The 70,358-nt window shown below is 45.1% G+C and overlaps 4 protein-coding genes across 5 annotated transcripts in view; 2 read left to right on the forward strand and 2 right to left on the reverse strand.

Annotated features, from left to right (window-relative positions):
* The first annotated feature begins 13,864 nt into the window (after window positions 1–13,864).
* Window positions 13,865–27,221, forward strand: LOC120032146 (protein mono-ADP-ribosyltransferase PARP12-like). Its single transcript, XM_038978109.1, has 12 exons — window positions 13,865–14,467; window positions 14,779–14,914; window positions 15,161–15,464; window positions 16,326–16,376; window positions 20,207–20,333; window positions 20,670–20,835; window positions 20,923–21,043; window positions 21,257–21,353; window positions 21,745–21,832; window positions 23,961–24,091; window positions 24,668–24,819; window positions 24,926–27,221. The coding sequence occupies exons 1-12, from the start codon at window positions 14,202–14,204 to the stop codon at window positions 26,305–26,307; spliced, it is 3,021 nt and encodes a 1,006-aa protein (XP_038834037.1). The 5' UTR covers window positions 13,865–14,201; the 3' UTR covers window positions 26,308–27,221.
* A 204-nt stretch (window positions 27,222–27,425) lies between these two features.
* Window positions 27,426–32,338, forward strand: LOC120032147 (protein mono-ADP-ribosyltransferase PARP12-like). 2 transcript variants are annotated; one of them, XM_038978110.1, is made up of 7 exons: window positions 27,426–27,815; window positions 28,073–28,208; window positions 30,020–30,288; window positions 30,447–30,534; window positions 30,645–30,775; window positions 30,999–31,147; window positions 31,355–32,338. In XM_038978110.1, exons 1-7 carry the CDS (start codon window positions 27,532–27,534, stop codon window positions 31,993–31,995), a joined length of 1,698 nt encoding a protein of 565 aa, XP_038834038.1. In that variant the 5' UTR covers window positions 27,426–27,531; the 3' UTR covers window positions 31,996–32,338. The 2 variants fall into 2 exon arrangements, with proteins under 2 accessions (XP_038834038.1, XP_038834039.1); XM_038978111.1 differs by lacking the exons at window positions 27,426–27,815; window positions 28,073–28,208 and adding an exon at window positions 29,641–29,840.
* A 339-nt stretch (window positions 32,339–32,677) lies between these two features.
* LOC120032331 (mucin-2-like) lies at window positions 32,678–41,607 on the reverse strand. The gene is made up of 8 exons (XM_038978377.1): window positions 41,512–41,607; window positions 35,960–36,085; window positions 35,665–35,830; window positions 35,438–35,558; window positions 35,005–35,356; window positions 34,772–34,902; window positions 34,501–34,652; window positions 32,678–34,390 (listed from the first exon to the last, which is right to left on the reverse strand). The coding sequence occupies exons 5-8, from the start codon at window positions 35,116–35,118 to the stop codon at window positions 32,856–32,858; spliced, it is 1,932 nt and encodes a 643-aa protein (XP_038834305.1). The 5' UTR covers window positions 35,119–35,356; window positions 35,438–35,558; window positions 35,665–35,830; window positions 35,960–36,085; window positions 41,512–41,607; the 3' UTR covers window positions 32,678–32,855.
* Window positions 41,608–48,901: 7,294 nt separating this feature from the next.
* Window positions 48,902–70,358, reverse strand: part of LOC120032301 (transmembrane and coiled-coil domain protein 3-like) — a 48,015-nt gene continuing 26,558 nt past the window's right edge. Inside the window, exons 5-6 of the mRNA XM_038978327.1 lie at window positions 50,802–50,937; window positions 48,902–50,672 (exon numbers count right to left, since the gene is read on the reverse strand). Of these exons, the coding sequence (XP_038834255.1) occupies window positions 50,367–50,672; window positions 50,802–50,937 (442 nt within the window). The 3' untranslated portion in view covers window positions 48,902–50,366. The remainder of the gene's footprint in view (window positions 50,673–50,801; window positions 50,938–70,358) is intronic.

Here is a 70,358-nt window from a genome sequence, read left to right on the forward strand (position 1 = left end):
TATCTAAGGCATTTTGAGCGGGACTGAGGGCTCTACAGTGAAATAAAACAATACAAACTAGCCAAGACAGCAGTGGACAAGGCATATTGGCACTAGAGAGAGGCATAAAGCAATCACAGGTGTTGATCAGGAGAGCTAAGACGACAACGGGTAAATGGCGATGAATGGGCAGAGCCGGTCAGTTAAATGCATACAGGACCTGAGTTCGAGGCTGGGACTGACAGGGAAACAAAATGAGGTACCGTGTTATTGAAACAGTCCAGGGGGCATCAGCTGTGTAGCCGAGTGATCATAGGGTCAAAAGAGCAGCAATAGGTGAATCAGGGTGACGTTCGGTAGTCCACTACTACGCTAGGCGAGCAGGGGACACAGCGTTCAGAAAATCTAGCGGGCCGGTGCTAGAAGATGGTTCTTCGACGATATCAAAACAGAATAGCCAGTTGAGACCACATCGGGCGATCACGTTGGCAGTCCAGTCGTGATGGATCGGCAGTACTTGAGTAAAAGTATAGATACCTTAATAGAAAGTTACTCAAGTAAAAGTTACGCAGTAAAATACTACTTGAGTAAAAGTCTAAAAGTATTTGGTTCTAAATATACTTAAGTATCAAAAGTAAAAGTATGAATAATTTCAAATTCCTTCTATTAAGCACAGCAGGCGGCACCATTTTCTTGTTTTTAAAATGTGTGGATAGCAAAGGGCACACTCCAATACTCAGACATCATTTACAAAAGATGCATTTGTGTTTAGGGAGGCCGCCAGAGCAGAGGCAGAAGGGATGACCATGTGTTGTCTCGATAAGTGCTTGAATTGGACCATTTTCCTGTCCTGCTAAGCGTTCAAAACGTAAAGAGTACTTTTGGGTGTCAGGGAAAATGTATGGAGTAAAATGTACATTATTTCCCCGAGTGGCGCAGTGGCCTAAGGCACTGCATCCCAGTGCTTGCTGTGCCACTAGAAAACCTTGTTCGAGTCCAGGCTCTGTCGCAGCCGGCCGCAACCAGGGGACCCATGGGGCGGCGCACAATTGGCCAGGTTAGGGGAGGGTTTGGCCGGCAGGGATGTTCCTGTCCCATCGCGCACTAGCGACTCATGTAGCGGGCCAGGTGCAATGCATGCTGACACGGTCGCCAGGTGTACGGTGCTTCCTCCGGGTTAAGCGGGCATTGTGTCAAGAAGCAGTGCGGCTTGGTTGGGTTGTGTTTCGGAGGACGCACGGCCCTCGACCTTTACCTCTCCCGAGCCCGTACGGAAGTTGCAGCAATGGAACAGGACTGTAACTACCAATTTGGGAGAAAAAGAGATACAAAAATAAATAAGTGCATTATATTCTTTAGGAATGTAGTAAAGTAAAAGTAAAAGTTGTCAAAAATGTCAATAGTAAAGTACAGATACCAAAAAAAAACTACTTAAGTAGTACTTTCAAGTAATTTTAATTAAGTACTTTACACCACTGATCCTACTTATTCTGCATCTCTTTTATGTCCACAATTTTGTTCAGAATCTAAAATATCACCTTTGTTTTTTTACCTGGTGTTTTATCTTTATTGCCCTTTAATTAAAATGTGTGGCTAGATTTATCTCTGTGCTTTGGCTCTAATAATGAGTACCTCGGTCTTGTCTTGATTCAGCTGGAGGAAGTTGTGAGCCATCCAAGTATTTCAATCATCAATACAGTCTAATAATTTATTCGTGGAGCTAAAATCCTCTGGTGACACAGAAATGTAAAGTTGTGTATCGTCTGCGTAGCAGTGAAAATCAATGCTGTGCTTTCTGATAACTCTGCCATGGGGTAACATATGTAAACTGAACAGTACCGGACAAAAAACTGGACCGGTTAATTGTGGCCTGTGGAATGTTGTCCCATTCCTCTTCAATGGCTGTGTGAAGTTGCTGGATATTGGCGAGAACTGGAACACGCTGTCGTACATGTCGATCCAGAGCATCCCAAACGTGCTCAATGGATGACATGACTGGTGAGTATGCAGGCCATGGAAGTGATGTGACATTTTCAGCTTCCAGGAATTGTGTACAGAGCCTTGCGACATGGGGCCATGCATTATAATTCCTCAAAATGAGGTGATGGCAACAGATGAATGGCACGACAATGGGCCTCAGGATCTCATCACAGTATCTCTGTGCATTCTAATTGCCATCAATAAAATGCAATTGTGTTCGTTGTCCGTAGCTTATGCCTGCCCATACCATAACCTGCCACCCCTCTGTTCAGAACGTTGACATCAGCAAACCGCTCGGCCACACAACGCCATACACGTAGTCTGTGGTTGTGAGGCTAGTTGGACGTACTGCCAAATTCTCTAAAACAATGTTGTTGGTAGCTTATGGTAGAGAAATGAACATTAAAATCTCTGGCAACAGTTCTGGTGGGCATTCCTGCAGTTAGCATGACATTTACACACTGCCTCAAAACTTGAGACATCTGTGGCATTGTGTTGTGTGACAAAACTGCACATTTTACAGTGGCCTTTAATTGTCCCCAGCAGAAGGTGCACCTGTGTAATGATCATGCTTTTTAATTAGCTTCTTGATATGCCACACCTGTCAGGTCGATGGATTATCTTGGCAAAGGAGAAATGCTCACTAATAGGGATGTAAACAAATTTTTTAATTTAAAAAAACATTTTAGAGAAATTAGCTTTTTGTGCATATGGAACATTTCGGGGATCTATTATTTCAGCTCATGAAACATGGGACCGACGTTTTACATGTTCAAATCAAATTGATTTAATAGCCCTTCTTACATCATCTGATATATCAAAGTGCTGTACAGAAACCCAGCCTAAAACCCCAAACAGCAAGCAATGCAGGTGTAGAAGCACGGTGGCTTGGAGAAACTCCCTAGAAAGGCCAAAACCTAGGAAGAAACCTAGAGAGGAACCAGGCTATGAGCAGTGGTCAGTCCTCTTCTAGCTGTGCCGGGTGGAGATTATAACAGAACATGGCCAAGATGTTCATATGTCCATAAATGACCAGCATGGTCAAATAATAGTAATCACAGTGAACAGGTCAGGGTTCCATAGCCGCAGGCATAACAGTTGAAACTGGAGCAGCAGCACGGCCAGGTGGACTGGGGACAACAAGGAGTCATCATGCCAGGTAGTCCTGAGGCATGGTCCTAGGGCTCAGGTCCTCCGAGAGAGAGAAAGAAAGCAAGAAAGCAAGAAAGCAAGAAAGCAAGAAAGAAAGAAAGAAAGAAAGGAGAGAATTAGAGAGAGCATACTTAAATTCACACAGGACACCGGATAAGACAGGAGAAATACTCCAGATATAACAGGCTGACCCTAGCCCCCTGACACTAACTACTGCAGCATAAATACTGGAGGCTGAGACAGGAGGGGTCAGGAGACACTGTGGCCCCGTCCGATGATACCCCCGGACAGGGCCAAACAGGCAGGATATAACTCCACCCACTTTGCCAAAGCACAGCCCCCACACCACTAGAGGGATATATTCAACCACCAACTTACCATCCTGAGACAAGGCCGAGTATAGCCCACAACCCAAGGGGGGGGGCGCCAACCCAGACAGGAAGACCACGTCAGTGACTCAACCCAATCAAGTGACGCACCCCTCCTAGGGATGGCATGGAAGAGCACCAGTAAGCCAGTGACTCAGCCCCTGTAATAGGTTTAGAGGCAGAGAATCCCAGTGGAGAGAGGGGAATCGGCCAGGCAGAGACAGCGGGCGGTCCGTTGCTCCAGTGCCTTTCCGTTCACCTTCACACTCCTGGGCCAGACTACACTCAATCATAGGACCTACTGAAGAGATGAGTCTTCAGTAAACACTTAAATGTTGAGACCGAGTCTGCGTCTCTCACATGGGTAGGCAGACCATTCCATAAAAATGGAGCTCTATAGGAGAAAGCCCTGCCTCCAGCTGTTTGCTTCGAAATTCTAGGGACAATTAGGAGGCCTGCGTCTTGTGACCGTAGCGTACGTGTAGGTATGTACGGCAGGACCAAATCGGAAAGATAGGTAGGAGCAAGCCCATGTAATGCTTTGTAGGTTAGCAGTAAAACCTTGAAATCAGCCCTTGCCTTAACAGGAAGCCAGTGTAGGGAGGCTAGAACTGGAGTAATATGATCAAATTTGTTGGTTCTAGTCAGGATTCTAGCAGCCGTATTTAGCACTAACTGAGTTTATTTAGTGCTTTATCCGGGTAGCCAGAAAGTAGAGCATTGCGGTAGTCTAACCTTGAAGTAACAAAAGCATGGATTCATTTTTCTGCATCATTTTTGGACAGAAAATTTCAGATTTTTGCAATGTTACGTAAATGGAAAAAAGCTGTCCTTGAAACAGTCTTGATATGTTCGTCAAAAGAGAGATCAGGGTCCAGAGTAACACCGAGGTCCTTCACAGTTTTATTTGAGACGACTGTACAACCATCAAGATTAATTGTCAGATTCAACAGAAGATCTCTTTGTTTCTTGGAACCTAGAACAAGCATCTCTGTTTTGTCTGAGTTTAAAAGTAGAACGTTTGCAGCCATCCACTTCCTTATGTCTGAAACACAGGCTTCCAGCGAGGGCAATTTTGGGGCTTCACCATGTTTCATCGAAATGTACAGCTGTGTGTCATCCGCATAGCAGTGAAAGTTAACATTATGTTTTCGAATGACATCCCCAAGTGGTAAAATATATAGTGAAGACAATAGTTGTCCTAAAACGGAACCTTGAGGAACACCGAAATTTACAGTTGATTTGTCAGAGGACAAACCATTCACAGAGACAAACAGATATCTTTCCGACAGATAAGATCTAAACCAGGCCAGAACTTGTCCGTGTAGACCAATTTGGGTTTCCAATCTCTCCAAAAGAATGTGGTGATCGATGGTATCAAAAGCAGCACTAAGGTCTAGGAGCACGAGGACAGATGCAGAGCCTCGGTCTGCCATTAAAAGGTAATTTACCACCTTCACAAGTGTAGTCTCAGTGCTATGATGGGGTCTAAAACCAGACTGAAGCATTTCGTATACATTGTTTGTCTTCAGGAAGGCAGTGAGTTGCTGCGCAACAGCTTTTTCTAAAATTTTTGAGAGGAATGGGAGATTCGATATAGGCCGATAGTTTTTTATATTTTCTGGGTCAAGGTTTGGCTTCTTCAAAAGAGGCTTTATTACTGCCACTTTTAGTGAGTTTGGTACACATCCGGTGGATAGAGAGCTGTTTATTATGTTTAACATAGGAGGGCCAAGCACAGGAAGCAGCTCTTTCAGTAGTTTAGTTGGAATAGGGTCCAGTATGCAGCTTGACGGTTTAGAGGCCATGATTATTTTCATCATTGTGTCAAGGGATATAGTACTAAAACACTTGAGTGTCTCCCTTGATCCTAGGTCCTGGCAGAGTTGTGCAGAGCTTTGGAGGAATACGCAGATTTAAAGAGGAGTCCGTAATTTGCTCTCTAATGACCATGATCTTTTCATCGAAGAAGTTCATGAATTTCTCACTGCTGAATTGAAAGCTATCCTCTATTGATCAATGCTTCTTTTTAGTTAGCTTGGCGACAGTATCAAAAATAACATTTGTATTGTTCTTATTCTCATCAGTTAGGTTGGAAAAATAGGCTGATTGAGCAGTAGTGAGGGCTCTTTGATATTGCACGGAACTGTCTTTCCAAGCTAGTCGGAAGAACTCCAGTTTGGTGGAGCACCATTTCCGTTCCAATTTTGTGGAAGCTTGCTTCAGGGCTCGGGTATTTTCTGTTTACCAGGGAGCTAGTTTCTTATGACAAATGTTTTTAGTTTTTAGGGATGCAACTGCATCTAGGGTATTGCGCAAGGTTAAATTGAGTTCCTCAGTTAGGTGGTTAACTGATTTTTGTCCTCTGACGTCCTTGGGTAGGCAGAGGGAGTCTGGAAGGGCATCAAGGAATCTTTGGGTTGTCTGAGAATTTATAGCACGACTTTTGATGCTCCTTGGTTGGGGTCTGAGCAGATTATTTGTTGCGGTTGCAAACGTAATAAAATGGTGGTCCGATAGTCCAGGATTATGAGGAAAAACATTAAGATCCACAACATTTATTCCATGGGACAAAACTAGGTCCAGAGTATGACTGTGGCAGTGAGTAAGTCCGGAGACATGTTGGATAAAACCCACTGAGTCGATGATGGCTCCGAAAGCCTTTTGGAGTGAGTCTGTGGACTTTTCCATGTGAATATTAAAGTCACCAAAAATTTGAATATTATCTGCTATGACTACAAGGTCCGATAGGAATTCAGGGAACTCAGTGAGGAACTCTGTATATGGCCCAGGAGGCCTGTAAACAGTATCTATAAAAAGTGATTGAGTAGGCTGCATAGATTTCATGACTAGAAGCTCAAAAGATGAAAACGCCGGGGGGGTTTTGTAAATTGAAATTTGCTATCGTAAATGTTAGCAACACCTCCACCTTTGCGGGATGCGGGGGGGATATGGCCACTAGTGTAACCAGGAGGTGAGGCCTCATTTAACACAGTAAATTCATCAGGCTTAAGCCATGTTTCAGTCAGGCCAATCACATCAAGATTATGATCAGTGATTAGTTCATTGACTACAACTGCCTTTGAAGTGAGGGATCTAACATTAAGTAGCCCTATTTTGAGATGTGAGGTATCACGATCTCTTTCAATAATGGCAGGAATGGAGGTCTTTATTCTAGTGAGATTGCTAAGGCGAACACCGCCATGTTTAGTTTTGCCCAACCTAGGTCGAGGCACAGACACGGTCTCAATGGGGATAGCTGAGCTGACAACACTGGCTGTGCTAGAAGCAGACTCCACTAATCTGGCAGGCTGGCTAACAGCCTGCTGCCTGGCCTGCACCCTATTTCATTGTGGAGCTAGGGGAGTTAGAGCTCTGTCTATGTTCGTAGATAAGATGAGAGCACACCTCCAGCTAGGATGGAATCCGTCACTCCTCAACAGGCCAGGCTTGGTCCTGTTTTTGGGTGAGTCCCAGAAAGAGAGCCAATTATCTACAAATTCTATCTTTTGGGAGGGGCAGAAAACAGTTTTAAACTTCTTAGGTATAGGGGGCGACATTTTCACTTTTGGATGAATTTGTGCCCAAATTAAACGGCCTCGTACTCTGTCCTAGATCATATGATATGCATATTATTAGTACTATTGGATAGAAAACACTCTGAAGTTTCTAAAACTGTTTGAATTATATCTGTGAGTAAAACAGAACTCATATGGCAGGCAAAATTCCAAACAGGAAGTGAAAATTCTGAAATGGGTCGCTGTGAAAGGCATCGCCTATTCAATTGCCTTATACACTGCTCAAAAAAATAAAGGGAACACTTAAACAACACAATGTAACTCCAAGTCAATCACACTTCTGTGAAATCAAACTGTCCATTTAGGAAGCAACACTGATTGACAATAAATTTCACATGCTGTTGTGCAAGTGGAATAGACAAAAGGTGGAAATTATAGGCAATTAGCAAGACACCCCCAATAAAGGAGTGATTCTGCAGGTGGTGACCACAGACCACTTCTCAGTTCCTATGCTTCCTGGCTGATGTTTTGGTCACTTTTGAATGCTGGCGGTGCTTTCACTCTAGTGGTAGCATGAGACGGAGTCTACAACCCACACAAGTGGCTCAGGTAGTGCAGCTCATCCAGGATGGCACATCAATGCGAGCTGTGGCAAGAAAGTTTGCTGTGTCTGTCAGCGTAGTGTCCAGAGCATGGAGGCGCTACCAGGAGACAGGCCAGTACATCAGGAGACGTGGAGGAGGCCGTAGGAGGGCAACAACCCAGCAGCAGGACCGCTACCTCCGCCTTTGTGCAATGAGGAGCACTGCCAGAGCCCTGCAAAATGACCTCCAGCAGGCCACAAATGTGCATGTGTCAGCATATGGTCTCACAAGGGCTCTGAAGATCTCATCTCGGTACCTAATGGCAGTCAGGCTACCTCTGGCGAGCAGAGAGCAGAGACCTGCTGGAGGTCATTTTGCAGGGCTCTGGCAGTGCTCCTCATTGCACAAAGGCGGAGGTAGTGGTCCTGCTGCTGGGTTGTTGCCCTTCTACGGCCTCCTCCACGTCTCCTGATGTACTGGCCTGTCTCCTGGTAGCGCCTCCATGCTCTGGACACTACGCTGACAGACACAGCAAACTTTCTTGCCACAGCTCGCATTGATGTGCCATCCTGGATGAGCTGCACTACCTGAGCCACTTGTGTGGGTTGTAGACTCCGTCTCATGCTACCACTAGAGTGAAAGCACCGCCAGCATTCAAAAGTGACCAAAACATCAGCCAGGAAGCATAGGAACTGAGAAGTGGTCTGTGGTCACCACCTGCAGAATCACTCCTTTATTGGGGGTGTCTTGTTAATTGCCTATAATTTCCACCTTTTGTCTATTCCATTTGCACAACAGCATGTGAAATTTATTGTCAATCAGTGTTGCTTCCTAAGTGGACAGTTTGATTTCACAGAAGTGTGATTGACTTGGAGTTACATTGTGTTGTTTAAGTGTTCCCTTTATTTTTTGAGCAGTGTATTTATGGATCTGTATGCACTTCATACGCCTTCCACTAGATGTCAACAGGCAGTAGAACGTGGAATGAAGCATATAGCTTCATGTGGGACCGGATGAGAGCCTTTGGAGTGACAGGTCAGGCAGATTGCCAGTTCCTAGCCACGCACAGAGGGAATGTGATGTCTTTGTCTGCAATGCGTTAGATAGACATGAAGAAATGCTCCGTTTGGGACGTTATTGGATATATATGAGAAAAACATCCTGAAGATTGATTCTCAACTGAGTTTGACCAGTTTATTCGATTTGTAATATCACTTTTTTAAGTTTTCGTTCATTAGCGTAAAGTTCGATGGACACGTGAACTACACATGCTAGCCAAAGTTGCTAATTCGACAGAAGTAATGGACATTATTAAACAAAAAAACGATTTATTGTGGAACTAGGATTCCTGGCACTGCATTCTGATGAAAGATCATCAAAGGTAAGGGAATATTTATGATGTAATTTCGTATTTCTGTTGACTCCAACATGGCGGAGAATGGCTGAGCGCTGTCTCAGATTATTGCATGCTGTGCTTTTTACTAAAGTTATTTTTTAAATCTAACACAGCGGTTGCATTAATTTTGTCAATAGGGGGGCGCTATTTTCACTTTGTAAAAAATCGTGCCCAAATTAAACTGCCTCGTACTCAATTCTTGCTCGTACAATATGCATATTATTATTACTATTGGATAGAAAACACTCTCTAGTTTCTAAAACCGTTTGAATTATATCTGTGAGTAAAACAGAACTCATTTTGCAGCAAACTTCCTGTCAGGAAGTGAAAAATCTGAAATCGAGGCTCTGTTCCAGGGCCTTCCTATTAATTTGCCTGAAATCTATGGATCTACATGCACTGCATACGCCTTCCACTAGATGTCAACAGGCAGTGAGAGGTGGAATGGGGTGTCTAGCTTGATCTGAGGCCGAACAAGAGCTTTTGGAATGACGTGTCTGGAATTTTCATTGTCTTGGAAGGTGCGAGAAGGAACCCCAGATTGCATTCTGAAAAGCTTTCGGTATAGACGTTAGATATCTCCGGCTCTGATTTTATTTGATATATGTGATAAAAACATCATAAAGTAGTTATTTTAAACCGAGTTATATCAGTTTATTGAACGTTTATTGCGATTTTCGGAATTTTCTTTTCTTTGCGTTATGTGAAGTTGGGCACGTTTGCGCCACATGGCTAGCTTTGGTTGCTAATTCGACAGGAGAAGAGGACATTCTACAACCAAACAACGATTATTCTGGACAAAGGACTCCTTGTACAAGATTCTGATGGAAGCTCAGCAAAAAGTAAGAACAATTTATGATGTTATTTCGTATTTCTGTTGAAAATGTTTAGTCATATTTTCCGCCCTTATTTTGGGCGCTGTCTCGCTATAACGATGTCGTACTAAAGTTATTTTTAAAAATCTAACACAGCGGTTGCATTAAGAACTAGTGTATCTTTCATTTGCTGTACAACGTGTATTTTTTAGTAAAGTTTATGATGAGTTATTTGATTAGATTAGGTGACTGTCCAAGATTTCTCCGGACAATTTTGTGCATTTTGACTACGTATTCACATTGTAAAACCACGATTTGTACCGCTAAATATGCAAATTTTCGAACAAAACATATATGTATTGTGTAACATGATGTTATAGGACTGTCATCTGATGAAGTTTGTCAAGGTTAGTGAATAATTTTATATCTTTTGCTGGTTTTTTGCGATCGCTACCTTTGCGGTGAATGAATGCGGTTGTGTGGTTGGCTATTGTAGTAAGCTAATATAATGCTATATTGTGTTTTCGCTGTAAAACACTTAAAAAATCTGAAATATTGGCTGGATTCACAAGATGTTTGTCTTTCATTTGCTGTACACCATGTATTTTTCATAAATGTTTTATGATGAGTATTTAGGTATTTCACGTTGCTCTCTGTAGTTATTCTAGCTGCTTTGGTGATATTTGTGATTGTAGCTGCAATGTAAAACTATGATTTATACCTGAAATATGCACATTTTTCGAACAAAACATAGATTTATTGTATAACATGTTATAAGACTGTCATCTGATGAAGTTGTTTCTTGGTTAGTGACTAATTATATCTTTATTTGGTCGAATTTGTGATAGCTACCTATGCGGTAAAAAAATGGTGAAAATATGCGGTTGAGTCTTTTGCTATTGTGGTTAGCTAATAGAAATACATATTGTGTTTTCGCTGTAAAACATTTTAAAAATCGGAAATGATGGCTGGATTCACCAGATGTGTATCTTTCATTTGGTGTCTTGGACTTGTGATTTCATGATATTTATATGCTAGTATTTACTTGTGGCGCTATGCTAGGCTATGCTAGTCAGCTTTTTTACTGATGAGGATGCTCCCGGATCCGGGATGGTGACCAAGTATAAGTTAAGAACCAGTGTATCTTTAATTATATGTTAAACATGTATCTTTCATCAAAGTTTAAGATGAGTATTTCTGTATTTCACGTTGCTATCTGTAATTAATATCGCTATTTTGGAGCCATTTCTGAACATGGCGCCAATGTAAAACCACGATTTCTGGCTATAAATATGCACATAATCGAACAAAACATAAATGTATTGTATAACATGATGTCATATGACTGTCATCTGATGAAGTTGTTCAAAGGTTAGTGATTAATTTTATCTCTATTTGTGGGTTTTGTGAAAGCTATCTTTCCTGTGAAAAAATGGCTGTGTTTTTTGGGATATGGTGGTGAGCTAACATAAATATATGTTGTGTTTTCGCTGTAAAACATTTTAAAAATCGTACATGTTGGCTGGATTCACAAGATGTTTATCTTTCATTTGCTGTATTGGACTTGTGATTTCATGAAATTATATTATATTATATCCCTGTGGCACTAGGCTAGGCTATGCTAGTCAGCGTTTTTGATGACAGTTATCCCGGATCCGGGATGGGTGGTCCAGAGAGGTACCAGCGATTGAGTTGTGAGACTCTGCTGTAGAGCTCATCACTCCCCCTAACTGGGAGGGGCCCAGAGACAATTACTCGATGCCGACACATCTTTCTAGCTGATTTACACACTGAAGCTATGTTGCGCTTGGTGACCTCTGACTGTTTCATCCTAACATTGTTGGTGCCGATGTAAAGGGTTGCGTCAATCGAATCTGGTATCAGGATAAAATGTGATTCAGAGTCACCGAATATACTTTAAGAGTTTTTATTTAACATAAGCGATAAATGGTAAATGCAATTTTCGTATATACGGGTTCACTGTATCACCACGCAGGGTAAAGCAGAGAACTGACTGAAATAGTACAGGCATCTTCTTTTATACTGTGACAGAGGTAGGTCCAACTTTAGAGTTGGCCTGTCACAGTAGAGGCTTAGCATGGTTTAAACTTGCTAGCCTATCGGTGGTGCCCAGACTGGTCCCAGCCCCACAGCACTCAGGATTCAGATGTCCGGAATGGTGTTTGCGAAGATTGACCTGAGTTGTCGGTTTCTACACATTCCTCAGTTCCTGTTTTCTTGTTATTCAGCATTTTTCCTACACATTCCTCAGTTCCTGTTTTCTTGTTATTCAGCATTTTTCCATCTTGTCTCAACCTTGTGGTTTGCACAGTCGACACCCTAGATTAACAACAGCTTTTCTGCAGTCACGCTATGTTTTGTGATTAACATGTCCTATTTCTATAAGGCATATATTTTTGTTAAAAAGAGAACAAAACCATCCTTCACACCGACGTGGATAACAATATCCCTATACTCTCTACACTCGCCAGTTTTAGCTTTAGCCAGCACCGTTTTCAGATTAGCCTTAACGTCGGGAGCCCTGCCCCCTGGTAAACAGTGTATGATCGCTGGATGATTAGTTTTAAGTCTAATACTGCAGGTAATGGGAGTCGCCAATGACTAGGGTTTTCAATTTGTCAGAGCTAATGGTGGGAGGCTTCGGCGTCTCAGACCTCGTAACGGGAGGATTAGAGACCAGAGAAGACTCGGCCTCTGACTCCGACTCGCTGCTTAATGGGGAGAACCGGTTGAACGTTTCTGTCGGCTGAATGAGCGACACCGGTTGAGCATTCCTACAGCATTTCCTTCCAGAAGCCATGAGAAAGTTGTCCGGCTGCGGGGACCGTGCGAGGGGATTTATACTAATATCTGCACTTACTGGTGGCACAGACGCTGTTTTATCCTTTCCTACACTGAAATGAAACTTGACGATTGCGTCTGAAGCTGGGCTTGTAGCACAGCTATCCTCGCCGTAAGGCGATCGTTCTCCTGTATATTATGAGTACAGCGACTGCAATTAGAAGGCATCATGTTAATGTTACTACTTAGCTGTTGGAGGTCCTGACGAACCATGTCCAGATAAAGCGTCTGGAGTGAAAAATTTGAATGAAAAAAAGTTGAGTGAGGGAAAAACTAAAAATATAAACAGTAATTAAAAAGTAAAACCCGTAATTTTATAAACATGTTGCGTTTATATTGTTGTTTAGTATACATAGTGTAGTGCAGAAAACATGGTAATGAACTACAATGACCATAATCCATTGCACGCCTGCTTGTCCGTGTTTCTTTTATGCTTGCTACATAAAAGAGACAGAAGAATGCATGATCGAGAAGGATAGATAGCAGTTGCTACGCAAAGTATCTCTACCTGAAAATACATGATCTAAGAGATTGATAGTTGATATTCAGCAACCAAATGTATGCCTCTTTTACTTTGAGGAACTACTATAATTGTGATTTTGTCAGACACCATAGGCAGCAGCTCTGTAGAAATGAGTTGATATGGATTAAATAATGTCATCAAATAAAACAAATGTAATATGCACAACAACTGAAATATTTATAAACTAATGTGAATAAATTGTCGAATAATAATTAATAATGATAAGCAGTAAATGGGCAGTCACTATCATCATGGGACTTTTATTAATTGTTTTATTCTGTGTTGTTCTAGCATTAATGCATAGTTCATTTCATGTTTTAAAAAAATAACAGAAACCAAAATCGAAAACCGTGATTATTTTGTAAATAATCAAACCAAAACCGAACCGACCTCAAAAAGCACTAATCATGTATCCATATAATTATCCATATATGGCTCTGGGGTAATCCAATTTATACAATTAATTGTGTGTGCGTGTGTGTCCCCTTTGGCCTTTGCCTTAGTTTCGTTTTTCTTTCGTCACAAATGAGTAAGCAAGGGTGTAGCCAAAGACAGTTCAGTATGAAGATAGGCAAAAACCTCTTCTCCAATAGAAATCCCAGATCACGCTTGTATGCGATGTCATGGCGACGTTGGCTAGCTAAACTCATGCGCAAAAATACGTCATCCGGTCGTTTCACGCCTAACTGCGCATGTACAGGCCGTCAACTCAAAGGCACTCCTTCGATATAAAGTTGTTTTTGACGAAAATTAAAACGTGTCAGTTTGTCACTTTCACGAGTTCTGAGTAATAACATATTCAACTACTTACGGCATTGGCTCGAGTATAGGTTGTGCCTTTAGATTTAGAGAAAATGAAGAACTAAGGAAGCATATTTCACTTCAAACCCCGGCCTGGTCTGCTTGGTCTGTTTCACAAGCGTTCCCTTTAGTCTCGCGATGTAGCGCCTCTGGTTTAGAAACTCTGTGGTGTGGCGGTAGCCTGTCCTGGACCAGGCACAACAGTTGTGCAAGTCATTGCGAGATGGATCAGCAATATTTATTAAAAGTAATTTGCTATCACCAGGGAGCACTAGATTATGCGGATCTGGCAGATATTGGGTGCGGGGAAGATGTTATCTGTGCCCTTGATGAAAACGAGGAATTTTCTGTCGCGTTGTGCAATGGAAACAAACGCATTATTGCGAAAACTAAGGTTAGACGCTGCAAGGCTCAGCAATGTGATGGCTGCAATGATTTACACCTGTGTAAATTTTATTTATTTGGGGACTGTAAGAATAGTAGGGGAAGGTAAGCATAATTTGTTTGTATTATTATTATGCAGCCATACGCTATGTTGGACCGGAAGTGTTACGTTAAACTGCCTACAAATGAATTCTTACATATTCATTGAATTTCCTCCAGTGATATGGTGTGAATAAATGTCTCATTACAAATACGGTCGTTGTCTATTTAGTTTTTCACATTTTAAGATATTTCAGCCCAGGACTACAGCATGAACTGTATATAATTCTATGGGGTTTAGTTAGTTAAATTTGTTCTGCAAACTGAATAGTAATTTGTATTATTATTGACCTGTTTTTTTGCTACTTTGACTTCAGACGGACATGCCGCTTCGGTCATGACCTGAACTCTGAACACAACTCCAGAGTTTTAAGAGAGTATAAACTTGAGACGCTGAGTAGACAAGAAATCCGGCAGTTGTTGTTACAAAATGACAACTCTCTCCTTCCACCGGTAACCAACCGTTCTCCTCGTTTTTGTTTTTATAGTATTTTATTTTTCATATTTGTTCATATTTTTTTTATTATATTTTATATTTGTCTCTAACTGCTGATGTGGATTAGTGGATGGTGTGTGTTGTATGACTGATGAAGATGTCTGCATATTTTGACTAGCTCGTTCATCTCATGCTTTCTTGCATTTATACAACAATGGTATGGTAAACAAGTATTTTAAAAGCCTTTTCACTCACTTTTTCAGGTGTGCAGCTCTTATAACAAAGGCGCCGGGCCTTATGGCAACTGCCCGGATCAGGAGGGGTGTACAAGACTTCATGTGTGTGACAGGTACATCAGAGGAACCTGTTCCTCGGGAGCCGACTGCAACAGGTGTCATGACTTCTTCGAACCCCACCCACAAAGGACTCTGCAGCAGAGGGGAGTGCCTAACGATCTAATGGTGTCCATGTTGTCCACCTACCGGAACATCCAGGCCATGAAGAGTGAAGGTGCCGGCAGTGCTGCTTCCGTCAACAGGCCCCAGAGCTGTCCTCAGAGAAATACAGGTAGACGGCTGCAGGAGCAAACAGCAGAGTTGTGTTCATTGGGGAATAATGTTTCAGAACAGTCACTATATTTAACTTCTATAGTTACTTGGAAGTATTCCTCGATGGACTTGCTTGCCATCCAGGGTTGGTGTCAATTACATTTCAATTCCAGACCAGTCAATTCAGGAAGAACACTAACATTCCAATTCTCTTCAATAACCAGGTTTTCATCCAACCTTTTTATGCAAGTAAAGTACATATTGGATAAAATGTTTAATGACGGGCCTGAAACAGAACATTTCTGGGTAAACTTAATGTCGACCAAACAAAATAGGTGGGATTTTTTGGTCTGTAAAATTAATTATGTGAGAAATGGTGGTGGAAAACATTTTATTCAAAAATATTGATATAATATTAAAGTGCAAGATGATGCGCTTGATGCTCCTTTCCAATAAACATTGAGGGTTTTATTCTGGTGACATGATCATCAATGCTTGGCTGCCATTCGACAAATAAAAGTGATCTTGCTCTTTTGTCCATAATAATCTCATCATGTAAGCCATACCCACACTGTATTTGGGCACATAAGCTATTTAACGGCCCAAAATATATTTGGTACATGGGAATTCAACCACAAAAGTAATTTTTATGTGCACTATGTCATCATGCACAGCCTTTTATCCACAACAGTTCAATTTGATGGAAACACGTCTCAGGTGGAAAAATATGCATATAGTTTGGATGGAAACCTAGCTAGTTAGGAAAATGTAGAATTGGAATTTGGTTTACTTTCTGAATTGAAATGGGATTGATCCCAACCCTGTTGCCAACTTTGATTTCATTTAACTAAATGTGTGTTTATTTGTTGTTTGTTTACAGTGAGGAATGAGATCTGCCTGTTCTTTGTCAAGGGGGACTGCAAACAAGGAGGTACATTTAACGAGAAAGATATTGTGTGTGGAGGCAGTGTCTGGAGGATTTGCTTTGGCAAAACGCCGACAAGGGCTTTGCCCTGTTTTTACTCAGGCAGAAGCTATGGCAGCCGGCCGGATATTATTATTATTTTTTAAATATTTCAGCAGATAGGCCAGTTGAGAATAAGATCTCATTTACAACTACGACTTGGCCAAGATAAAGCCAAGCAGTGCGAGAAAAACAACAACACAGAGTTACACATGGGATAAACAAACGTACAGTCATTAACACAATAGAAAAATCTATGTACAGTGTGCAAATGTAGTCAGATTTAGGGAGGTAATGCAATAATTAGGCCATAGTGGCGAAATAATTACAATTCAGCATTAACACTGGAGTGATAGATGTGCAGATGATGACGTGCAAGTAGAGATACTGGGGTGCAAAAGAGCAACAACAAAATATAACAATATGGGGATGAGGGTAGTTGGGTGTGCTATTTACAGATGGGCTGTGTACAGGTACAGTGATTGGTAAGCTGCTCTGACAGCTGATGCTTAAAGTTAGAGGGGGAGATATAAGTCTCCAGCTTCAGTTTATTTTTTTTATTTTTTTGCAATTCGTTCCAGTCATTGACAGCAGAGAACTGGAAGGAAAGGCCAAAGTGGGTGTTGGCTTTGGGGATGACCAGTGAAATATACCTACGGGTGGGTGTTGCTATGGTGACCAGTGAGCTGAGATAAGGCTGGGCTTTACCTAGCAAGACTTATAGATGACCTGGAGCCAGTGGGTTTGTCGACGGATATGTAGTGAGGGCCAGCCAACGAGAGCATACAAGTCGCAGTAGTGGGTAGTATATGGGGCTTTGGTGACAAAACGGATGGCACTGTTATAGATTACATCCAATTTGCTGAGTAGAGTGTTGGAGGCTATTTTGTAAATGGCATCGCTAAAGTCGAGGATCGGCAGGATAGTCAGTTTTACAAGGGTATGTTTGGCAGCATGAGTGAAGGAGGCTTTGTTGCGAAAGAGGAAGCCGATTCTAGATTTCATTTTGGATTGGAGATGCTTAATGTGAGTCTGGAAGGAGAGTTTACAGTCTAACCAGACACCTAGGTATTTGTAGTTGTCCACATATTCTAAGTCAGAACGTCCAGAGTGGTGATGCTAGTCGGGCGGGCGGGTGTGGGCAGCAATCGGTTGAAGAGCACGTGTTTAGTTTTACTAGCATTTAAGAGCAGTTGGAGGCCACGGAAGGAGTGTTGTATGGCATTGAAGCTCGTTTGGAGGTTTGTTAACAGTGTCCAAAGAAGGGCCAGATGTATACAGAATGGTGTCGTCTGCGTAGAGGTGGATCAGAGAATAACCAGCAGCAAGAGCGACATCATTTAAATATACAGAGAAAAAAGTTGGCCCGAGAATTGAATTTGACACACTAAACTCTATCTGAGAAGTAGTTGGTGAACCAGGCGAGGCAGTCATTAGAGAAACCAAGGCTATTGAGTCTGCCGATAAGAATGTGGTGATTGACAGAGTCGAAAGCCTTGGCCAGGTCGAGGAAGACGGCTGCACAGTACTGTCTTTTATCGATGGCGGTTATGATATCATTTAGGACCTTGAGCGTGGCTGAGGTGCACCCGTGACCAGCTCGGAAACCGGATTGCACAGCGGAGAAGGTACGGTCGGATTCGAAATGGTCAGAGGTCTGTTTATTAACTTGGCTTTTGAAGACTTTAGAAAGGCAGGGCAGGATGGATATAGGTCTATAACAGTTTGGGTCTAGAGTGTCTCCCGCTTTGAAGAGGGAGATGACCACGGCAGCTTTCCAATCTGTGGGGATCTCAGACAATACGAAAGAGCGGTTGAACAGGTTAGTAATAGGGGTTGCAACAATTTCGGCAGATCATTTTAGAGATGGTCCAGATTGTCTAGCTCAGCTGATTTGTAGGGATCCAGATTTTGCAGCTCTTTCAAAACATCAGCTATCTGGATTTGGGTGAAGGAGAAGCAGGGGGGGCTTGGGCAAGTTGCTGCTGGGGGGGGGGGGGGGGGGGGGGTTTGCCGGGTTAGGGGTAGCCAGGTGGAAAGCATGGCCAGCTGTAGAAAAATGCTTATTGAAATTCTCGAGGATCGTAGATTTATCGGTGGTGACAGTATTTCCTAGCCTCAGTGCAGTGGGCTGCTGGGAGGAGGTGCTCTTATTCTCCATGGACTTTACAGTGTCCCAAAACTTTTTGGAATTAGTGCTACAGGATGCACATTTCTGTTTGAAAAAGCTAGCCTTAGCTTTCCTATCTGACTGTTTATATTGGTTCTTGACTTCCCTGAAAAGTTGCATATCGCGGGGGTTGTTTGATGCTAATGCATTACGCCACAGGATGTTTTTGTGCTGGTCAAGGGCAGTCAAGTCTGGAGTGAACCAAGGGCTATATCTGTGCTTAGTTCTACATTTTTTGAACGGGGCATGATTATTTAAGATGGTGAGGAAAGCACTTTTAGAGAACAACCAGGCATCCTCTACTGATGGGATGAGATCAATATCCTTCCAGGATACCTGGGCCAGGTCGATTAGAAAGGCCAGCTCGCAGAAGTGTTTTCGGGAGCGTTTGACAATGATAAGGGGTGGTTGTTTGACCGCGGACCCATAACGGACGGAGGCAGTGATCGCTGAGATCCTGGTTGAAGACAGCAGAGGCGTATTTAGAGGGCAAGTTGGTCAGGATGATATCTATGAGGGTTCCAATGTTTATGGATTTAGGGTTGTACCTGGTAGGTTCCTTGATAATTTGCGTGAGATTAAGGGCATCTAGCTTAGATTGTAGAACGGTCAGGGTGTTAGGTCACCTAACAGTATGAACTCTGAAGATAAATGGGGGGCAATTCATTCACATATGGTGTCCAGAGCACAGCTGGGGGGGTCTATAACAAGCGGCAACAGTGAGAGACATTTCTGGAAAGGTGAATTTTTAAAAGTAGAAGCTCTGTTTGGGCACAGACCTGGATAGTATGACAGAACTCTGCAGAACTCTGCCCCCTTTGGCAGTTCTAGTCGGAAAATGATGTAGTTGGGGATGGAAATTTCAGAATTTTTGGTGGCCTTCCTAAGCCAGGATTCAGACACAGCTAGGACATCAGGGCTGGCGGAGTGTGCTAAAGCAGGGAATAAAACAAATTTAGGGAGGAGGCTTCTGATGTTAACATGCATGAAACCAAGGCTTTTACGGTTACAGAAGTCAACAAATGAGAGCGCCTGGGGAATAGGTGTAGTGCTGGGGGCCACAGAGCATGGGTTAACCTCTACATCACCATAGGAACAGAGGAGGAGTAGGATAAGGGTACACGTACTGGTCGTCTAGTGCGTTGGGGACAGAGAATAAAAGGAGCAGATTTCTGGGCGTGGTAGAATAGATTCAGGGCATAATGTACAGACAAGGGTATGGTAGGATGCGAGTACAGTGGAGGTAAACCTAGGCATTGAATGACGATGAGAGAGGTTGTGTCTCTGGAGGCACAAGTTAAGCCAGATGAGGTCTCCGCATGTGTGGGGGGTGGGACAAAAGAGCTATCTAAGGCATGTTGAGTGGGACTGGGGGCTCTACAGTGAAATAAAACAATAAGAACTAACCAAAACCGCAGTAGACAAGGCATATTGGCATTAGAGAGAGGCATGTGTAGCCGAGTGATCATATGAGGATATGAGTTTATCTATAACTTTCAAGGTTGTCAGTAGATACACAATACAAACCCTGTGAAACCACAATTCAGGGACAAATCAGGCTGTTACCCAGGTGCAACAATGATACTCAGCAACATATCACATCTCACTGCAAACTAATGACTTTCAGAGAAATGCTGGAGAGTCCACTTCAAAATGCCCTACAAGTGGGAAGTGAAAGATGGACAGACTTGGTCAGCTCTGCCAGAAAATGAAGTGATTGAGAGAGACTTCTGTGACCCTTCTAAGATACACAGGTATAGTATGTTATGTCATACTTAAAGGTAGACTCAGCGATATTACATAGATGCAGAAAGTGAACAGCATAGTGGGTTGAAGCGCGAGACTCAACTTCCCCGATGTTTTGGTCCCTTGGCTTCCACATTGTAACAGCGTGAAGCTAACCCGTGCAGATTTAGTACTGTGTGTGTCTGTCTTGCATCTCACTCATCTCAATATCTGCGGTGCTGCTCGTGGCAACGTCATTTCCCTGAGTCTACCTTTAACTAGCAAAAGTATGTCAAACTGTGAATAAGGTACAATATATATATATATATATATATTCCATTTGACATTTTCTTATGCCTTCACAGTGAGGGATCAGACTGTGTGGATTTCGACTCCATGAGCCTTGGATTCAGTGAAGTTCGCCGTCTCTCCACAGTTTCCTCTGTGACCGAGCCCACATTCGTACTCACCACAGAGTGGGCGTGGTTCTGGGAGGACGAGTACGGCAAATGGGTCCAGTACGCATCCATCGTAAGTGGTGTAAAACACTCAAACAGGCTGATGTGTTACGAGGACAATAATAGAGATAGTAAACTGTTATTTTTCTATAAATCACAGAAAGAGATGCACAGATTGTCATCCATCACCAGTGAAGACCTTGAGAAAAGGTTCCAGGAGGATCAAAGTGCTGTGGTGAAGTTCACTGCAGGCCAGCAGTCTTATGAGCTGAGTTTCAGAGGTAACACATTTCAAACTCTTGAAAAACATCCTACTGTAATAATAATAATATATTTGAGTTATAAGCGCTTTGCACAAGTTAGTTAGTCAAAAAGGCTACTCTTATACGCCTCAAATTCTAGTACTAAAATCGGCAGCAGGTAGACTAGATGTCAGAGATGTTGAACGGTAACTGTAAGGATGCTGGTTCAAATGGTTATTATTGTAATTACAGACATGACGCAATATAACGAAAGATTTGGTACTATAAGGATGGTCAGACGACGTCCTGTCTTTGTTTCAACTGTGGACGCACAAGCTGCAAGAAGCAGGTAATGTTTGAATGGGAATGGACTGAGAATGGGTATATGTTCTGAATAGAGCCATTTCTATATTTACCTAATAGACACTCTTGATTGCTGACAGACTCGGCATAGGAGAAAGGGTTAAATACCAGTGCTTGTGTGAATGGTTGGTCTGTTCAGCTGTCTGACCCTTTGGTTGAATAAACTTGGTTTGAGCTTTTATAGTTGTCCGTTAATTTTTTCTTGGGTTATTTAGAACCGAACAGTAAAGACCATAAGACGTGGTGTTGTTTTGTATCGCAAACAAGAGGGATTTATTTTCCATTGAGTATTTAAGTTGAGAACTAAGAGATTTTCAAATGAACTACTTTTTTTCTTTGTGTTGTATATCAAGGTTCTTTTTCATATATATTTTCAGGCGAAATGGACCACGCAACCCCTCTCAGAATTTCAGAGCTGTTCCTGGATTTTGGGACAAGTCTGCGATACCTGACATTGGATACAGGGTAACTTGTTTACAGTGGCGTAAAGTACTTTACTATTTATATTTTTGACCACTTTTACTTTACTACATTCCTAAAGAAAATTATGTACTTTTTTAGTCCATACATTTTCCCTGACACCCAAAAGTACTCTTTAGATTTGGAATGCTTAGCAGGTCAGGAAAATGGTCTAATTCACACACCTATCAAGAGAACATCCCTGGTCATCCTTACTGCCTCTGATCTGGCTGACTCACTAAACACATGCTTTGTTTGTAAATTATTTCTGAGTGTTGGAGTGTGCCCCTGGCTATCCATACATTTAAAAAACAAAATTATGCCGTCTGGTTTGCTCTATACGGTGCCTTCAGAAAATATTCAGACCCCTTGACTTTTTCCACATTTTATGTTACATCCTTATTCTAAAATATATATTTTTTTCTCAATCTACACACAATAGCCCATAATGTCAAAGCAAAAACAGGTTTTTAGAAATGTTTGCAATTTTTTTTTTTTTATGGAAATATCACATTTTACATAAGTATTCAGACCCTTTACTCAGTACTTTGTTGAAGCACCTTTGGCAGTGATTACAGCCTCAAGTCTTCTTGGGTAGGACGTTACAAGCTTGGCACACCAGTATTTGGGGACTTTCTCCCATTCTTCTCTGCAGATCCTCTCAAGCTCTGCCAGGTTGGATGGGAAGCATTACTACACAGTTATTTTCAGGTCTCTCCAGAGATGTTAGATCGGGTTCAAGTCCAGGCTCTGGCTGGTCCACTCAAGGACATTCAGAGACTTGTCCCGAAGCCACTCCTGCATTGTCTTGGCTGTGTGCTTCGGGTCCTTGTCCTGTTGGAAGGTGAACCTTCACCCCAGTCTGAGGTTCTGAGCGCTCTGGAGCAGGTTTTCATCAAGGATCTCTCTGTACTTTGCTCCATTCATCTTGCCCTTGATCCTGAATAGTCTCCCAGTCCCTGCCGCTGAAAAACATCCCCACAGCATGATGTTGGCACCACCATGCTTCACTGTAGGGATGGTGCCAGGTTTCTTCCATACGTGATGTTTGGCATTCAGGCCAAAGAGTTCAATCTTGGTTTCATCAGACCAGATAATCTTGTTTCACCGTCATGTGCCTTTTACTGAGGAGTAGCTTCCGTCTGGCCACTCTACCACAAAGGCCTGATTGGTGGAGTGCTGCAGAGATGGTTGTCCTTCTGGAAGTTTCTCCCATCTTCACAGAGGAACTCTAGAGCTCTGTCAGAGTGACCATTGGGTTCTTGGTCACCTCCCTGACCAAGGCCTTTTTCCGTTTGGCCGGGCGGCCAGCCCTAGGAAGAGTGTTGGTGGTTCCAAACTTCTTCCATTTAAGAATGATGGAGGCCACTGTGTTATTAGGGACCTTCAATGCTGCAGGCATTTTTTGGTACCCTTGCCCAGATCTGTGCCTCGACACGATCCTGTCTCGGAGCTCTATGGACAATTCCTTCAACCTCATGGCTTGGCTTTTACTCTGACATGCACTGTCAACTGTGGGATGTTTTTTAGACCGGTGTGTGCCTTTCCAAATCATGTCCATCAATTGAATTTACCACAGGTGGGCTCCAATCAAGTTGTAGAAACATTTTAAGGATGATCAATGGAAACCGGATGCACCTGAGCTCAATTACGAGTGTCATAGCAAAGGGTCTGAATACTTATGTAAATAAGGTATTTTTCTTTTTAATAAATGTGCAAACATTTGTAAAAAACAATTTTCACTTTGTTATTGTGTGTACTTGCTGAGGAAAAAAAATATTTTATACATTTTAGAATATTGTCTAACGTAACAAAATGTGGAAAAAGTCAAGGTCTGAATACTTTCCGAAGGCACTGTATAAGGAACTTTAAATTATTATTTTCATACTTAAATATATTTTGACAATTACATTTACTTTTAATACTTAGTATGTAGTATTTTACTTGGTGACTTTTACTTGAGTCATTCTCTATTAAAGTACATTTACACAAGTATGAGAATTGGATACATTTTCCACCACTGCTTGTTTACATGAGATTCTACTGATTTGGCTTGCAGGGAAATCTACTGTTTAAAATTGCTTTTCATTTGGTTTTAGCAGTGACAACTATTTTGTGTTTTCCCCTCCTGCAGACAGTCACTCTTCTGAGTTCTGACAGGGACTATCAGAAGGTCCAGAGACTTTTCAACAACACCACGAGGGGCTTCCAAATCACCAGCATCGAGAGGGTCCAAAACAGGGACCTCTGGGAAGTCTTCCAGTGGTATGTTTACATCAACTCTCACACACAATCCTAGCATGTTACTTCCAAAATGCTAAGTAAACCCTGGCTTGAATGTGATTATGGATAAGCAGTGTTAAGAATTGAAAATCTGGTCAAGGTGTGTAGAAATGCTATATACAAAATATAAGGTGAACAGCTCCTATATTTAAAGGTTTAGTAGACAAAGAGAGACCTATACAGACATATGTATATGAGAAGACAGACATGTTTCTCTAAGAAGTCCACATTAAATCTCTCCCCCTCCAGAGGGGAGAGCTGACCTAAATACTCTTGCCTTATCTGTTTGCTGTTTCACCTTTCTGTGCCACGTGCCAAAGCATTAAATCAGGGCAGAGACCTTGGGGTTGAATAGACTATACATTTGAAACATCTGAATCGCTTAAAGACACCCATGGCCGAATTTATGTCTCAGGGGCCCAGATACCAGTTACTGAGAGCTGCTTTAAGGTGACCTCTGGCCTTACAGACGGTACATAGAGGCCAAATTTCAATAGGGAATAACCGTCCAAAAATATAAGTCTTAACAGCAGCTAATGGTAATTTCCTCTTTCTCAGGAAAAGAGATTTAATGAAGAAAAACAATGGAGGTAAAAACAGCAAGGAGCTACATCTCTTCCACGGAACGGACCCAAAACACGTAGACGCCATTTGCAGAGATAACTTCGACTGGAGGCTGTGTGGAACCAATGGAACTGTGTATGGCGAAGGTACCGCTTGTTAACCAACTGTCAGAAGTGTAGTCAGATTTTAGAAGCAGTCATGATCTCATTATAGTCATTTTGTTTTACTGATAATCTTCTCTGTTTGTTTAAGGGAGTTACTTTGCTAGGGATGCCAAGTACTCACACAGCTACACCAGCGACTCAGGATTGAGATCCATGTTTGCTTGTCGGGTGCTTGTTGGCGACTACACACGGGGGAACTCGGACCTCCGTCGCCCCCCTCCAAAAGGCGAGGGAAGCCCGACTCTCTATGACAGCTGTGTGGACAATGTCCTGAACCCATCCATATATGTGGTTTTTGAAAAGCACCAGGTGTACCCCGAGTTCCTCATCAAATACGATGATGGCGTCATGCACTTGTCCTCTTTGGCTCCAGCTCCACCCAAGACTGTCTCTATCCAATCCACTTCCTTAACCCCAACATCCAACCGGATTCAAGCCACAGCTGCTGCTACCCCATCGAAGAGTGTTCCATCCACTTTGAGTCCATCTAAAACTGCAGCCACTACTTCCTCTAATCCAACCGATTCTCGTCCCACTTCGTGTTTAGTCCATGAGTCTTGCCCAAAACCTGGCCAAGCCCCATTGATATTCAGTCAATCTCCCATGAAGCCAGCCCCAAGTTCTCAATTGGTGGATACCACCCTAGGCTCAGATTTCAATCCCTCATTTGCAAACCTCTCTCGCACACTCACTACCCCAGCCAGCACCCCCTCTCGTACGCCCACTACCCCAGCCAGCACCCCCTCTCGTAAGCTCACTACCCCAGCCAGTACCCCCTCTCGTACGCTCACTACCCCAGCCAGTACCCCCTCTCCTACACTCACTACCCCAGCCAGCACCCCCCCTCGTACGCCCACTACCCCAGCCAGCACCCCCTCCCGTATGCTCACTACCCCAGCCAGTACCCCCTCTCCTACACTCACTACCTCAGCCAGTACCCCCTCTCCTACACTCATTACCCCAGCCAGTACCCCCTCTCACACACTCACTACCCCAGCCAGTACCCCCTCTCACACACTCACTACCCCAGCCAGCACCCCCTCTCCTACACTCACTCCCTCAGCCAGCACTCCCCCTGGCATACTTTCCCCTTTAACTGGCACCCTATTTCGGGCTCACACCCGCTCAACGACTACTACTCACACTCTCTCTGCCAGCAGTACCTCTCCCCCACTATCCCCTTCATACTCATTGAGCACACCTTACCACACACTTTCTCACTCATCATACACCCCCACTTACACACAAACTCCCTCACGCACTTCCCCCTCCTCGTCAAGCAATTCTCCAAGCACACTCTCCCCCTCAGCAAGCAACCCATCTCGGGTGTTCTCTCCCTCGGCAGGTGCCTTCTATCGTCCACTATCTACCACAACAAGCACCACTAGATCTCCTCCTGAGTCACTGTACAGTGTTCCAACAGCTCGAAGGAGGGACACCAAAGAAAAAAACAAATGCCTTCTGCAATAACTTGCCTTTGTCAGGGTGGAGCAGTAAGTAGAATGTTTTGATGGCAAACTTCAAATCTTCAAAACAGAAAATGTATTAAAATTATGAAGGATAATGCATTTGCAAATTAAAGATGTAGTATAGCTGTGTATCTTTACCTGTAGGGGCTTAACAATAGTAAAGCTGTTCACAACGAACCAGACGTTTGTAATTTGATGAGCATGTTTCCTTTACTCAGGTCTGCTGACACAGTCCATACATTTTGTAAATGAAACAAGTTTGATTTCTGTGTTTTAAACTCATAAACCCATTGATTCTGGATGTTTTTTGGACAAGTCTACTCTTTTCTAAGAGATTTTCAAACACCTGTGATGGAAAAATTATGTATTCACCTTATTTGTTGGATATATAACAATTATTTCCCTAAACAGTGAGATATCTGTCCTGCTGATGCTGAGTTTTATGGTGTCCACTCTAGCTTTCTTGTGATAAAACCTACAGCTGGCATTCCAGTGACAGGATGTGGGGTGGTTGTAACTGGGATAGAGAGGAGTGGAACAAAGGCCTCAATGGTTCTTAGACATCCTGACCTGGGAAATTAGGCCAGGGTCGGGGGTTAAGATAACGCCAGGGGCAGATAAAGACAGAATGAGCCCAAAGTGGCTTACGGTGCCCCCCAGTCTATATGGGAGGGGTGGAACCAAGCATTTTGGGTATTAGCTATATGAACTGTGCATGATTCAGACTCTCAGCCAGTAAAGACTGGTGTGCTGACTGTCTCATTATTGCAATAATTAATCAATATTAAATTAAGATGATTGTTTGAAGAAATGACCAAGTCTCTCTCAGGACTGAATTTCCACAACACAATGTCAGAAATGACATTTTTTGGGATAAAAATCATCTTTATTGACATTAAACTGAATCAATGACTCACTACTGCTGCTCCTGTGTGTCTAGCAGGCCTATTGTGATGTAAATGAAGGTTCCACATGCCACTGGGACAGAGTTCAATGTGACGTATTTAAAAGGGTGTGTTCTGTCATTAGTGTGTTCCATTGCCTGTTTGTTATACTTGGCTACCTTCATAATAGGGGAGTGGTTACATATGCTGTAAGTTTCATTTAGTCAGAAATGGTTTTGTCGCATGCTGGTCACCTGTTTTGTAGTTAATGAAGGGCAAAGTTCTACTTCAGATTTGACAATATATGTACAGTTTTGCGAGGGCCAACAGTCAGGTGTCCTATGGTGACTGACATGGATACAACAGCTCTGATCTACAAGGTCCTCTGTGCCCATAATGGGTCCTTTGAGCTGGGAGAATTACATGCCAACATTAGCACGATGGAAGATGACCTGGAAAGTGTTTTAGGGAATCAGGAGATGTTTACCAGGGCTGTCTCTAAGGGAAACAAACTGATAGTTGCCAAGACGAAGATGAGGTTATGCAGAGCTAATGGATGTAGTGGCTGCAGCAATTTACACCTGTGTAAGTTTTATCTGTATGGAACATGTCCATCCAATGAGAGGTAAACTTTTTTTACTTTACTGTTTGTTTTTACTCCGGAAGTTATTTACCTGTCATATTACTTCTATTAATTCTACTATTATTTCTGAAATGTTCTAAATTCATGTGGTCTTACAGAATGTGACAGGTAATGCACTACAGTATAAATGTCAATTGCTACAGGTTCATGGCAGTTTGTAGATTTGACATTTAAGGAAAACCTAATATATGTTTTAAAGAGCTTAATAAGAAATCGCCTCTCGTTCTTGTGATTTCCAGACAAGGATGCCGTCTCTGCCATGAGATGACATCAGAGCATAACATCAGAGTCCTGAGAGAGCATTATCTGGAGGAACTGGACAGGAAGGAGCTTTGTACATTACTGCTGCAGAATGACAACGCCCTTTTACCCCCAGTATGTGCGTTATAGGCATTCGGGAAGGATTCAGACCCCTTGACTTTTTCCACATTTTGTTACGTCACAGCCTTATTCTAAAAAAAATATATAATAATTATCCTCAATAATCTACACACAATACCCCATAATGACGAAGAAAAAACAGTTTAGACATTTTTACAAATGCATTTAAAAAGAAAAAGCAGAAATACCTTTTTTACAAACGCATTCAGACCCTTTGCTATGAGACTCTAAATTGAGCTCACGTGCATCCTGTTTCCATTGATCATCCTTGAGATGTCTCTACAACTTGATTGGAGTCCCCCTGTGGTAAATTCAATTGATTGGACATGATTTGAAAAGGCACACACCTGTCTATATAAGGTCACACAGTTGGCAGTGCATGTCAGATCCAAAACCAAGCCATGAGGTGGAAGGAATTAGAGAGAGAGAGCCGCCATCATTCTTAAATGGAAGAAGTTTGGAACCACCAAGACTTTTCCTAGAGCTGCACGCCCATCCAAGCTGAGCAATTAGAGAAGAAGGGCCTTGGTCAGGGAGGTGACCAAGAACCCGATGGTCACTCTGACAGAGCTCCAGAGTTCCTCTGTGGAGATGGGAGAACCTTCCAGAAGGACAACCATCTCTGCAGCACTCCACCAATCAGGCCTTTATGGTAGAGTAGCCAGATGGAAGCCACTCCTCAGTAAAAGGCCCATAACAGCCTGCTTGGAAAGCAGCCAAAGCACCTAAAGGACTCTCAGACCAAGAGAAACAAGATTATCTGGTCTGATGACATCCAAGATTGAACTATTTGGCCTGAATGCCAAGCGTCACGACTGAAGGAAACCTGGCACCATCCCTACGGTGAAGCATGGTGGTGGCAGAATCATGCTTTGGGGATGTTTTTAAGTGTCAGGGACTGGGAGACTAGTCAGGATCGAGGGAAAGATGAATGGAGCAAGTACAGAGAGATCCTTGATGAAAACCTGCTCCAGAGTGCTCAGGACCTCAGACTGGGGCGAAGGTTCACCTTCCAACAGGACAACGACCCTAAGTACACAGCCAAGACAACGCAGGGGTGGCTTCGGGACAAGTCCTCTGAATGTCCTTGAGTGGCCCAGCCAGAGCCCGGACTTGAACCCGATCTAACATCTCTAGAGAGACTTGAAAATAGCTGTGCATAGATGCTCCTGATCCAACCTGGCAGAGCTTGAGAGGATCTGCAGAGAAGAATGGGAGAAGACTCAATGCTGTAATCGCTGCCAAAGATGCTTCAACAATGTACTGAGTAAAGGGTCTGAATAATTATGTAAATGACATATTTCCGTATTTTTCTAAAAACCTGTTTTTGCTTTGTCATTATTGGGTATTGGGTGTAGATTGATGAGGGGAAAAAAATAATTAATCAATTTTAGAATAAGGCTGTAACGTAACACAATGTGGAAAAAGTCAAGGGGTCTGAATACTTTCCGAATGTTTATGTCAGCCACTTTTCAATTACATTGAATGCACACTTAAAGATGCAACGCCAGCAGGGAACATGAGCTGATTCTTACTTTTGATTCACAGGCATTGTATATTCAATGTGTATTTCCCCACGTCCAAATTGACTACTGATGAATGCACAGACTTGAGGCTATCATCCAAGTATGTGTACTAAACTGAGCGTGTAAAAATTATGTATTTTAATTGGGAATTGGGACTTTGAATTGGGATATCTATAAAAATGATGTATTTGAATTGGGACTGATGCACTTAAACAGAGTTTGCACTTATCCAATGTCCTTATCAAGCCCTCATCAGGAGTGGTCTGTATTTGTCTCCAGGTTTGCTTCACATACAACAAAGGTAGTGGAGAGTATGGCTATTGTCCTGACAAAGGGAGCTGCAGAAGACTCCACGTCTGTGAGCGCTACATTACAGGAACCTGTGCTGCAGACGTGGACTGTGGCAGGTCTCACGACTTCTACGAGCCCCACCCACTCAACACCCTGCAGCAGAGGGGAGTACCTAATGAACTGGTGGCATCCATATTGTCCACCTACCGCAACATCCAGGCAATCGGGCATACTAATGATGCTAGTAACACACTTTGGTAAGAGACCTTGTAGAGTAGACTACAGTAACCTCGGTCCCCGGGATCACTTTGCTATTGGATATGAATTAGGAGAGAGAGCTGCCAGGTGGATAAGATTATACTGTACTGATTGTATTTTATTATAATGCTGTCTAACTTTCTCTACTCATCCTCAGCAAAAAAGACTCTGATGACTGCCTGCTGAAATCCAAAGCTTTACCCAGTCACTGGGATAAATCTTCAGTACCTGAAACTGGATTCAAGGTTCATTATCACTTTTTAACTCATAAGATCTTCCATCTGGTCAGAAGGCAGTGCATTATAAAGCTATTACATTGGTAAAGGTATGTTCTTTTCAAATGCATTCTCTCTAGAGGGTTGCTCTGCAGAGTTCCTCAGCTGAGCACAAGAATATTCTGGATCTTTTCCATCATACTATGACTGGCTTCAGTGTGAAGAGTATTGAGAGGGTGCAGAATCGGATCCTGTGGGAGGTCTTTTCGTGGTAAGAATCACAACTCCTCATGGCAAAAGAAATGTAATCTACCCAAGAAATATGTTCATATTGTCTGCATTAATCAAAGCAGTTATAACATATGCAAACAGATGTAACATGTTAATGGTAACTGGTACTTAGATTCTAGTAGCAAACGAGCAGACACTCGCAAATGCTGAGGTGGCATGCCAATAAAGATACTGACAAATTAATCTGTTGTTCCTCTCCCAAGGCAAGGAGATGTGATGAGAAAGACAAACGCAGGGAAGGACAATGAGAAGCAGCTCTTCCATGGAACAGACTCCAAACACGTGGACGCTATATGCCTGCAGAACATAGACTGGAGGATCGGTGGAACACAAGGAACACCCTATGGGCAAGGTGAGTTCTGTATTTTGTGTGATATTTAATAGATTAAGTTTATATAAGAATTTGTTATGTTACGTGGAAATGGCATTGGACAACACCTTTTTTTCTATTCTTTCACGTCACATTGTGGAAATACAGTGGAAAAGTTGACAGAACAAATGTCTTTGTAATGTCACACTGTCACTGTGATTGTTCTAATTCTAACCCATCTCTTTCCAGGAAGCTACTTTTCTAAGGATGCCAAGTTCTCCCACAGCTACACCAGCCAGTCAGGAGTCAGGTCCATGTTTGTTTGTCGTGTGCTGGTGGGAAATTACACGCAAGGACACTCCAGCTACCTCTGCCCCCCTTCAAAAGATGGAAGTCACACCATTTCCTATGACAGCTGTGTGGATGATATCTACAACCCCTCTGTATTTATGGTGGTCGGGAAGCACCAGGTTTACCCAGAGTACCTTATTCAGTACAGGGAAGGGTCCAGGCCTGAGACTTATGTTCCATCACCTAACTTTGTCCAAAACCAGAGCCACCACAAAATGCACTGGCAACCTATTCCAGTCATGCTACACTCACAAGCCACCCCTGTGCTGCCCAACAATGCAAGGTTCAGATCTCCTTGCCCAACAGGACAGAGAACCCCCAGGCCTACCTTGACACATGCTTCTGCACAGTTTGGCTCCCTGAACTCCTTGACACATCCATTGTTTCAGCCAGGTCTGATGACTTACGTCTCTCATCCACCACCCTGGGTCAGCTCTATGACCTCCATACCACGCGCACCTCCATCAAGGACAAGAAGATCACAGTTTACTAAAATGAAAGCAAAAAGTAAATCTATGGCATCACTAGATAATCTATAAGTCTTGGTAGTCAATTTTTTCTTTTGAAATTTAGGGGGAAATTACCTTTTTATGTATAAATAAATTGTATTTATGGACTTTATTTTAAAATGATGTGTCCTTTTTAGCTGTTGGTAGAGCATGGTGCATGTAATACCAGGGTAGTGGTTTTTATTCCCTGGACCACCCATACGTAAAGTGAATGCATGCATGTCTGTAAATCACTTTGGATAAAAGAGTCTGATAAATGGCATATCATGTAGTTCAGACAGTGTTGACAAAATAATCAGAATTGGGCTGCCTGTGTAAATGCAGTCATGGTAGTTTCTGAATGCACAACTGCATTAAAAAGAAAATCTGTCTACTTTTTAAGGTGTTTTCTTCCCCCTAGGGGTGATGTTGCTGAACTGCACCCTACTTCTTCTGCATTACTCCACACCATTAGTCAAACAAACATCCAGTCAATTACTTTCTATTGGTCATTTAGTTTATTTAGTTGAATACACAGAAAACACAGAAATCCAACTACTTTACAAAATGTGTCAGCAGACCAGAAGTCCCAGAGTAAAGGAAACGTGCTCATCATATTCCTTTTTACTAGTTGAACGTCACAGGAGGCTGCTGAGGGGAGAACGGCTCATAATAATGGCCAAAACGAAGGAAATTTAATGGCATCAAACACCTGGAAACTATGAGTTTGATACCATTCCACCTATTCCTCTCCAGTCATTACCACAAGACCGTTCTCCCAAATTAAGGTGTCACCAACCTCCTGTGTTGAACATCATTCTGGTTTGTTGTAAGGGTTGCAAGGGTTTAACACACCAACTATGCATATTTAACATGAAAATGCAATTATCATTCAGAAACACTACAAATTGTCAACAGGTTGAGCTTTGACCACCAAATTGTTTAATTAACTCCTGCACTCTAGATGATGTAATAGTAGCAGATGTGTCAGAAGTAGTGGTCGATGTGGAGTGGTGAGACCCCAAGAGCGTGGAAGAGTCTGTGGAAGTGGGGGTGTATGATGAGTGAGAAGGTGTGTGGTAAGGTGTGCTCAATGAGTATGAAGGGGATAGTGAGTGAGAGGTACTGCTGGCAGGGAGACTGTGAGTAGTGGTCGTTGAGCTGGTGTGAGCCTGAGAGGGTGTGTCAGTTGAACGGGAAAGTGTGCGAGAAGGGGGGCTGGCATGGGTAGTGAGTGTGCGAAAGGGGTTGCTTGAGCGAGTGAGTGTGCGAGTGTGGGCAGTGCCAGGGGTAATGAGTGTGCGAGAGGGGGCACTGACTGAGGGAGTGAGTGTGCGAGAGGGGGTACTGGCTGGGGTAGTGGGTGTACGAGAGGGGGTACTGGCTGGGGTAGTGGGTGTACGAGAGGGGGTACTGGCTGGGGTAGTGGGTGTACGAGAGGGGGTACTGGCTGGGGTAGTGGGTGTACGAGAGGGGGTACTGGCTGGGGTAATGGGTGTACGAGAGGGGGTACTGGCTGGGGTAATGCGTGTACGAGAGGGGGTACTGGCTGGGGTAACGCGTGTATAAGACAGGGTACTAGCTGGGGTAATGCGTGTATAAGAGGGGGTACTGGCCGGGGTAGTGGGTGTACTGGCTGGGGTAATGCGTGTACGAGAGGGGGTACTGGCTGGGGTAATGCGTGTACGAGAGGGGGTACTGGCTGGGGTAACGCGTGTATAAGACAGGGTACTAGCTGGGGTAATGCGTGTATAAGAGGGGGTACTGGCCGGGGTAGGTAGTGTATAAGAGGGGGTAGTGGGTGTACAAGAGGTGGTGCTGGCTTGGGTAATAAGTTTATGAGGGAGTTTGCTGAATGAGGGAGTGTAAGACCAATTAGCTTGGCCTAGGGTGGTATCCACCAATTGAGAACTTGGGGCTGGCTTCATGATGACTGCAGATTGACTGAATCCCAATGAGGTTTGGGCAGGTTTTGGGAGACGTGAAGGGGGAAGAGAATTGGTTGGATTAGAGAAAGTGGTGGCTGCTTGAGATGGATTCAAAGTGGAAGTGGATGGAACTCGAGAGTTTGGCAGCGTAGCAGCAGCTGCTGCTTGAATCCGGTTGGATGTTGGGTATTGGACTATGTACGTGGATTGGATAGAGACAGTTTTGGGAGGAGCTGGAGCCGAAGAGGACAAGTGCATGACGCCATCATCATACCTGATGAGGAACTCGGGGTACACCTGGTGCTTTTCAAACACCACATATATGGATGGGTTCAGGACATTGTCCACACAGCTGTCATAGAAAGTGGGATTTCCCTCGCCTTTTGGAGGGGGGCGACGGAGGTCCGAGTTCCCTCGTGTGTAGTCACCAACAAGCACCCGACAAACAAACATGGACCTCACTCCTGAGTGGCTGATGAAGCAGTGTGAGTACTTGGCATCCCTGGCAAAGTAACTCCCTTAAACAAACAGAGAAGATCATCAGTAAAACAAAATGACTGACTATAATGAGATCATGACTGCTTCTAAAATCTGACTACACTTCTGACAGTTGGTTAACATGAGGTACCTTCGCCATACACAGTTCCATTTGTTCCACACAGCCTCCAGTCGAAGTTATCTCTGCAAATGGCGTCTACGTGTTTTGGGTCCGTTCCGTGGAAGAGATGTAGCTCCTTGCTGTTTTTACCTCCACTGTTTTTCTTCATCAAATCTCTTTTCCTAAAAAAACAGGGGTAAAAACATTAGCTGCTTCCTCATAATCTTGTTCAAGCCAGGGTTTACTTAGCATTTTGGAAGTAACATGCTAGGATTGTGTGTGAGAGTTGATGTAAACATACCACTGGAAGACTTCCCAGAGGTCCCTGTTTTGGACCCTCTCGATGCTGGTGATTTGGAAGCCCCTCATGGTGTTGTTGAAAAGTCTCTGGACCTTCTGATAGTCCCTGTCAGAACTCAGAAGAGTGACTGTCTGCAGGAGGGGAAAACAAAATAGTTGTCACTGCTAAAACAAAAAGTTGAACACTAACCTTTCTGTAAGCCTAAGCAGAATAACCACATGTAAACAAGTGACCTTATATCCAATGTCAGGTATGGCAGACTTGTCCCAAAATCCAGGAACATCTCTGAAATTCTGAGAGGAGTTGCATGTTCTATTTGTCCTGAGGATAAATATAGAAGGGAACATGACATACAACACTAAGAAAATAAGTAGCTCAATTGAATACCTATATTTATTTCTCCACTTATTATCCAAATATTGATTATGCAATTGTGAGTGTTTATTAGGTTAAATACAGAACATGGTGACCATCCTCTCAGTTCCTCCTCATCCGTACATTACCTGCTGTCTGCAGTTGAAACAAACACAGGACGACGCCTGACCATCCTTACAGTACCGTATCTTTTGTTTTTTTGCGTCATGTCTGTAATTATGAGAATAACTATTTGAACCATGTCTGTTGTAAATTAAATATATTTTGTGCAAGAGTGTTGATGTGTGTTACCTCTGAAACTCAGCTCATAAGACTGCTGGCCTGCAGTGAACTTCACCACAGCACTTTGATCCTCCTGGAACCTTTTCTCAAGGTCTTCACTGGTGATGGATGACCATCTGTGCATCTCTTTCTGTGATTTATAGAAAAAAACTCAAATTCAAGGGGAATAACAGTTTACTATCTCTATTATTGTCCTCATAACACATCAGCCTGTTTGAGTGTTTTACACCACTTACGATGGATGCGAACTGGACCCATTTGCCGTACTCGTCCTCCCAGAACCACGCCCACTCTGTGGTGAGTACGAATGTGGGCTCGGTCACAGAGGAAAGTGTGGAGGGACGGTGAACTTCACTGAATCCACGGCTCATGGCTTCAAAATGTACACACTTGGATCCCTCGCTGGGAAGCCATAAGAAAATGCCAATGGTAAAGCAACCAATCCCCATGGCCAATTCCAATACCAAGAATGTACTTCATTCACACTGTGAAATATTTGTATCTAGTTGAATATGATATAACATACTGCACCTTTGTATCTTAGAAGGGTCACAGAAGTCTCTCTAGATCGTTGTTTTTCTGGCAGGGCAAACGAAGTCTGAACGTTCTTCACTTCCCAATTGTAGGGCCTTTTATAGTGGATGCTCCGGCATTAATCTGAACAGATGTTAGGTTTATATAACAGACGTTACAGTTATGTAACAGTGTGTCATGAGACTCGTGTTAGCCAGAAGGACAACAGAATATCTTGCCATGGCCTCCATTCACAAAATCGATGCTAGTCTTCTACTGTTGCTTTGAAAGGTTTATCAAATAAAGCACAACATAGTGCATTATTGTGGATGTACAGTACATGGTTGTATGTTGTCCTATGAGGAGGATATGGTATTGTGTATCTACTGACAACCTTTAGATCTAGATAAACTCATATCCAGCCAGCTATCCTGGATTCTGCCTGAGTAAAAAAAGGGGGAAAAAGTTCCCCTGATCTCAGGTGTTCTACCAAAGCAAACGTGGGAAAGTTAAACATCCCAGCAACGCTCTCCCTATTTAACTTTACCTCCTTGTTTGCAGTCCCCCTTGACAAAGAACAGCCAGATCTCATTCCTCACCGTAAACAAACAAACAACTCGAGGTGCCATAAAAGAAATGCACCCCTCCCCAATGTTAATATTTTCAAACGACCCTCCCCTTATACTGCAGAAAAAGTGAACACCCTCTCCCCTTATAGAATTAACTAAAAAAAATGTACGTCCACAAATAACAATAACTGCAGCGACCCTGTGTTTATAAACCTGGATATCAACTTTGCCACTTCAGCATGCTTTTGTGGCACAGTCGATGGCTACGGGCCAGAAGGTTGAGGGTTTGCCGACCATCACGGACAAATTAACTCTCCCTTCCTGTTTCATTAGACCTACACTACGACCAGAACCAGCTGCAGACAATGATCAGCTAAATGGAAATCTGATTTTCAAAATGTTTATGCTATAATTATATTTGCAACAAATTTTCCACCAACAGGTTTCGTACCAATGCACCACAACCAATAAGGAAAGCATACCTACTGGGCACAAACTTGGTGAATCAATGTTGTTTCAATGTAATTTGTCAACATATTGTGACATGGAATCTATGTTTAAAATCAATTGGATTTGCAAAAAGTAATCAACGTAAACTGTTGTTTTGAGGGTGAAATTTCAACCACAGGATTATGTCATCATGGTAATCAATTTTCAACATTGTCAAACTTCGTATGAAATATTTTGAATTTGTACCTTTGAAACAACGTTAGATCTTCAACGTTATTTCCACTATAAGAAAAAAACTATAGGCTGGGCAGCACCTCCTACTGGAGAATTAATATATCTACAGCTACCATTTGGTTTTCCATCCAGGGTTTTAATCAAGCCCAGCCCTGCTTATCTTTGATATTTGTCACTGACTACTACCAATGTGCTATCGTGAGAATGATTATTACACATGCTCCAATTAAAAATATAATATCATTCACTATCGAAGTCATTTCAGAGAGAAGATTTAACTGATCAAATGAAATGTAACCATACTTGAGTGAATCATATATCATTAAATGATACTATTTAGGCTATAGCATTTGCGAAGTCATCAAAAGCTATTGTTTCTATTCTATCCCAGGATTCAACTATAAATTGACAATAAATATAGGCCTAAGGGTTTAAGATTTGGTTGATTAAAAGTTAATGTTGCTCACATCTCCATCAAAAATCAAAGTAAAATAATATGACTAAACGCCATCAAACTTTATTTAAAGTGCATTTAAAGTTTGATTTGATTTCGTCCAACTCTTTAAACTTAGATTTTTATCCAATTTATCCAACATATCAATTATTAATTTGTAGACAAACTGTAAATAAAGCCAGACTAAGTCAGTGGCACAGATGGAACTATCCAAGCAGAAGATAATTCTCCTTCAAATGTTCATATTTGGTTGTGTTGACAACCAAACACAATTAAATATCACTTTTGCAATAGAGTAAATAGCTGTTTGAAAAAATGTAGACAATTAGAGATCACTGAATTGCACCGGGTTTTTTTGTACAGTATGTATAAACAAGTAATAGTCAGCATATATTTTCATATTTGCCCTTTTAATATAAAGTTTATAAATATGTTAAAAACTTCCAGTGAGAGTATCAGAACAACTCTGGAGGGTGGCCTTTATCTCAAGACATTCACAGCTAAACTACAACAGCATTTCTGACTCATTCTGCCAATCACCTGACAATTACTAGAAAAGAGGAAGTGTGTTTCACAGTAATACCATTTCAGAGGAGAGAAATAAAGAAATGGTCAATTGTGAGGCCATTTGGGAACCTATTACTCACAGTGAGACACTTTCTGCAGAAGTGAGATTAGTAAAAAAATATATATATTTTTAAATACCAGGTTGAAACAAACCTTCCATAGTTGGCTGTAGAAAATAAAATGGTAGATTGTGAAACTAATAATGATGAGGCAGTGTGAAAAGGCCTATCCCATAAGAGTGATTTCTGTCTCAAATGGTTGAGAATGTGGGATTCATTCAACAATTCCGAAAAACCTAGGTCACACTTTACATTATGTTGCACTGATATGTGAACAGGAATTTCTCAACTGAATTGCTCTGTAAATAAACCCATCTCTCATAGCAAAAGTTTGATTTAGTCCTATTCTTTAACTTAGATTTTTGGTTGAGATGGAGACACGAATCCAACATATCAATTATACATTTGTAGACAAACTGGAATTAAAGACTAAGTCAGTAGCACAGATGGAACTATCCAAGCAGAAGATACATCTCCTTCAAATGTCTGTATTTGGTTGTTTCTAATTTTGTCAGAAAGTTGTTTTCATTTCAAGTTAAAGTGTACTGTTTCGACCTGTCCCCAAATTAATGTAATTGGTTCAGAGTTTGTTTTGATATTTTAACCTGCGTGTCGTGATCGCGTTTGGTGTGGGGGGGTAAAATAAATGTATGCACGATAGCGCACGATGGCGCACGCGCGCAGCCGGTTTGGGCAAGGTGTTAGGCCAGGGGTGGGCAAACTTTTTGACTCGCGGGCCACAATGGGTTCTAAAATTTGACAGAGGGGCCGGGCCAGGAGCATTTGGAGGGAGTGTTTGGGCCGGATATACTAAAGCATTAAATGTAGTGTGTGCAAACCTCATAGCACAGTAAGAACACTACAACCCAATTTATTAACTGTCTTTCAAATGTGAAAAATAGCCCTTATCAGTTAATACATTAGTCTCAAGGAATATGCAAGATATGGCATTTACATACTATTTCGCAGATACCGGGATGAGGAAATGTAAATAGATTAAAATAACATACGCACTGTGATTTATCAAGATTGCGTCTGTTTTTAATAAGTTTCAATCGAAGGTGCAAAGTTAAAGAAATCAACATTTATTGAAAAATTGAATCACTTTCAACATTCAAAACATATTATTACACAACGAAATACTCAAGCTCAATAATATCTACTTGTGTTAAACTCCGCAAAATCATGGATGGATTGTCCTGACCGCGCGCTCTACAAACTCGCCACGGACGCCCTCGCCTTCACGCGCAAACAGTACACGTGTATCGTTGCCAAGCACACAGACATAGGCTGTATTAAATATCCTACCTGCAGCTGAAAATTTAAATTTAAATTAAGAGCGATGTGCGGCGTGTTAATAAAGCTACTGTACCGCTGCTGTGCGTAAATGCGCATTGCTCTTAATTAAAAGACGCACTTCCAAACTTTCCATATGCATTTTTTCATAACACAGCAGAAAAACTCACCATTTCAGTGGGAACAGTGTTGTTGGTCTCCCTTTTTTGCCAGTGCATCAAAGTCTGGAGTTAGTTTTGTTGTGGCAATTCTCAGGACAGATCTGAGGTGTTGGTCAGTTAACTTGGATCTGTGATGGGCTTTGTTGATTTTCATGACGCTAAACGTCTGCTCACACACGTAGGTCGATACCATGCACTCTTTCAAAAACTCGCCTTCGGAGAAAGGCTTGCTAGCCTTTGCTAATTTGAATGCCAGCAAATAACTTGCCTTGGTACTTGACTCTTGAATTGCAGTTTGTCGGTGAAAAAAGTTCTGTTGACTCTGTAAATTAGCTGCCAACCTCTGAGCAGTAGCCGCCCGTTCTTGTGTTGACTGCTTGCTAGCATAGTTTGCATGCTTCGTGGCAAAGTGACGGCTGATATTGTACTCTTTGAAAACCGCAACAGCTTCTTGGCATATCAGACATACAGCCGTTGATCGGACTTCAGTGAAGAAGTATTTTGTTGTCCACTCCTTATTAAACACTCGGCATTCGCTGTCCACTTTCCTTCTCTTTGGTCCGCTCATTTTCACAGAAGGGCTTAATGGTGACGTGAAACGAAGTGAAAATTAAAGTGAAATAAAGAGAAATACGCGCCACTCCAACAACGGTCAATGTGTTTTGAGTGCGCCATCTATTGGGGAAACGTGGGCATTGCAGGGAAAGGGGAAAAAAAGGAGGTTTTTACTATAATTTGGACAAGTTCGGCGGGCCGGATTAAAAAGCCTAACGGGCCGTATGTGGCCCGCGGGCCGTAGTTTGCCCATGTCTGTGTTAGGCTATAACTAGCAATGCAAATGGCTCTGAGATTCTAATAATATTACTACACAGATCATACACGTAACGTTACCTAGCTAGCCAGCCAGCTAACATTAGCTAGCTAGCTAAAGCATTAAACATGTATGGTAATTTAGCTAGTTAGCTTGCACTTGAGAGAGCAGGTATTATGCTTTCTTGAATGACTGTGCCTGCTGGAAGGATGCGGTTATATTATTATAAAACGATTTGGGAGAGAATGATAATCCGCAAAAGACAAGGCATCAGAGTATCAAAACTTAAAATACAGCCAGACTGGCATGCTACTATGTGTTCTATACCTAATAAACTGTCGAGAGTAGACTCAAAGCATTTCGCTAAACCAGCAATAACATCTGCTAAACACGTGTATGTGACAAATAAAATTGGATTTGATTTGAAATTATCTGAATGGAATGAAATATATTTTTTAAAATCACAGGGCTTTTGTGCCGTTATTCAAATAGGATTTTCACTGCAGTATCAAATCACATGTTATTTGTCACATGCGCCGAATACAACAGGTGTAGACCTTACAGTGAAATGATTACTTACAAGCCCTTAACCAACAATGCAGGTTTAAGAAAAATACGTGTTAAGTAAAAAACAATAAACAAAAAAGTTTAAAAAGTACCATAAACACTGATATAGGAGTGGCGCATGTAAGCAGATGAGGAAATGTTGGTAGGTTGCAAGAAATGTTGAAGTAAAACCTTCAAACGGGTGAATGTAAACCCGGGGGAAAAAGCACTACCATCCCCTGTGCCCATCAAAAACCACAGAACCCTCCCCAAAGCAATAAAAATGTTAGACAACGCTGCCCGATTTTGGACCCCTTCTAAAGTGATCATGGAGGGCATGAACTAAATGTTAGAATAACAATTAATGTAAATTCATTTGGACAAAAAACTTTCTGTACATCATAGATATATATGTATGCTTACCTTCCACTACTATTATTGCAGTCCCCTAATAGAGCAAATGTACACAGGTGAAAATAATTTAAACCATCTTTAAATCATTGCGGTTTGTATCATCTAACTTTCGTTTTACCAATAATACGTTTGTTTCCGTTGTAGTAAACTCACCCCATTCCGTACAAATTTGCCGCGACATTCAAACGAGGCTACAAAGAAAACTAATGGGACTGTGTTGACTTCAAAATCTGGGGTATGAACTACGTTTCTATTCAAGCGTTGATCGACATGGTAATGGCTCTATAGGATTGGAGAAAAGTAGAAAAAACTGACTCTCCGTTACATCGTGACGTGTCATGCCGTAACGTACAGCACGCATAAAGCAACTATTTCTGTCTTACAATCTCTCTCCAACAGGTGCAGCACTTCTCTCATCGTTTAAAAACAAGAAATGGACAGTGACGGGGTAAGGGGGATACCTAGTCATTTTTTGCGTCATCACTGCGAGCATCATGACTCTCAAAGCCCCTGTTAACTTCTGAAGATCACTTTAGCACCGCCCTAAAAACCCGATTCAAATTCGACACAAACCTTCAAATAGGTATGTAATGACACATTATATAAACTCTTTATAGTGTTTTATTTACACTTTAGAGGTGATAAGTTGGACAGATCGAGTGAAAAAAAGCAGTTTTGCCACACACATCTCTCCTTCTCACTACCACGCATTAGTTTCGCTTCCCCACCCGACATTTTTAAAAGGACCCGACGGAGCTCGTTGCCTTCTTGAATCATGCAGAAACGGGCAGCGTGGAGTTCATGTAATTGATTATGTTGGAAAGTGGAGAAATTGTGCTTTACAATGGTATTGACATTACAGTTGATCTGGAAGTATTACGTTTTTTGGGTGCTAACGTCACGTTCCTGACCTTATTTTCCTTTGTTTAGCTTTGTTTAGTTGGTCAGGACATGAGCTGGGTGGGCAGTCTATGTTATTTGTTTCTTGTGTAGGTTCATTTGTTAATTAGCCTTATATGGTTCTCAATCAGGGGCAGGTGTTTGACGTTTCCTCTGATTGAGAACCATATTAAGGTACGCTGTTCACACCGTTTGTTGGTGGGTGATTGTCTTCCGTGTCTGTACCACACGGGACTGTTTCGTTTGTTTAGTCTGTTCCTGTTCGTGCGTTCTTCGTGTTATGTAAGTTCTTATGTCCAGGTCGGTCTACGTCGTTTTTTTTTATTTATCAAGTGGGCTTCGTGTTCGTCTTGTTTAAATAAATTCATTATGTATTCCACAAAAGCTGCGTTTTGGTCCGATCCCTGCTCCTCAGACGAGGAGGAGAACAATCGTTACAGCTAAAATAAGGTAAATTATGCGGACCAAGGCGATGTGCAAAAGTGAGTGAGTTTACGTTACACCGAGATATAAAATAAATCGTTTAGGGCAACAACAAAAAATGTATACATTTCGTCAATGAAATCGGACTCCATCTACTAACTCAGAATATTCCAAAGCTCCCTGATAAGGCCAAATTACGTGTAATACTTTTGAGCTCAGGCATTTTCAGCATGTGCAAATGTTGAATGTCCACGGTTTATAGTGCTTTCAAGGCAACTGGGAACTTCAAAAACCACGAGGTTAGTGATCTTCAGGTCGGAACTCGAGGAAGAGGCCGGAGTTCCCGACCTCGAATTCCGAGTTGTGTGAGCTTTCAAAACGATTTTTCCTAGTCTGAGCTCGTTTTTTTCCTGAGTTCCAAGTTGTCTTGGAAGCACTGAAGTCAGGGATCCCGAGTTCCCAATTGTTTTGAACGCGGCATGGTTACACGTGGTCTGTAGTTGTCAGGCCGGTTGGACATACTGCCAAATTCTCTAAAATGACGTTGGAGGCAGTTTATGGTAGAGAAATTAACATAAAATTATCTGGCAACAGCTCTGGTGGCCATTCATGCAGTCAGCATTCCAATTGTACGTTACTTTAAAACTTGAGACACCTGTGGTATTGTGTTGTGTGACAAAATTGCACAATTTAGTGGCCTTTTATTTTTTTCATTTGTCGGAGCTCGTTTTTTTTTTTCTGAGTTCCAAGTTGTCATGAAAGCACTGAAGTCAGAGATTCCATAGTTCCCAGTTGTTTTGAACGCGGCATTCCTCTTTGACCAAGCCAATTGTATCAACTCCTCCAGGGAGTTGATTGCAGACTAGAGTTATTAAAATTAACCTCCGACTCCTTGGAGTCTCTGCAGTCCATGCTTAAAAAATGTACTCTTAAACCCTTACCCTGTACATATGTTTATCCTCTGTTGTTGCATGCCTATCTTTGTTTGAATAAATCCATACGTTTTAATAAAATGTTAATCAAATACAACCACCTACTGTTTCCTCACTGCAATTGCTCTAAGATGTCAACTCAGCATGTCCCTGTGCCAATTGAATCTCAATGAGGTTGCATTTGTTTAACGTTATATTAAAAAGTATGGATTTCAGCAAACAAAGGTACGCAACAGAGGGCCAACATAGGTACACTATATGGGTTTAAAGAATGTACTTTTTTTTAAAGTTTCGACCGCATAGCGACTGGAAGGAGTCAGAGGTTCATTTGAAAAACTACACTGCTCAAAAAAATAAAGGGAACACTTAAACAACACAATGTAACTCCAAGTCAATCACACTTCTGTGAAATCAAACTGTCCACTTAGGAAGCAACACTGATTGACAATAAATTTCACATGCTGTTGTGCAAATGGAATAGACAACAGGTGGAAATTATAGGCAATTAGCAAGACACCCCCAATAAAGGAATGGTTCTGCAGGTGGTGACCACAGACCACTTCTCAGTTCCTATGCTTCCTGGCTGATGTTTTGGTCACTTTTGAATGCTGGCGGTGCTTTCACTCTAGTGGTAGCATGAGACGGAGTCTACAACCCACACAAGTGGCTCAGGTAGTGCAGCTCATCCAGGATGGCACATCAATGCGAGCTGTGGCAAGAAGGTTTGCTGTGTCTGTCAGCGTAGTGTCCAGAGCATGGAGGTGCTACCAGGAGACAGGCCAGTACATCAGGAGACGTGGAGGAGGCCGTAGGAGGGCAACAACCCAGCAGCAGGACCGCTACCTCCGCCTTTGTGCAAGGAGGAGCACTGCCAGAGCCCTGCAAAATGACCTCCAGCAGGCCACAAATGTGCATGTGTCTGCTCAAACGGTCAGAAACAGACTCCATGAGGGTGGTATGAGGGCCCGACGTCCACTTGCCAGAGAACACCAAGATTGGCAAATTCACCACTGGCGCCCTGTGCTCTTCACAGATGAAAGCAGGTTCACACTGAGCACATGTGACAGACGTGACAGAGTCTGGAGACGCCGTGGAGAACGTTCTGCTGCCTGCAACATCCTCCAGCATAACCGGTTTGGCGGTGGGTCAGTCATGGTGTGGGGTGGCATTTCTTTGGGGGGATGCACAGCCCTCCATGTGCTCGCCAGAGGTAGCCTGAATGCCATTAGGTACCGAGATGAGATCCTCAGACCCCTTGTGAGACCATATGCTGGTGCGGTTGGCCCTGCGTTCCTCCTAATGCAAGACAATGCTAGACCTCATGTGGCTGGAGTGTGTCAGCAGTTCCTGCAAGAGGAAGGCATTGATGCTATGGACTGGCCCGCCCGTTCCCCAGACCTGAATCCAATTGAGCACATCTGAGACATCATGTCTCGCTCCATCCACCAACACCACGTTGCACCACAGACTGTCCAGGAGTTGGCGGATGCTTTAGAGCAGGTCTGGGAGGAGATCCCTCAGGAGACCATCCGCCACCTCATCAGGAGCATGCCCAGGCGTTGTAGGGAGGTCATACAGGCACGTGGAGGCCACACACACTACTGAGCCTAATTTTGACTTGTTTTAAGGACATTACATCAAAGTTGGATCAGCCTGTAGTGTGGTTTTCCACTTTAATTTTGAGTGTGACTCCAAATCCAGACCTCCATGGGTTGATAAATTTGATTTCCATTGATAATTTTTGTGTGATTTTGTTGTCAGCACATTCAACTATGTAAAGAAAAAAGTATTTAATAAGAATATTTCATTCATTCAGATCTAGGATGTGTTATTTTAGTGTTCCCTTTATTTTTTTGAGCAGTGTATAATCTGCGTTTACACCTGACATGTGTGGCATATCTTGGCAAAAGAGAAATGCTCACTAACAGGGATGTAAACAAATTTGTCCACAAAACTTGAGAAATAAGCTTTTGGTGCGTACGGAAAATACCTGGGATCTTTTATTTTAGCTTATTAAACATGGGACCAACACTTTACATGTTGCGTTTATATTTTTGTTGAGTATAATTATGCAGGTCTGAGTTAAATTGGGGGAAGGTACAGCTTGTGGATCCAGCGACTATCAAAGTGTTTACTTCCCCCCTAGGGTTATGTTGTTGAATTGCACCCTAATTCTGCTGCATTACTGTAGACTCACCACTAAGTGGTAGCACATACACACTTTAAGCCGCAGTGGCACAGCGCAGATGGTTTAAAGGTCCAATGCAGCCATATTTATCTCAATATCAAATCGTTTGTGTGACAATTAACTACTTCACTGATTTTTATTTAAAACAATGGTCAAAAAGAAAAAGCTTCTTGGTAAAAAGCCGTTTCTCAAGCAATCATTTTGCCCGGATTGTCGGAGTGGTGTGCTTGGAGAGGTAAAAATGTCAAATTAGCTGTTATTGGCAGTGAGGTTTGGAACTATTTCTTATTGCTCTATTAACCAATTGGCCAAAACTCCATCCCACCAAAACAGGCAGAAATTTCAGGCAGTCTTTTCAAACAGCTCTTACACTAAATGGGCATTATCATTGCAGTTTTATACCAACCTCAGTGTGGAAATATATAAAACACAGAAAAATCTCATTTGTGGCTGCACTGGGCCTTTAATGAAGCTCCCAGTTCCCAGACCTTGGAGCTACTGCCAGCTAGTTGATGGGAGTTGGCAGAAACAGGGTACTTCAAAACGCACTGGAGTACAAGCTAAATAATGAAGTTAGCCCAGGGGGAATTGGATAAAACCTGAATGATGCCCAAGAGAGTTTGAACACCCTCACTGTATGCAAAACAACATGTACACATTATTAATGTCACTAGATTTAAGCTAAACAAATGCCACTGGTCACTGCTTCTTCACAATATCATTCAGACTAGTGGTCTGTTGTGAAATGGTGTACAGTGCAAATTGGTTCATAAGCTAGAGAGGGGTGCCGAGGGTAAGTATTCAGACCCCTTGACTTTCCACATTGTTACATTACAGCCTTATTCTAAAATTGATTAATTTGCCCCCCCCCCCAAATCCACACACAATACCCAATAATGACAAAGCACAAACAGGTTTTTAGAAATGTTAGCAAATTTATAAAAAATACACTGAAATATCACATTTATGTAAGTAGTCAGACCCTTTATTCAGTACTTTGCTGAAGCATCTTTGGCAGCGATTACAGCCATGTCTTCTTGGGTATGACGCTACAAGCTTGGCACACCTGTATTTGGGGAGTTTCTTCCATTCTTATCTGCAGATCCTCTCAAGCTCTGTCAGGTTGGATGGAGAGCGTCGCTGCACAGTCATTGTAAGGTCTCTCCAGAGATGTTCGATCGGGTTCAAGTCCGGGCCACTCAAGGACATTCAGAGACTTATCCTGAAGCCACTCCTGCGTTGTCTTGGCTGTGTGCTTAGGGTCGTTGTCCTGTTGGAAGGTGAACCCTCACCCCAGTCTTAGGTCCTGAGCAGGTTTTCATGAAGGATCTCTGTACTTTGCTCCGTTCAGCTTTCCCCTCAATCCTGACTAGTCTCCCAGTCCCTGCCGCTGAAAAACATCCCTACAGCATGAGTCTGCCACCACCATGCTTCACTGTAGGGATGGTGCCAGGTTTCCTCCAGACGTGACGCTTGGCATTCAGGCCAGAGTTCAATCTTGGTTTCATCAGACCAGAGAATCTTGTTTCTCATGGTCTGAGAGTTTTTAGGTGCTTTTTGGCAAACTCCAAGCGGCCTGTCATGTGCCTTTTACTGAGGAGTGGCTTCCATCTGGTCACTCTACCACAAAGGCCTGATTGGTGGAGTGCTGCAGAGATGGTTGTCCTTCTGGAAGGTTCTCCCATCTTCGCAGAGCAACTCTAGCGCTCTGTCAGTGACCATCAGATTCTTGGTCACTTCCACGACCAAAACACTTCTCCCACGATTGCTCAGTTTGGCCGGGCGGCCAGCTCTAGGAAGTGTCTTGGTTGTTCCAAACTTCTTCCATTTAAGAATGATGGCCACTGTCTTCTTGGGGACCTTCAATGCTGCAGACATTTTTCGATACCCTTCCCCAGATCTGTGTCTCGCCACAATTCTGTCTCGGAGCTCTACGTACAATTCCTTTGACCTCATGGCTTAGTTTTTGCTCTGACATGCACTGTCAACTGTGGGACCTTATATAGACAGGTGTGTGCCTTTCCAAATCATGTCCAATCAATTGAATTTACCACAGGTGGACTCCAATGAAGTTGTAGAAACATCTCAAGGATGATCAATGGAAACAGGATGCACCTGAGCTCAATTTAGAGTCTCATAGGAAAGGGTCTGAATATTAAGTAAATAATATTTCCGTTTTTTATTTTGAATACATTTGAAAACCTATTTTCTCTTTGTCATTATGGGGTATTGTCTGTAGCTTGAGACACATTTGACAATTTAATCTATTTTAAAATAAGGCTGTAATGTAACAAAATTTGGGAAAAGTCAAAGGGTTTGAATACTTTGAATGCACTGTGTGTGTGTGTAATCTAAAATGTGTAATTTATTACTCCTGTCGACAGCACTGTTAGAGCACAGAGAAATACTTCCCCACCCCTGTCAACAGCACCCCCAACCTAACATCTCCCCACAGCCATGAATCTACACAGAACATATTGATAAACAGATTAAAAGGTTAATAACGTCACCTTCTGTGCAGAGCCCTCACTCCTTGCATCATCATCTCTGGTAGATAAAGTACAATTGATGACCTGATCAAGAGATCAGTTCAGGGTAGAAATACTCTGATGAATCTTCAGAGGATAAGATGAGAAGAGCTCTACGATAAAAGACACAATGTTTCTAGAAAAGGAAGAGGATTTAATTTTGTTCTCATTTTAAAAAGTGTGTTTTGGAAAACCGGATTAAACCTAACAGCGTGCAATGCTACTGGGTCGGTAAAACATACCGGAATCTAGACACTGGAATTATAGGCCCTGGGCTGTGAATCTGGGATATGGCTCTCTCTCCAGACACAGGGAATATATTCAGGAATTGGGATAGAGCCAGAACTCTTGAGTAACCAATGGACAGTGTAAATATCAATGGTTCAGGACATGACATACTATATTACTCAAGGTGCCAGCCAGCCACATAGACCCAAATTTGGCTTTTTAAAGAGACAGAGACCAAAGCACAGAAAATATCAGGTTTAACACAGAAGCTGCATTGAAAAGGCGTCAGGCCTGGCCCCTATCATCATAGTGATAAGTAGCTTACAGAGTGGGTGGGGCCAGAGCTGCATCGCTCACTTCCCACCTAACCCTCCCATCTCTGTCCAATCAGACGATAGCATCAAAGGCATTTAGAATGTTCATTTTGTTCGGTTTTCATTGTAAAAAGGCAAAAAATATGAAACATTTCAGAGAAAATGCATAAAACTTAGTGTTCTAATCTGTCTGAACCATTTGGTATAAATCAATTCCTTTGTTCAGCCCACTCTGAACAGTGCTTAATTCCTATTTCACAAAAATGACATTATCATCAATATTAAAGGACGAATCGCAAATGAGGTTTGTGTGTGTCACGTCTGAGGTTACTTCCCCCCAGATCCATCAGACTGCCAGACGATATCACTCACAGTTAGCATGTTAGCGGCTAAAGGGTCAGTCTATGTATTTCCTATGGGAGAGAGAACACATAACTCTTGGGGTGAATTCACCCCTTATAGACTAGACCCGTGGCAGTTCCACTGCATCTGTTAATAGACTATATAAAGTACATAAGACACCATTTATCCACAAACCCGCATTCCAGTACACATTCCTTTGTAAAAAAAATGAACCACCCTTCACGGGCACACACACACACACACACACACACACACACACACAAAAAGAGAACAATTAATAAAATATTACACTTAAAAATCAATTGTCCTGTCTTTTTTTCCCAATTATAAAACATTTCATCACTTAACAGTACAGTACAGTATAGGTCCACACAGTACAGTATAGGTCCACACAGACAAAGCGCTCTCATATGGAGAACACCCCCACATAAAGACACCCCCACATAAAGACACACAAGTCACATTCCTCTCAGTGTGTGTGTGGATGAATGTGTATCATGGTGGCTTGGGGGGATGGGAGTGAGACTGTGTGTGGATCAGAACCAGAGGTCTTCTGGGAGAATTCGTTTTTAATACTGTCAGTGTGTTAGTGTAATAAAGGTGACGTAAGTACGACTCCACAAAAGACAAGGAACCAATCAGCGGACCCCTTGTTTCTCTTAAAGGTTATACATAAGCTTACCACCTGCATAGTGCAAGCAAGATGTCTTGCTTTCCTGTAATTTGTACTGTAGTGGCACACTGGCATCGTTTGGAAACAATTTCCCTCAAGGAGTTCTGTCCAAACTCCAAAAGACAGAGAGGGGGAGAGACACGAGGGTGTTGGGGTGTAAGGCTACATTGTAAACCCCGCACATTTCATCTATCGCTATGACAAAATCACAGAGTTCCAAAGTCCCAAACTCAGTGTGGGACGCGCCAAACCCACATTGTGAGGGGGACAAACTCAGACTGGGTGGAGCCTAGCTTAACATGGGAGGAGTCTAGCTCAGTGTGGGAGGAGAATGCGTTCCAGGGCACACTGCAGGTGCTCCCAGTTCTTCCAGATGACTGCCAGTAGGGACAAACCCACGCAGGTGAGTGCCAGGTGCACGCGGCTTCGCAGGAGGGGCGCGGTGAACTTGGCCGCTGTGGAAACGCACACCAGGATCACCGTGACGATGGCCAGCATGATGTTGATGCATTTCCCCAGCATCACCTTGGCGTCTGTGTTCTCCACCTGTACTGTCTGCTGCTGCTGCTGCTGCTGGAGCTCCAGCTTAGAGACACGTGTCTGACACGACTCCAGAGCCTCCTGTAAACACAGAAAAACACCCGCATTCAGTTAACATTTGACACACAGGCTTAAAGTTACTGACTATATACAGCTTAGATAGATGTGTAGGGGGCATGTTTGTAGATCTCTGTGTGTGTGTATACATACCTGGATGTCCCTAGCTCTCTCGTAGGCCTGGTAGGCCACCTTCTCCTCGATGCTGGCCAGCTCCTGCTTCAGGTTACTGGTCTCATGCTGGTGCAACTCTGTCAGGTCATTTAACTGGTCCTCTAACCGCTCAAACCTATTAGGGAGCGGGAGAACGGGGGGGATAGAGAAAGAGCAGGGGGGAAAGAATGACGAGTCTTAATATTGAATGCACAGCTTCAATTCCAAAGCATACCTGTGTGTCCATCTCTTCCTTCAACAATGTGTGTGTGTGTTCTCTGTTTGTGGTGTGTGAAGCATTATCTACATAAGCGTGTTGATACATCAGCCCTAAATTGACAGTATCAACAGCCAACAATATTAAAAACAAGATTATGGTTCAAGGTTGGAAAAAGTGAAGCAGGCCTAGATAATCATAAAGTGAAACAGCTTGAACGATGGTGGTCTGCATGGAGAATGTTGTTGGTGCGTCTGTATGGAGGATGTTGTTGGTGCGTCTGTATGGAGGATGTTGTTGGTGCGTCTGCATGGAGGATGTTGTTGGTGCGTCTGCATGGAGGATGTTGTTGGTGCGTCTGCATGGAGGATGTTGATGGTGCGTCTGCATGGAGGATGTTGTTGGTGCGTCTGCATGGAGGATGTTGTTGGTGCGTCTGCATGGAGGATGTTGTTGGTGCGTCTGCATGGAGGATGTTGATGGTGCGTCTGCATGGAGGATGTTGTTGATGCGTCTGCATGGAGGATGTTGATGGTGCGTCTGCATGGAGGATGTTGATGGTGCGTCTGCATGGAGGATGTTGTTGGTGCGTCTGCATGGAGGATGTTGTTGGTGCGTCTGTATGGAGGATGTTGTTGGTGCGTCTGTATGGAGGATGTTGTTGGTGCGTCTGTATGGAGGATGTTGATGGTGCGTCTGCATGGAGGATGTTGATGGTGCGTCTGTATGGAGGATGTTGGTGCGTCTGTATGGAGGATGTTGTTGGTGCGTCTGCATGGAGGATGTAGTTGGTGCGTCTGCATGGAGGATGTAGTTGGTGCGTCTGTATGGAGGATGTTGTTGATGCGTCTGCATGGAGGATGTAGTTGGTGCGTCTGCATGGAGGATGTTGATGGTGCGTCTGCATGGAGGATGTTGTTGGTGCGTCTGTATGGAGGATGTTGTTGGTGCGTCTGTATGGAGGATGTTGTTGGTGCGTCTGTATGGAGGATGTTGTTGGTGCGTCTGCATGGAGGATGTTGTTGGTGCGTCTGTATGGAGGATGTAGTTGGTGCGTCTGCATGGAGGATGTTGTTGGTGCGTCTGTATGGAGGATGTTGATGGTGCGTCTGTATGGAGGATGTAGTTGGTGCGTCTGTATGGAGGATGTTGTTGGTGCGTCTGTATGGAGGATGTTGATGGTGCGTCTGCATGGAGGATGTTGATGGTGCGTCTGTATGGAGGATGTTGGTGCGTCTGTATGGAGGATGTTGTTGGTGCGTCTGCATGGAGGATGTAGTTGGTGCGTCTGCATGGAGGATGTAGTTGGTGCGTCTGTATGGAGGATGTTGTTGATGCGTCTGCATGGAGGATGTAGTTGGTGCGTCTGCATGGAGGATGTTGATGGTGCGTCTGCATGGAGGATGTTGTTGGTGCGTCTGTATGGAGGATGTTGTTGGTGCGTCTGTATGGAGGATGTTGTTGGTGCGTCTGTATGGAGGATGTTGTTGGTGCGTCTGCATGGAGGATGTTGTTGGTGCGTCTGTATGGAGGATGTAGTTGGTGCGTCTGCATGGAGGATGTTGTTGGTGCGTCTGTATGGAGGATGTTGATGGTGCGTCTGTATGGAGGATGTAGTTGGTGCGTCTGTATGGAGGATGTTGTTGGTGCGTCTGTATGGAGGATGTTGGTGCGTCTGTATGGAGGATGTTGTTGGTGCGTCTGCATGGAGGATGTTGTTGGTGCGTCTGCATGGAGGATGTTGATGGTGCGTCTGCATGGAGGATGTTGTTGGTGCGTCTGTATGGAGGATGTTGATGGTGCGTCTGCATGGAGGATGTTGATGGTGCGTCTGTATGGAGGATGTTGGTGCGTCTGCATGGAGGATGTTGATGGTGCGTCTGCATGGAGGATGTTGTTGGTGCGTCTGTATGGAGGATGTTGTTGGTGCGTCTGTATGGAGGATGTTGTTGGTGCGTCTGCATGGAGGATGTTGATGGTGCGTCTGCATGGAGGATGTTGTTGGTGCGTCTGTATGGAGGATGTTGATGGTGCGTCTGCATGGAGGATGTTGATGGTGCGTCTGTATGGAGGATGTTGGTGCGTCTGCATGGAGGATGTTGTTGGTGCGTCTGTATGGAGGATGTTGTTGGTGCGTCTGTATGGAGGATGTTGTTGGTGCGTCTGTATGGAGGATGTTGTTGGTGCGTCTGTATGGAGGATGTTGTTGGTGCGTCTGCATGGAGGATGTTGTTGGTGCGTCTGTATGGAGGATGTTGTTGGTGCGTCTGCATGGAGGATGTTGGTGCGTCTGTATGGAGGATGTTGATGGTGCGTCTGCATGGAGGATGTTGTTGGTGCGTCTGCATGGAGGATGTTGATGGTGCGTCTGCATGGAGGATGTTGATGGTGCGTCTGCATGGAGGATGTTGATGGTGCGTCTGCATGGAGGATGTTGTTGGTGCGTCTGCATGGAGGATGTTGGTGCGTCTGCATGGAGGATGTTGATGGTGCGTCTGTATGGAGGATGTTGGTGCGTCTGTATGGAGGATGTTGATGGTGCGTCTATGGAGGATGTTGTTGGTGCGTCTGCATGGAGGATGTTGTTGGTGCGTCTGCATGGAGGATGTTGATGGTGCGTCTGCATGGAGGATGTTGATGGTGCGTCTGCATGGAGGATGTTGTTGGTGCGTCTGCATGGAGGATGTTGATGGTGCGTCTGTATGGAGGATGTTGTTGGTGCGTCTGTATGGAGGATGTTATTGGTGGATGTTGTTGGTGCGTCTGCATGGAGGATGTTGTTGGTGCGTCTGTATGGAGGATGTTGATAGTGCGTCTGCATGGAGGATGTTGTTGGTGCGTCTGTATGGAGGATGTTGTTGGTGCGTCTGCATGGAGGATGTTGTTGGTGCGTCTGCATGGAGGATGTTGATGGTGCGTCTGTATGGAGGATGTTGTTGGTGCGTCTGTATGGAGGATGTTGTTGGTGCGTCTGCATGGAGGATGTTGTTGGTGCGTCTGCATGGAGGATGTTGTTGGTGCGTCTGCATGGAGGATGTTGTTGGTGCGTCTGCATGGAGGATGTTGTTGGTGCGTCTGCATGGAGGATGTTGTTGGTGCGTCTGCATGGAGGATGTTGTTGGTGCGTCTGCATGGAGGATGTTGTTGGTGCGTCTGCATGGAGGATGTTGTTGGTGCGTCTGCATGGAGGATGTTGTTGGTGCGTCTGTATGGAGGATGTTGTTGGTGCGTCTGTATGGAGGATGTTGTTGGTGCGTCTGCATGGAGGATGTTGATGGTGCGTCTGTATGGAGGATGTTGGTGCGTCTGTATGGAGGATGTTGGTGCGTCTGTATGGAGGATGTTGTTGGTGCGTCTGTATGGAGGATGTTGTTGGTGCGTCTGTATGGAGGATGTTGGTGCGTCTGTATGGAGGATGTTGGTGCGTCTGCATGGAGGATGTTGGTGCGTCTGCATGGAGGATGTTGGTGCGTCTGTATGGAGGATGTTGGTGCGTCTGTATGGAGGATGTTGTTGGTGCGTCTGTATGGAGGATGTTGTTGGTGCGTCTGTATGGAGGATGTTGTTGGTGCGTCTGCATGGAGGATGTTGTTGGTGCGTCTGCATGGAGGATGTTGTTGGTGCGCCTGCATGGAGGATGTTGATGGTGCATCTGTATGGAGGATGTTGATGGTGCGTCTGCATGGAGGATGTTGTTGGTGCGTCTGCATGGAGGATGTTGTTGGTGCGTCTGCATGGAGGATGTTGATGGTGCGTCTGTATGGAGGATGTTGTTGGTGCGTCTGCATGGAGGATGTTGATGGTGCGTCTGTATGGAGGATGTTGGTGCGTCTGCATGGAGGATGTTGTTGGTGCGTCTATATGGAGGATGTTGGTGCGTCTGCATGGAGGATGTTGATGGTGCGTCTGTATGGAGGATGTTGGTGCTTCTGCATGGAGGATGTTGTTGGTGCGTCTGTATGGAGGATGTTGGTGCGTCTGCATGGAGGATGTTGATGGTGCGTCTGTATGGAGGATGTTGGTGCGTCTGCATGGAGGATGTTGTTGGTGCGTCTGTATGGAGGATGTTGGTGCGTCTGTATGGAGGATGTTGTTGGTGCGTCTGTATGGAGGATGTTGGTGCGTCTGTATGGAGGATGTTGTTGGTGCGTCTGTATGGAGGATGTTGTTGGTGCGTCTGCATGGAGGATGTTGTTGGTGCGTCTGCATGGAGGATGTTGTTGGTGCGTCTGCATGGAGGATGTTGTTGGTGCGTCTGTATGGAGGATGTTGTTGGTGCGTCTGCATGGAGGATGTTGTTGGTGCGTCTATATGGAGGATGTTGTTGGTGCGTCTGTATGGAGGATGTTGATGGTGCGTCTGTATGGAGGATGTTGTTGTCGCGTCTGTATGGAGGATGTTGTTGGTGCGTCTATATGGAGGATGTTGTTGGTGCGTCTGTATGGAGGATGTTGATGGTGCGTCTGTATGGAGGATGTTGTTGGTGCGTCTATATGGAGGATGTTGTTGGTGCGTCTGCATGGAGGATGTTGTTGGTGCGTCTGCATGGAGGATGTTGTTGGTGCGTCTGCATGGAGGATGTTGTTGGTGCGTCTGCATGGAGGATGTTGTTGGTGCGTCTGCATGGAGGATGTTGATGGTGCGTCTGCATGGAGGATGTTGTTGGTGCGTCTGCATGGAGGATGTTGTTGGTGCGTCTGTATGGAGGATGTTGTTGGTGCGTCTGCATGGAGGATGTTGATGGTGCGTCTGCATGGAGGATGTTGTTGGTGCGTCTGCATGGAGGATGTTGATGGTGCGTCTGCATGGAGGATGTTGTTGGTGCGTCTGCATGGAGGATGTTGTTGGTGCGTCTGTATGGAGGATGTAGTTGGTGCGTCTGCATGGAGGATGTTGTTGGTGCGTCTGCATGGAGGATGTTGTTGGTGCGTCTATATGGAGGATGTTGTTGGTGCGTCTGTATGGAGGATGTAGTTGGTGCGTCTGCATGGAGGATGTAGTTGGTGCGTCTATATGGAGGATGTTGTTGGTGCGTCTGTATGGAGGATGTTGTTGGTGCGTCTGTATGGAGGATGTTGTTGGTGCGTCTGTATGGAGGATGTTGATGGTGCGTCTGTATGGAGGATGTTGTTGTCGCGTCTGTATGGAGGATGTTGTTGGTGCGTCTATATGGAGGATGTTGTTGGTGCGTCTGTATGGAGGATGTTGATGGTGCGTCTGTATGGAGGATGTTGTTGGTGCGTCTATATGGAGGATGTTGTTGGTGCGTCTGCATGGAGGATGTTGTTGGTGCGTCTGCATGGAGGATGTTGTTGGTGCGTCTGCATGGAGGATGTTGTTGGTGCGTCTGCATGGAGGATGTTGTTGGTGCGTCTGCATGGAGGATGTTGATGGTGCGTCTGCATGGAGGATGTTGTTGGTGCGTCTGCATGGAGGATGTTGTTGGTGCGTCTGTATGGAGGATGTTGGTGCGTCTGTATGGAGGATGTTGATGGTGCGTCTGCATGGAGGATGTTGATGGTGCGTCTGCATGGAGGATGTTGTTGGTGCGTCTGCATGGAGGATGTTGTTGGTGCGTCTGTATGGAGGATGTTGTTGGTGCGTCTGCATGGAGGATGTTGATGGTGCGTCTGCATGGAGGATGTTGTTGGTGCGTCTGTATGGAGGATGTTGATGGTGCGTCTGCATGGAGGATGTTGTTGGTGCGTCTGCATGGAGGATGTTGTTGGTGCGTCTGCATGGAGGATGTTGTTGGTGCGTCTGTATGGAGGATGTTGATGGTGCGTCTGCATGGAGGATGTTGATGGTGCGTCTGCATGGAGGATGTTGTTGGTGCGTCTGCATGGAGGATGTTGATGGTGCGTCTGCATGGAGGATGTTGTTGGTGCGTCTGCATGGAGGATGTTGTTGGTGCGTCTGTATGGAGGATGTTGTTGGTGCGTCTGTATGGAGGATGTTGTTGGTGCGTCTGCATGGAGGATGTTGATGGTGCGTCTGCATGGAGGATGTTGATGGTGCGTCTGCATGGAGGATGTTGTTGGTGCGTCTGCATGGAGGATGTTGATGGTGCGTCTGCATGGAGGATGTTGTTGGTGCGTCTGTATGGAGGATGTTGTTGGTGCGTCTGCATGGAGGATGTTGTTGGTGCGTCTGCATGGAGGATGTTGATGGTGCGTCTGCATGGAGGATGTTGTTGGTGCGTCTGTATGGAGGATGTTGATGGTGCGTCTGCATGGAGGATGTTGTTGGTGCGTCTGCATGGAGGATGTTGTTGGTGCGTCTGTATGGAGGATGTAGTTGGTGCGTCTGCATGGAGGATGTTGTTGGTGCGTCTGCATGGAGGATGTTGTTGGTGCGTCTATATGGAGGATGTTGTTGGTGCGTCTGTATGGAGGATGTAGTTGGTGCGTCTGCATGGAGGATGTAGTTGGTGCGTCTATATGGAGGATGTTGTTGGTGCGTCTGTATGGAGGATGTTGTTGGTGCGTCTATATGGAGGATGTTGTTGGTGCGTCTGTATGGAGGATGTTGATGGTGCGTCTGTATGGAGGATGTTGTTGTCGCGTCTGTATGGAGGATGTTGTTGGTGCGTCTGTATGGAGGATGTTGTTTGTGCGTCTGCATGGAGGATGTTGATGGTGCGTCTGCATGGAGGATGTTGTTGGTGCGTCTGCATGGGGGATGTTGTTGGTGCGTCTGTATGGAGGATGTTGTTGGTGCGTCTGCATGGAGGATGTTGATGGTGCGTCTGCATGGAGGATGTTGTTGGTGCGCCTGTATGGAGGATGTTGTTGGTGCGTCTGTATGGAGGATGTTGTTGGTGCGTCTGCATGGAGGATGTTGTTGGTGCGTCTGTATGGAGGATGTTGGTGCGTCTGCATGGAGGATGTTGTTGGTGCGTCTGCATGGAGGATGTTGTTGGTGCGTCTGCATGGAGGATGTTGTTGGTGCGTCTGCATGGAGGATGTTGTTGGTGCGTCTGCATGGAGGATGTTGATGGTGCGTCTGCATGGAGGATGTTGTTGGTGCGTCTGTATGGAGGATGTTGATGGTGCGTCTGTATGGAGGATGTTGTTGGTGCGTCTGTATGGAGGATGTTGTTGGTGCGTCTGTATGGAGGATGTTGTTGGTGCGTCTGTATGGAGGATGTTGTTGGTGCGTCTGCATGGAGGATGTTGATGGTGCGTCTGTATGGAGGATGTTGGTGCGTCTGTATGGAGGATGTTGGTGCGTCTGTATGGAGGATGTTGTTGGTGCGTCTGTATGGAGGATGTTGTTGGTGCGTCTGTATGGAGGATGTTGGTGCGTCTGTATGGAGGATGTTGGTGCGTCTGTATGGAGGATGTTGGTGCGTCTGTATGGAGGATGTTGGTGCGTCTGTATGGAGGATGTTGGTGCGTCTGTATGGAGGATGTTGTTGGTGCGTCTGTATGGAGGATGTTGGTGCGTCTGTATGGAGGATGTTGGTGCGTCTGTATGGAGGATGTTGTTGGTGCGTCTGTATGGAGGATGTTGTTGGTGCGTCTGCATGGAGGATGTTGTTGGTGCGTCTGCATGGAGGATGTTGTTGGTGCGCCTGCATGGAGGATGTTGATGGTGCGTCTGTATGGAGGATGTTGTTGGTGCGTCTGTATGGAGGATGTAGATGGTGCGTCTGTATGGAGGATGTTGGTGCGTCTGCATGGAGGATGTTGTTGGTGCGTCTGTATGGAGGATGTTGTTGGTGCGTCTGTATGGAGGATGTTGTTGGTGCGTCTGCATGGAGGATGTTGTTGGTGCGTCTGCATGGAGGATGTTGTTGGTGCGCCTGCATGGAGGATGTTGATGGTGCGTCTGTATGGAGGATGTTGATGGTGCGTCTGTATGGAGGATGTTGTTGGTGCGTCTGCATGGAGGATGTTGATGGTGCGTCTGTATGGAGGATGTTGGTGCGTCTGCATGGAGGATGTTGTTGGTGCGTCTATATGGAGGATGTTGGTGCGTCTGCATGGAGGATGTTGATGGTGCGTCTGTATGGAGGATGTTGGTGCTTCTGCATGGAGGATGTTGTTGGTGCGTCTGTATGGAGGATGTTGGTGCGTCTGCATGGAGGATGTTGATGGTGCGTCTGTATGGAGGATGTTGGTGCGTCTGCATGGAGGATGTTGTTGGTGCGTCTGTATGGAGGATGTTGGTGCGTCTGTATGGAGGATGTTGTTGGTGCGTCTGTATGGAGGATGTTGGTGCGTCTGTATGGAGGATGTTGTTGGTGCGTCTGTATGGAGGATGTTGTTGGTGCGTCTGCATGGAGGATGTTGTTGGTGCGTCTGCATGGAGGATGTTGTTGGTGCGTCTGCATGGAGGATGTTGTTGGTGCGTCTGTATGGAGGATGTTGTTGGTGCGTCTGCATGGAGGATGTTGTTGGTGCGTCTATATGGAGGATGTTGTTGGTGCGTCTGTATGGAGGATGTTGATGGTGCGTCTGTATGGAGGATGTTGTTGTCGCGTCTGTATGGAGGATGTTGTTGGTGCGTCTATATGGAGGATGTTGTTGGTGCGTCTGTATGGAGGATGTTGATGGTGCGTCTGTATGGAGGATGTTGTTGGTGCGTCTATATGGAGGATGTTGTTGGTGCGTCTGCATGGAGGATGTTGTTGGTGCGTCTGCATGGAGGATGTTGTTGGTGCGTCTGCATGGAGGATGTTGTTGGTGCGTCTGCATGGAGGATGTTGTTGGTGCGTCTGCATGGAGGATGTTGTTGGTGCGTCTGCATGGAGGATGTTGATGGTGTGTCTGCATGGAGGATGTTGTTGGTGCGTCTGCATGGAGGATGTTGTTGGTGCGTCTGTATGGAGGATGTTGTTGGTGCGTCTGCATGGAGGATGTTGATGGTGCGTCTGCATGGAGGATGTTGTTGGTGCGTCTGTATGGAGGATGTTGATGGTGCGTCTGCATGGAGGATGTTGTTGGTGCGTCTGCATGGAGGATGTTGTTGGTGCGTCTGTATGGAGGATGTAGTTGGTGCGTCTGCATGGAGGATGTTGTTGGTGCGTCTGCATGGAGGATGTTGTTGGTGCGTCTATATGGAGGATGTTGTTGGTGCGTCTGTATGGAGGATGTAGTTGGTGCGTCTGCATGGAGGATGTAGTTGGTGCGTCTATATGGAGGATGTTGTTGGTGCGTCTGTATGGAGGATGTTGTTGGTGCGTCTGTATGGAGGATGTTGTTGGTGCGTCTGTATGGAGGATGTTGTTGGTGCGTCTGTATGGAGGATGTTGTTGGTGCGTCTGCATGGAGGATGTTGTTGGTGCGTCTGCATGGAGGATGTTGTTGGTGCGCCTGCATGGAGGATGTTGATGGTGCGTCTGTATGGAGGATGTTGTTGGTGCGTCTGTATGGAGGATGTAGATGGTGCGTCTGTATGGAGGATGTTGGTGCGTCTGCATGGAGGATGTTGTTGGTGCGTCTGTATGGAGGATGTTGTTGGTGCGTCTGTATGGAGGATGTTGTTGGTGCGTCTGCATGGAGGATGTTGTTGGTGCGTCTGCATGGAGGATGTTGTTGGTGCGCCTGCATGGAGGATGTTGATGGTGCGTCTGTATGGAGGATGTTGATGGTGCGTCTGTATGGAGGATGTTGTTGGTGCGTCTGCATGGAGGATGTTGATGGTGCGTCTGTATGGAGGATGTTGGTGCGTCTGCATGGAGGATGTTGTTGGTGCGTCTATATGGAGGATGTTGGTGCGTCTGCATGGAGGATGTTGATGGTGCGTCTGTATGGAGGATGTTGGTGCTTCTGCATGGAGGATGTTGTTGGTGCGTCTGTATGGAGGATGTTGGTGCGTCTGCATGGAGGATGTTGATGGTGCGTCTGTATGGAGGATGTTGGTGCGTCTGCATGGAGGATGTTGTTGGTGCGTCTGTATGGAGGATGTTGGTGCGTCTGTATGGAGGATGTTGTTGGTGCGTCTGTATGGAGGATGTTGGTGCGTCTGTATGGAGGATGTTGTTGGTGCGTCTGTATGGAGGATGTTGTTGGTGCGTCTGCATGGAGGATGTTGTTGGTGCGTCTGCATGGAGGATGTTGTTGGTGCGTCTGCATGGAGGATGTTGTTGGTGCGTCTGTATGGAGGATGTTGTTGGTGCGTCTGCATGGAGGATGTTGTTGGTGCGTCTATATGGAGGATGTTGTTGGTGCGTCTGTATGGAGGATGTTGATGGTGCGTCTGTATGGAGGATGTTGTTGTCGCGTCTGTATGGAGGATGTTGTTGGTGCGTCTATATGGAGGATGTTGTTGGTGCGTCTGTATGGAGGATGTTGATGGTGCGTCTGTATGGAGGATGTTGATGGTGCGTCTGTATGGAGGATGTTGTTGGTGCGTCTGCATGGAGGATGTTGTTGGTGCGTCTGCATGGAGGATGTTGTTGGTGCGTCTGCATGGAGGATGTTGTTGGTGCGTCTGCATGGAGGATGTTGTTGGTGCGTCTGCATGGAGGATGTTGTTGGTGCGTCTGCATGGAGGATGTTGATGGTGTGTCTGCATGGAGGATGTTGTTGGTGCGTCTGCATGGAGGATGTTGTTGGTGCGTCTGTATGGAGGATGTTGTTGGTGCGTCTGCATGGAGGATGTTGATGGTGCGTCTGCATGGAGGATGTTGTTGGTGCGTCTGTATGGAGGATGTTGATGGTGCGTCTGCATGGAGGATGTTGTTGGTGCGTCTGCATGGAGGATGTTGTTGGTGCGTCTGTATGGAGGATGTAGTTGGTGCGTCTGCATGGAGGATGTTGTTGGTGCGTCTGCATGGAGGATGTTGTTGGTGCGTCTATATGGAGGATGTTGTTGGTGCGTCTGTATGGAGGATGTAGTTGGTGCGTCTGCATGGAGGATGTAGTTGGTGCGTCTATATGGAGGATGTTGTTGGTGCGTCTGTATGGAGGATGTTGTTGGTGCGTCTGTATGGAGGATGTTGTTGGTGCGTCTGTATGGAGGATGTTGATGGTGCGTCTGTATGGAGGATGTTGTTGTCGCGTCTGTATGGAGGATGTTGTTGGTGCGTCTATATGGAGGATGTTGTTGGTGCGTCTGTATGGAGGATGTTGATGGTGCGTCTGTATGGAGGATGTTGATGGTGCGTCTGTATGGAGGATGTTGTTGGTGCGTCTATATGGAGGATGTTGTTGGGCGTCTGCATGGAGGATGTTGTTGGTGCGTCTGCATGGAGGATGTTGTTGGTGCGTCTGCATGGAGGATGTTGTTGGTGCGTCTGCATGGAGGATGTTGTTGGTGCGTCTGCATGGAGGATGTTGATGGTGCGTCTGCATGGAGGATGTTGTTGGTGCGTCTGCATGGAGGATGTTGTTGGTGCGTCTGTATGGAGGATGTTGGTGCGTCTGTATGGAGGATGTTGATGGTGCGTCTGCATGGAGGATGTTGATGGTGCGTCTGCATGGAGGATGTTGTTGGTGCGTCTGCATGGAGGATGTTGTTGGTGCGTCTGTATGGAGGATGTTGTTGGTGCGTCTGCATGGAGGATGTTGATGGTGCGTCTGCATGGAGGATGTTGTTGGTGCGTCTGTATGGAGGATGTTGTTGGTGCGTCTGCATGGAGGATGTTGTTGGTGCGTCTGCATGGAGGATGTTGTTGGTGCGTCTGTATGGAGGATGTTGATGGTGCGTCTGCATGGAGGATGTTGATGGTGCGTCTGCATGGAGGATGTTGTTGGTGCGTCTGCATGGAGGATGTTGATGGTGCGTCTGCATGGAGGATGTTGTTGGTGCGTCTGCATGGAGGATGTTGTTGGTGCGTCTGTATGGAGGATGTTGTTGGTGCGTCTGTATGGAGGATGTTGTTGGTGCGTCTGCATGGAGGATGTTGATGGTGCGTCTGCATGGAGGATGTTGATGGTGCGTCTGCATGGAGGATGTTGTTGGTGCGTCTGCATGGAGGATGTTGATGGTGCGTCTGCATGGAGGATGTTGTTGGTGCGTCTGTATGGAGGATGTTGTTGGTGCGTCTGCATGGAGGATGTTGATGGTGCGTCTGCATGGAGGATGTTGTTGGTGCGTCTGTATGGAGGATGTTGATGGTGCGTCTGCATGGAGGATGTTGTTGGTGCGTCTGCATGGAGGATGTTGTTGGTGCGTCTGTATGGAGGATGTAGTTGGTGCGTCTGCATGGAGGATGTTGTTGGTGCGTCTGCATGGAGGATGTTGTTGGTGCGTCTATATGGAGGATGTTGTTGGTGCGTCTGTATGGAGGATGTAGTTGGTGCGTCTGCATGGAGGATGTAGTTGGTGCGTCTATATGGAGGATGTTGTTGGTGCGTCTGTATGGAGGATGTTGTTGGTGCGTCTATATGGAGGATGTTGTTGGTGCGTCTGTATGGAGGATGTTGATGGTGCGTCTGTATGGAGGATGTTGTTGTCGCGTCTGTATGGAGGATGTTGTTGGTGCGTCTGTATGGAGGATGTTGTTTGTGCGTCTGCATGGAGGATGTTGATGGTGCGTCTGCATGGAGGATGTTGTTGGTGCGTCTGCATGGGGGATGTTGTTGGTGCGTCTGTATGGAGGATGTTGTTGGTGCGTCTGCATGGAGGATGTTGTTGGTGCGTCTGTATGGAGGATGTTGGTGCGTCTGCATGGAGGATGTTGTTGGTGCGTCTGCATGGAGGATGTTGTTGGTGCCTCTGTATGGAGGGATGTTGTTGGTGCGTCTGCATGGGAGATGTTGATGGTGCGTCTGCATGGAGGATGTTGTTGGTGCGTCTGTATGGAGGATGTTGGTGCGTCTGTATGGAGGATGTTGGTGCGTCTGTATGGAGGTTGTTGGTGCGTCTGTATGGAGGATGTTGTTGGTGCGTCTGTATGGAGGATGTTGTTGGTGCGTCTGCATGGAGGATGTTGATGGTGCGTCTGTATGGAGATGTTGGTGCGTCTGTATGGAGGATGTTGTTGGTGCGTCTGTATGGAGGATGTTGTTGGTGCGTCTGTATGGAGGATGTTGGTGCGTCTGTATGGAGGATGTTGGTGCGTCTGTATGGAGGATGTTGGTGCGTCTGTATGGAGGATGTTGGTGCGTCTGTATGGAGGATGTTGGTGCGTCTGCATGGAGGATGTTGTTGGTGCGTCTGTATGGAGGATGTTGGTGCGTCTGTATGGAGGATGTTGTTGGTGCGTCTGTATGGAGGATGTTGTTGGTGCGTCTGTATGGAGGATGTTGTTGGTGCGTCTGTATGGAGGATGTTGGTGCGTCTGTATGGAGGATGTTGGTGCGTCTGTATGGAGGATGTTGGTGCGTCTGTATGGAGGATGTTGGTGCGTCTGCATGGAGGATGTTGTTGGTGCGTCTGTATGGAGATGTTGGTGCGTCTGTATGGAGGATGTTGGTGCGTCTGTATGGAGGATGTTGTTGGTGCTCTGTATGGAGATGTTTGGTGCGTCTGTATGTAGGAGGATGTTGTGCGTCTGCATGGAGGATGTTGTTGGTGCGTCTGCTGGAGTGTTGTTGGTGCGTCTGTATGGAGGTGTTGTTGGTGCGTCTGCATGGAGGATGTTGTTGGTGCGTCTATATGGAGGATGTTGTTGGTGCGTCCTTGTATGGAGGATGTTGATGGTGCGTCTGTATGAGGATGTTGTTGTGCGTCTGTATGGAGGATGTTGTTGGTGCGTCTGATATGGAGGATGTTGTTGGTGCGTCTGTATGGAGGATGTTGTGGTGCGCTGTATGGAGGATGTTGTTGGTGCGTCTTATGGAGGGATGTTGTTGGTGCGTCTGCTGGAGGATGTTGTTGGTGCTCTGCATGGAGGAGTTGTTGGTGTGCGTTCTGCATGGAGGATGTTGTTGGTGCGTCTGCATGGAGGATGTTTGTTGGTGCGTCTGCATGAGGATGTTGTTGGTGCGTCTGCATGGAGGATGTTGATGGTGTGTCTGCATGGAGGATGTTGTTGGTGCGTCTGCATGGAGGATGTTGTTGGTGCGTCTGTATGGAGGATGTTGTTTTTGCGTCTGCATGGAGGATGTTGATGGTGCGTCTGATGAGGATGTGTTGTGCGTCTGTATGGAGATGTTGATGGGTGCGTCTGCATGGAGATGTTGTTGGTGCGTCTGCATGGAGGATGTTTGTTGGTGCGTCTTTTGGGTTTTTATGGAGATGTGTTGGTGCGTCTGCATGGAGGATGTTGTTGGTGCGTCTGCATGGAGGATGTTGTTTTGGGCGTCTGATGGAGGATGTTTTGGTGCGTCTGTATGGAGGATGTTTTGTGCTTCTGCATGGAGATGTGTTGGTGCGTCTATATGGAGATGTTGTTGGTGCGTCTGTATGGAGGATGTTGTTGGTGCGTCTGTATGGAGGATGTTGTTGGTGCGTCTGTATGGAGGATGTTGTTGGTGCGTCTGTATTGGAGGATGTTTGTTGTGCGTCTGTATGGAGGATGTTGTGGTTGCGTCTATATGAGGATGTTGTTGGTGCGTCTGTATGGAGGATGTTGATGGTGCGTCTGTATGGAGATGTTGTTGTGCGTTTATGGAGGATGTTGTTGGTGCGTCTGCATGAGGATGTTGTTGGTCGTCTGCATGGAGGATGTTGTTGGTGCGTCGCATGGAGGATGTTGTTGGTGCGTCTGCATGGAGGATGTTGTTGGTGCGTCTGCATGGAGGATTGTTGATGGTGCGTCTGCATGGAGGATGGTGTTGGTGCTTCTGCATGGAGGATGTTGTTGGTGCGTCTGTATGGAGGATGTTGGTGCGTCTGTATGGAGGATGTTGTGGTGCGTCTGATGGAGGATTGTTGTGGTGCGTCTGCATGGAGGATGTTGTTGGTGCGTCTGCATGGAGGATGTTGTTGGTGCGTCTGTATGGAGGATGTTGTTGGTGCGTCTGCATGGAGGATGTTGATGGTGCGTCTGCATGGAGGATGTTGTTGGTGCGTCTGATATGGAGGATGTTGTGGTGCGTCTGCATGGAGGATGTTGTTGGTGCGTCTGCATGGAGGATGTTGTTGTGCGTCTGCATGGGGGATGTTGTTGGTGCGTCTGTATGGAGGATGTTGTGGGGCGTCTGCATGGAGGATGTTGATGGTGCGTCTGCATGGAGGATGTTGTTGGTGCGTCTGCATGGAGGATGTTGTGTGCGTCTGCATGGAGGATGTTGTTGGTGCGTCTGCATGGAGGTGTTGTTGGTGCGTCTGTATGGAGGATGTTTGTTGGGGCGTCTGTATGGAGGATGTTGTTGGTGCGTCTGATGAGGATGTTGATGGTGCGTCTGATGGAGGATGTTGTGGTGGCGTCTGCATGGAGGATGTTGTTGGTGCGTCTGCATGGAGGATGTTGTGGTTCCTGCATGGAGGATGTTGTTGGTGCGTCTGTATGGAGGATGTTGTTGGTGCTCTGCATGGAGGATGTTGATGGTGCGTCTGCATGGAGGATGTTGTTGGTGCGTCTGTGGAGGATGTTTGTGTGCGTCTGCATGGAGGATGTTGTTGGTGCGTCTGGCTGGAGGATGTTTTGGTGCGTCTGTATGGAGATGTGTTGGTGCGTCTGATGGAGATGTTGTTGGTGCGTCTGCATGGGATGTTTGTTGGTGCGTCTTATGGAGGATGTTTTTGGTGCGTCTGTATGGAGGATGTGTGTGGTGCGTCTGCATGGAGGATGTGTTTGGTGCGTCTTATGGAGGATGTTGTTGGTGCGTCTGTTGGAGGATGTTGTTGGTGCGTCTTATGGAGGATGTTGTTTGGTGCGTCTGTATGGAGGATGTTGATGGTGCGTCTGTTGGGAGGATGTTGTTTGTCGCGTCTGTATGGAGGATGTTGTTGGTGCGTCTGTATGGAGGATGTTGTTGTGCGTCTGATGGAGGATGTTGATGGTGCGTCTGCATGGAGGATGTTGTTGGTGCGTCTGATATGGGGGATGTTTGTGGTGCGTCTGCATGGAGGATGTTTGTTGGTGCGTCTGATGGAGGATGTGATGGTGCGTCTGCATGGAGGTGTTGTGGTGCGCTGATGGAGGATGTTGTTGGTGCGTCTGTATGGAGGATGTTTTGGTGCGTCTGCATGGAGGATGTTGTTGTTGCGTCTGTAGGAGATGTTTGTGCGTCTGCATGGAGATGTTGTTGTGCGTCTGCATGGAGGATGTTGTTGGTGCGTCTGTATGGAGGATGTTGTTGGTGTGCGTCTGCATGGAGGATGTTGTGGTGCGTCTGCATTGGAGGATGTTGTTGGTGCGTCTGTATGGAGGATGTTGGTGGCGTCTGTATGGAGGATGTTTGGTGCGTCTGTATGGAGGATGTTGTTGGTGCGTCTGTATGGAGGATGTTGTTGGTCGTCTGTATGGGAGGATGTTGTTGGTGCGTCTGCATGGAGGATGTTGATGGTGCGTCTGTATGGGGATGTTGGTGCGTCTGTATGGAGGATGTTGTTGGTGCGTCTGTATGGAGGATGTTGTTGGTGCGTCTGTATGGAGGATGTTGGTGCGTCTGTATGGAGGATTTTGGTGCGTCTGATGGAGGATGTTGGTGCGTCTGTATGGAGGAGGTTGTGCGTCTGTATGGAGGATGTTGGTGCGTCTGCATGGAGGATTGTTGTTGTGCGTCTGTATGGAGGATGTGTGCGTCTGTATGGAGGATGTTGTTGTGCGTCTGTATGGAGATGTTGTTGTTGCGTTGTTTTGGGGTGGGGGTTTTTTAATGGGGATGTTGTTGGTGCGTCTGTATGGAGGATGTTGGTGCGTCTGTATGGAGGATGTTGGTGCGTCTGTATGGAGGATTTGTTGGTGCGTCTGTATGGAGGATGTTTGGGTGCGTCTGCATGGAGGATGTTTTTGGGTGCGTCTGTATGGGGATGTTGGGTGCGTCTGTATGGAGGATGTTGTGCGTCTGTATGGAGGATGTTGTTGTGCGTCTGCATGGAGGATGTTGTTGGTGCTTTGATGGAGGATGTTGTTGGTGCGCCTGCATGGAGGATGTTGATGGTCGTCTGTAATGGAGGATGTTGTTTGTCGTCTGTATGGAGGATGTAGAGGTGCGTCTGTATGGAGGATGTTGGTGCGTCTGCATATGGAGATGTTGTTGGTGCGTCTGTATGGAGATGTTGTTGGTGCGTCTGCATGGAGATGTTGTTGGTGCGTTCTGCATGGAGGATGTTGTTGTGCGTCTGCATGGAGGTGTTGTTTTGGTGCGTCTGTCATGGAGGATGTTGATGGTGCGTCTGTAATGGAGGATGTTGTGGTGCGTCTGCATGGAGGATGTTGTTGGTGCGTCTGATGGAGGATGTTGTTGGTGCGTCTGCATGGAGGATGTTGTTGGTGCGTCTGTATGGAGGATGTTTGTTGGTGCATCGCATGGAGGATGTTGATGGTCGTCTGTATGGAGGATGTTGAGGTGCGTCTGCATGGAGGATGTTGTTTGGTGCGTCTATATGGAGGATGTTGGTGCGTCTTGCATGGAGGATGTTGTGGTGCGTCTGTATGGAGGATGTTGGTGCTTCTGCATGGAGGATGTTGTTGGTGCGTCTGTATGGGATGTTTGGTGCGTCTGCATGGAGGATGTTGATGGTGCGTCTGTATGGAGGATGTTGTGTGCGTCTGCATGGAGGATGTTGTTGGTGGCGTCTGTATGGAGGATGTTGGTGCGTCTGCATGGAGGAGTTTTGGTTGCGTCGTATGAGGATGTTGTGCGTCTGTATGAGGATGTTGTTGGTGCGTCTGTATGGAGGATGTGGTGTTGCGTCTGCATGGAGGATGTTGTTGGTGCGTCTGCATGGAGGATGTGTTTGGTGCGTCTGCAGTGGAGGATGTTGTTGGTGCGTCTGTATGGAGGATGTTGTTGGTGCGTCTCATGGAGGATGTTGTGGTGCGTCTGTATGGAGTGATTGTTGATGGTGCGTCTGTATGGAGGATGTTGTTGGTGCGTCTGCATGAGGATGTTGTTGTGCGTTCTGCTGGAGGATGTTGTGGTGCGTCTGCATGGAGGATGTTGATGGTGGCGTCTGCTGGAGGATGTGTTTTGGTGCGCTGATGGAGGATGGTTGGTGCGTCTGCTGGAGGATGTTTGTTGGTGCGTCTGTATGGAGGATGTTGTTGTGCGTCTGATGGAGGATGTTGTTGATGGTGCGTCTGCATGGAGATGTTGTTGGTGCGTCTGTATGGAGGATGTTGATGGTGCGTCTGTATGGATGATGTTGGTGCGTCTGTCATGGAGGATGTTGTTGTGCGTCTGTATGGAGGATGTTGTTGGTGCGTCTGTATGGAGGATGTTGTTGGTGCGTCTGTATGGAGGATGTTGTTGGTGCGTCTGCATGGAGGATGTTGGTGCGTCTGATGGAGGATGTTGTGGTCGTCTGTATGGAGGATGTTGTTGGTGCGTCTGTATGGAGGATGTTGTTGTGCGTCTGTATGGAGGATGTTGTTGGTGCGTCTGTATGGAGGATGTGTTGGTGCGTCTGTATGGAGGATGTTGGTGCGTCTGTATGGAGGATGTTGGTGGCTTCTGATGGAGGATGTTGGTGCGTCTGTATGGAGGATGTTGGTGCGTCTGCATGGAGGATGTTGTTGGTGCGTCTGTATGGAGGATGTTGGTGCGTCTGTATGAGTATGTTGGTGCGTCTGTATGGAGGATGTTGGTGGTGCGTCTGTATGGAGGATGTTGGTGGGGCGTCTGTGGAGGATGTTGTTGTGCGTCTGCATGGAGGATGTTGTTGGTGCGCCTGCATGGAGGATGTTGATGGTGCGTCTGTATGGAGGATGTTGTTGGTGCGTCTGTATGGAGGATGTTGATGGTGCGTCGTATGGAGGATGTTGGTGCGTCTGCATGGAGGATGTTGTTGTGCGTCTGTATGGAGGAGTTGTTTGGTGCGTCTGTAGGAGGATGTTGGTGCGTCTGCATGGAGGATGTTGTTGGTGCGTCTTATGGAGGAGTTGGTGCGTCTGCATGGAGGATGTTGATGGTGCGTCTGTCATGGAGGATGTTGGTGCTTCTGCATGGAGGATGTTGTTGGTGCGTCTGTATGGAGGATGTTGTGGTGCGTCTGCATGGAGGATTTTGTGGTGCGTCTGTATGGAGGATGTTGGTGCGTCTGCATGGAGGATGTTGTTGGTGCGTCTGTATGGAGGATGTTGGGTTGCGTCTGCATGGGAGGATGTTGTTGGTGCGTCTGTATGGAGGATGTTGTGCGTCTGTATGGAGGATGTTGTTGGTGCTCTGTATGGGGGGTGATTTGTTTGTTGGTGCTCTGCTATGGAGGATGTTTGTTGGTGCGTCTGCATGGAGGATGTTGGTGCGTCTGTATGGAGGATGTTGATGGTGCGTCTGTATGGAGGATGTTGTTGGTGCGTCTGCATGGAGGATGTTGTTGGTGCGTCTGCATGG

This window comes from Salvelinus namaycush, chromosome 38 (assembly GCF_016432855.1).
Source record: "Salvelinus namaycush isolate Seneca chromosome 38, SaNama_1.0, whole genome shotgun sequence".
NCBI lineage: Eukaryota > Metazoa > Chordata > Actinopteri > Salmoniformes > Salmonidae > Salvelinus > Salvelinus namaycush.

What these genes read in the sequence shown, in the direction of transcription:
- LOC120032146 (XM_038978109.1), top strand. Translation starts at nt 14,202, where the DNA reads ATGGATCAGCAATATTTATTAAAAGTAATTTGCTATCACCAGGGAGCA. An exon ending in GACCCTTCTAAGATACACAG is followed by an intron (nt 20,334 to 20,669) that starts GTATAGTATGTT and finishes ATGCCTTCACAG; the next exon opens with TGAGGGATCAGACTGTGTGG. An exon ending in TTATGAGCTGAGTTTCAGAG is followed by an intron (nt 21,044 to 21,256) that starts GTAACACATTTC and finishes TTGTAATTACAG; the next exon opens with ACATGACGCAATATAACGAA.
- LOC120032147 (XM_038978110.1), top strand. Translation starts at nt 27,532, where the DNA reads ATGGTGACTGACATGGATACAACAGCTCTGATCTACAAGGTCCTCTGT. An exon ending in CTGTGGGAGGTCTTTTCGTG is followed by an intron (nt 30,776 to 30,998) that starts GTAAGAATCACA and finishes TCCTCTCCCAAG; the next exon opens with GCAAGGAGATGTGATGAGAA. An exon ending in AGGAACACCCTATGGGCAAG is followed by an intron (nt 31,148 to 31,354) that starts GTGAGTTCTGTA and finishes ATCTCTTTCCAG; the next exon opens with GAAGCTACTTTTCTAAGGAT.
- LOC120032331 (XM_038978377.1), bottom strand. Translation starts at nt 35,118, where the DNA reads ATGTTCCCTTCTATATTTATCCTCAGGACAAATAGAACATGCAACTCC. An exon ending in CTCTGGGAAGTCTTCCAGTG is followed by an intron (nt 34,653 to 34,771) that starts GTATGTTTACAT and finishes CTGTTTTTTTAG; the next exon opens with GAAAAGAGATTTGATGAAGA. An exon ending in TGGAACTGTGTATGGCGAAG is followed by an intron (nt 34,391 to 34,500) that starts GTACCTCATGTT and finishes TGTTTGTTTAAG; the next exon opens with GGAGTTACTTTGCCAGGGAT.